Below are 72,089 nucleotides of genomic sequence, written 5' to 3'. Positions count from 1 at the left end.
GAAAAAACAGCAGTGCTACTTGTGTAACTATTATGAAATTAAATTACAGTTTGAATCCACATTAATAGATATTAAATATTAAATTAATAAGATGACACGTGTTGCAAATTAAATTTAAACAAAGTCTGAATCTTAATGAAGAGAGATCAAGAGAGAATAAAATGTATTCCAGACTTCTGCATCCATCCCCAAAAGTGTTGTTTTAGATTTAAAAAATCCTTTTCAGAAAATTAGACAATCAAAAACAAAAATCTCTTCTCTCTCTCAAAAGGGTTCAAGACTTTACGAGCATTCTTTAATGAGTCTATCTTCATGTATTCTTTTCTGAACCCTCAGCGAGATCTAATCCCATCCTTTTAAAGGTCCCCTCCCGCGCTTCCTTTTCTCGTTTCCCAGTTCCCTTCCTCTTCCTTGGTTTGTGGTCACACTGGGGCATCTCAGTTGTATTTCCTTGATCAGCATAAGTTTTAAAATAAATAGTTGAGCTTGGAAGAAAAATCTTACCTATGTAAAACTAGCAATTACTGTAACAGAGTATATAAACATGGCTTAACAAAGACATGAGTTTTGATCCCATACAGTTCTTTCCTGGGAGGTGCAAAACCACTGAAGAAGACCAGTATGCCCGCCTAAGCCCTCAACACTTAGCAATTTAAGCCTTGGAGTGCACTTGCTGTAAAAATCCCAGTGACCTAGCGAGAGTAGATGACCTCAGTAGAGCTGCTCATATTCAAATGGAAAATGAGAGCAGTGAATGTCTCCAAGTTGTCATGATGTACCAAGGCCAAAGCTCTTGGTTCAATTTTCCTGGATTCCATAATTTGGGGTAGTTATACATACTTCAAGTGGCAAGGGACACCTGAAGATGTGTCACTAACATTGGCCGGGTAGGTGAAGCCAGTGCCAAATTTAATTTGATTTACAAAAATCAAGATGGGTGAAATTTCTGCCTGTCGTGAAGCAGTTCATAAGGTCACATGAAGTATGGTGATCACCCTTTGTTATTGCCTCCCAGTGTCCCTTCTCCTGATACCCTCTTTCAATTTTCCCTTAAGAACTCTCTTTACTCCATTCTGAGTCCACTTGATTCTGACAGGGCTCTACTCCCAGTTCTCAGGATGGAATGTGGACCCAAATCTGACCAGCTGGCCCCTGGAATTCTACTTACCACAGTGTTGGTCCTGGGATGGATATGACCAATTCAAGACAGAAAGAGCGAATTTCAAGATTTGCTTGAAAATTTCTAGGAACTCCTCTAGTTTCTAAAATCTCACTGCCCAGTAAAATATTCTTCTGTACTGGCCAGCTGTCTGTTGGTGTCCACCAACCCCACGTAGCTGTTGAGCACTTTAACTATGGCTAGTGCAACTGAGGAAATGAACTTTAATTTCATTTAATTTTAATTAAATAGCCACATGTGGCTGGTGGCTACGATATACAGCAGCACAGTTGTAGAATATGGTGAGCTTTTCCCATCTTAAGGCCTTATGTTGTATGGGAAATTACCTGATGCCATGGTAGACGTCCATTATACCATCAGCCAGGCTATCCTAAACGTCACAGAACAGAAGGGCTCACAGATCAAATTAAACTGCTTGAATCACAGTTTGTTGAACCCTTTAAGCACACAGTGCAAAGCAACAGGAAATCGATGGGGTAGGTTCACACACTATTAGGAAAGTGTGCAAGAGAGGTAGAAAATCCTGGGTTATGCAGGTCCTGTGTTTGTATGGCCTGTATTTCTCTGCTGCATCAGCCTTCTCTGCCCACGGGCCAGAATTGAGGTTCAAGAAAGGGAGCCCACAGACAGAAGGAGCCCTGGGCCAAACACACATTTGCTCTACAAGAAAGATGCAGGGACAAGTACATCTGCCAACTAACCAGCTGAACAGCTAAGGGTTTTATTTGGGCTCCAGGTGGATGTGTTTGGGCAGAGGACACACGGACCAGAATAGTTATCACCCATGAGTGGCTGGATTAAGACCTCATAAATATTAAGTGCTCATTATATTTCTTATATGCTGCACATTAAATATCTCATATATATTTAATTTGTCATGAATATATTTGGTGCCTAGGTGCCTCAGATATATTCAGTGCCTCTCAAATATTACTCTTGGTCCTTTAATTACTCTTTATGTCTAGCACATACCTGCTCTCCCCACTACTTATCCATACTTAACACATTCTGAGTTTCATCTATTCCCTTTGTTTTTTCTGTCTTCTGCATTGTAACTCAATATCCTCAAATGGTGTAACGAATGCACATTATCCCTTGCATGTGCTGCTTCTTTGTATTGCAACCTTCCCAATTCATCCCATAACAAGCTCTTACAGCCTTTAGATCTCAGTGGAAATGTCACCTCCTCCGAAAAGGCCTTCTCTGATCATCCATTTGTGATGGATTGAACTGTGTCTCTCCCACTTCCCCCCTAATTCATACTTGAAGCCCTAACCCTAATGTGACTGTATCTGTAGATAGGGCCCTTAGAAAGGTAATTGAGGTTAAATGAGGTCATAACGGTGGGGCCCTAATCCAAGAGGAAGAGACACCAGAGATCTCTTTCTTTGCACAGACAGAGGAAAGGCTATGTGAGAACACAGCAAAAAGGCAGCTGTCTACAAGCCAGGATGAGAGGTCTCACCAGAAACTAACCCTGATGGCATCTCCATCTTGGACTTTCTGGCTTCCAGAACTGTGAGAAAATAAATTTCTGTTTTGAAATCACTCAGTCAGTAGTATTTTGTCATGGCAGCCTCTGAACTGTTTTTGCTCCACCATGCTTCTGACACTGAATGTGTGGGTTTCCTCATACCAACTCTCTGGACACCGATTGGGTGTTTAACAAATCAATTTGACAGCATCTTCCTGGAGTAGGCAGGCATCAGAGCCCTCAAGTTAGAGAGCTCGGTCCCATAAGACTTACCCACTTCAGATGTCATTTGCAAGTCCCAAGTTCTGACCAAGTGGCTATAAACCAGGAGCTCCCACAACTCCATCCTCTGGTTTGATAATCTGCTAGAACAACTCACAGAACTGAGGGAAACACTTTACTTACTATTACTAGTTTATTGTAAAGCACAACTCAGGTATAGTCCAATGGAAGAGACACACAGGGTAAGATATGGGAGAAGAGGTGTGGAGCTTCCAGACCCTCCCCAGACGTGCTGCCCTTCTAGCATCTCTGTGTGTTCACTAACCCAGAAGCTCTCCAAAGCCTGTTGTTTACAAGTTTTATGGAGGTTTCATTATGTTGCCCTACCTCAATTACACAGGCATGGTTGATTAAATCATCACAGGTTATCGATGACTGGTCTCAATCACCAGCCCCTCTTCTCTCAGGGAGGTCAGGGTATGTGGCTGAAAGTTCCGACCCTCTAACCACTTGGTCTTGCTGGCAACTAGCCCCCACTCCGAAGCTATCTAGGGGCCTTCAGCCACAGTCACCTTATTTGCATGCTAAAAAAAACCTCATCACTCCAGAGATTCCAAGGGTTTTCGGAGCTGTGTGCCAGGGAACTGGGACAAAGACCAAATCTTTATTTTTATTATGCCCTCCAGCCCCGGCCGACTAATAGACTGTCTATCAGATCCATCTAAAGCAGGTCCTCCCCACCCACATCAATCTGCATCTTAGCAGTGTTCACTCTTACACACTTCATAATTCACCATGATTTTGGTTATCTGCTTATTTACTTTCACTTTACCTGTTTCCCTCAATAAACTGTAAGCTCTGCTATGGTTGCAATTATGTCTATTTTGTTCATTTTTGTAACCTCAGCAAGTTGTCAATATTTATGAATGGAACTTGAAAGTAAATATTAATGAATATGTACATAAAGAATTCCTATAAATCCACAAGCCTGGCTCTTGGAAATTATTTCCAATGTACTCATGTGCCTAAAGCCCTCAGTTTTTTTTATAATGGTAAAATATGCATAATATTTACCATTTTAATCATTTTAAAGCATACAGTTCAGTGGCACTAAGTCCATTCACATTGTTGGGCAACCATCACTGCTATCTCTAGGATTTTTTGATCACCCTAAACCAAAACTCTGTACCCATTAAACAATGAGTCCCCATTCCCTCCGCCTTTCCAACCTCCACTTTTTATCTATGAGCCTGACTACTCTAAGTACCTCGTGTAAGTGGAATCTTATACAATATTTGCCTTTCTGTGTCTGTCTTATTTCATTTAGCATAATGTCTTCAAGGTTCACCCATATTGCAGCATGTGTCAGAACTTTATTCCTTTTTAAATCTGAATAATGTTTCATTGCATGTATATCCCACATTTTGTTTATCTATTCACCTGTAGATGGACATTTGGGTTGTCCCCACCTTTCGGCCATTGCGCATAATACTGCTATGAACACTGATGTACAAATATTTGTTTGAGTCCCTGCTTTCAATTATGCTGGGCATATACCCAAAAGTGGGATTGCTGGATTATGGCAATTCTATGTTTATTATTGTTTTAGGAACTTCTATACTGTTTTCCACAATAGCTGCATCATTTTACATTCCCACTAGTAATTCCAATTTCTCCACATCCTCACTAACACATGTTATTTTCTGGGTTTCCTTTGTCATTTATTTTGATAATAGCTATCCTAATGGGTGTGAAGTGGTTTTCACTGTGGTTTTTATTTGCATTTCCCTAATGATTAGTGATGGTGAGCCTCTTTTCGTGGGCTTATTGGCCATCTATATATCTTCTTTGGAGAAATATCTGTTCAAGTCCTGTCCCTATTTTTGAATTGGGTTGTTTTTGCTGTTTGAGTTGTAGTTCTTTATATATTCTGGATATTAATCCTTTATCAGATAAATGATATGCAAATATTTTCTCCCATTCTGTACATTGCCTTTTTTACTCTGTTGATGGTGCCCTTTGATACACAAAAGTTTTTAATTTTGATAAAGTCCAATTAGCGTATTTTTTCTTTTGTTGCCTGTATTTTTGATGTCATAGCCAATAAATCAGTGCAAAATCCAATGCTATGAGGCTTTTTTCCTATATTATCTTCTCAGTTCTTTATAGATTTAGCTCTTGTGTTTAGGTCTTTGATACATTTTGGGTTATTTTTGTACGTATGTAAGATAAGGGTCCAACTTATTCTTTTGCATATGGGTACCCAGTTTTTCTAGCACCATTTGTTGAAAAGACTATCCTTTCCCTATTGACTAATCTTGGTGCCCTTGTTGAAAACCATGCATTGGTTTATTTCTGGGCTCTCTATTCTGTTTCCTTGGTCTATGTCTCCAGTACCATACTGTTTTGGTAGTGGTAGCTTTGTAATAAGGTTTGTAATCAGGGAGAGTGCGTCCTCTGACTTTGTTTCTTCTTTGACACCAAATTGTAATCTACTTTCTCATATTATTCATAGGGGGTTGCCATCTCAGCAACACTGCAAAATAATGTCACAGCAAGTATTTTTAAAGAGAATTCTTCCTTTTTGTAAATTCTCAGCAGGCATGAAGAATGTGTCTCAGAGTAGCAGCTCTAGTTTGTAATCATTGTATTTCCTGTTTTTTTCTTCGACATAACTTTTACTCAGAATAGAATTAGAATTTTCAGGGTCTTAGTCTTCTGTGCAGGTTGGCACTGCCCTGCTGGAAAGTCAGCCAAGGAAGATTTCCTGGATTAAGTTCAATTTTGGTAACTCTTTTAGTTTGGGCTATCAGACTCCATTAATTTGTCCAGAATACCCAAGAGAACAAGCATGTTCAAAACAAGCTGTTTGGGATTTTTCTCAGGCAGGGGTGTTGCACATTTGAAGTTAGACTAATAAAAAATAAAATTCAATGGGAGAAAAACCACTGACAGGAAGTTGAAGGCACACTCTAATACTTGAGGCCAAGCCCTGCTGTTTTGTCTCTGTAAATGATAAAAAAAGAAACAAGCTTATTTTTTTTCTGGTCTTTGAGATTCTCTATTTTGGGTTGTGCAGAAGAAAAATTACAGTTTGAGAAACTTATTGGTATGTTGCTTTTCTCTTAACAGAGGTAGGGTGCGGTAGCAAGAAAGAATGTTGGACTGCGTCTAAGGAGGATTGGCTTCTCACAGTATTTTGTCACTGATTTGTGGTGCGAAAAAAATAGTCACTGGTTTTCTGAGCTACCATTTCATCGGCCATGTGCTGAAAAAGTTCTTGGGTCTCTAAGAACTCTAATGGCTCTAACAATACTAGAGAACTTCTTTTAACCTCCTCTGGATATTATTTATTATTCTCTAATACACAGAGAATGGTGTTTGACTGTTACTAGCATTCATGTTTGGTCTGCTCTGCTAAATTGTAAGGTCCTAGAAAACATATCATAATCAGATTGCTGTCCCTCACAGTTGAGCATTGTAACTTTCATAAATGAAATAAATATTTGATAGTTGAAGGAAGGAAGGTAGAATGAGTTGGGCTTTTTTGTTTTGAAGATTATTTTTCAATGATAATTGCTTCATTTTTGGTGAGATAAATATCAGTTACAAAGGTGATAATGATTATATTATAGTAATGATATTTCCCCCTATTTTTCCAATTCAAAATAATTTGTGGATTGGTTTATAATATGAAACTCAGAAGCAATGCACTATGTTAGTATTCTGTTGTTCCGCTTTTTTTGGTATATAAACTCTTAGGAAAGATTCAGATGAGCACTTGGTATGGTGAAAGGCTAAAGTAATGAATCAGGATTATTTAACATGTGTAACTATATTAGTCAGGACTCTTACAATTGCAGATGTCAGAAGATCTAGCTCAAACTGGTTCAGCCAAAAAAAGGAACATTTATTTGACTCATGTATCTGAAAAGTTCAGGCTTGGCCAAATTCTGGGTTGAGTGATACCCTTAAGACTTAGTCTTACTCTTTGCATTTCTTGTTTTTTTCTATTGGCTCTGTTCTGGGGCCAACTCTTTATTATGGGGATAAGGCGGCTAACAGCTCCAAGCTTATATTCTATTGTCTCAGCAATCCTGCTGTTAGGACAATGACTCTTTCAGAACTGTTCTAATGATTCTCAGAGTTGAGGTGCACTGTCTGGGTCATGCAGGGGGATGTGCCTGCACACGTTGTTTTCGGTGTATGTAACACACTGATTGGCTAGGATTGGCTTATGTACCCACTCTGGAGTCCAGGGGTAGTGTTTATGTCCTCCTGGATGTCATGGACTGAAAATGATGATGGCGCCCTGTTGGTAAACTGGGGACTTTTAAGCAGAAGAAGGTATAATGGATGATGGACAAGTAGGAGCAGTGGAGATCCCAAACAAATCCTACTTCTGCCAAACAAAACTATTTTTAAGTCTGATTTTTCTAATAAAAAAGTAATTAACTGAGTCATCAACTTGAAACACAAATCAGTTTCTAACTTCTACCTACCCTTTGAGCTTTCTGATCAGGAATAAATTATATTTTGCTGCAAATGACAGATCTCATTATAGTGGCTTAAACAGATAAGGGTTAATTTTTAAGAAGTCCAAAAGCAGGCTGGTGCTGGCATTGGTTCGGTGCCTTACGGATGTGAGTCTCTTAATAATTTTTTCTCCATGGTCGCAGAATGGCTGTTGGAATTTTGGTCTTCATCTCTAGGCTGGCAGGAGGAGGAACCACCGGAGCACTACAGGCAAGGATTGCTTCCTGTATTTGTTTTTTTCTTTGTGCTTTTTAAAGAGCGCAACAGGATGTTGCAATCAACACTTTGCATACATCTTATTCATCACATGTTTATGTGTTATCTACTATGGAGGCTGAGAAATACAGTTTTTCAGCTGGGATCAGTGCTACCCCCGTGTTAAACCAGGCTGCATTACCAAAGAAAAGAGGGATAATGGATATTGAGTGGCTGTTTCAGTTAGCTCAGGCTGCTATAGCAAAATCCGAAAGACTGGGTGTGTTAAATAATAGATATTTATTTCTCACAGTTTTGGTGGCTGGGAAGTCCAAGATCAAGGTGCTGGCTGGTTCAGGTTCCTGGTGAGGGCTCTCTCCCTGGCTTGCAGAGGGCCCCCTTTTTGCTTGGCAGAGAGAGTGAGCTCTGGTCTCTTCTATAAGGGCACTAATCACATCATGGGATCCTACACTCATGATCTTATCTAAACCTGATTATCTTCCAAATACTGTCACATTGAGGTTTAGAGATTCAGGATGTAAATTTGGGGGAGACACATTCAGTCCATAACATTTCACTCCTGGCCCCCCAAAAATTCATGTCCTTCCTGTGTATAAAATACATTCATTAAAAAAGTCTTAACTCATTCTAGTAACAACTCTAAAGTTCTAAGTCTCAGCTAAATATCATCAAATCAAATAAGGATGAGACACAAGGCTCATTTTGAGGCATAATTCCTCTCCATCTGTGAACCTATGAGAAACCAGATAAGTTACATGCTTCCAAAATACAATAGTGGGACAGGTATAGGAGAGACACTCCCATTCCAAAAGGGAGACATTGGAAGGAAGAAAAGGGTGTCAGATCCCAAGTAATTCCAAAACTTGGTAAGACAAATAACATGAGATCTTGAGGCTTGGCGCTAATTCTCTTTGGTACGATGCTCTGCTTTCTAGATTCACTGGGGTGGTGGTCCTGTCTCTGCAGTTTGGCCAGGTAGGGGTTGCATTCCCAAAGCTCTGGGGGTGGGGGAAACTCTCCCCCAAGGCTGCGGGTGGCTGCTTTCTGGCTTGTTGAATCTAAAGCAACTCTCCACACCCTCAGAAACTGAGGAGGGAGCCTGATGATCTCAGAATCACCTTTGTGGTCATTCTTCCTTTGTCTTGAAGAATAGCACATGCTTGCAGCTGCCTAACTCTATGGCCTGGTCCTGTGGGATATAAGAAGTCCTACAGCCGTCCTTCATTTGGTGCAGGGGTGGCTGACTGCGTCTGTGGTTCACACCCGTACTAATCTCCTTATCAAACTATTGTTTGACTACAATTTCAGTGTTCTGTTCAGAACAATGTTTCTCAATTTTTGCAGTATGAATAGGCTGAGAATTTTCCCAATCTTCCAAGTTGTAGTCTATCTTTGCTTAACAATTTCTTCTCTGATTCATTTCTCTTCTTGCACTTTACTATAAACAGGAGGAGCCAAACCACTCCTTCCACACTTTGTTTAGAAATCTCCTCAGCTGACTATCCAATTTCATGGCTTGCAAGTTTGACCTTCCAGAAAACGCTGGAATGTAGTTCAGCCAAGTTCTTTGTCACTTCTAATAAGAATCTCCTTTTCACCATTGTCCAGTGAAATGTTCCTCTCTTCTGCCTGAGATCTCACCAGAATGGCCTTTACTGTCTGTGTTTCTGCCAACTTTCTATTGATGATATTTATGTGTTCTCTATAAAGATGGAAGCCTTCTCTCCAGCTCTCCTTTCTTCTGAGTCCTCATGACAGGCACCACCTTTAATGGCCGGATTTCTAGTATGCACTTCAAAACTCATCCAGCCTCAACCCATTACCCAGTTCCAAAGCCACTTCCACATTTTTAGGTGTTTGATACAGCAGCACCCCACTCTCATACCAAAATCTGTGTTAGTTTCCAGATAAACAGAACCAGTAGTATGGAGAGATGTACGTACAGAGAGAGAGAGAGAGAGAGAGAGAGAGAGAGGAGAGTAAATAGGCCCGAGAACCAGGACTGCTGAAGATGTCAAGTTCTAGGTTAAATCTAAATCCAAAGGCAGAAGGCCAGTGTCTCAGCTCAAAAACAAGTCAGGCAGAAAGCAAATTCTCCCTTGGCCTTTTTTGTCCTACTAGGGCCTCCATAGATTGGATACCGTCTACCCACTTCCGGGAGGACAATCTGCATTACTCAAGTCTACCAATTCAAACGTTAATTTCATCTAGAAACATCCTTATAGACACATCCAGCACAACATTTCACCAAATATCTGGACACTTCATGGCCCAGTCAAGTTGTCAAAAAAATTAATCATCACAGGGCACAGCAGTTTCTGCCACAAACCTAGTAGTGAAAACATTATAATTTAATTTCTTTCCCTTCTGTTTCAGATGTTATCTCATTATGTATATTTTAGAGACCTTTCAGTTATGTAGATATCATCTAAGTGAAATAAATGTTTAATTTCAAACAAAAAATCTGTCCTAAATCAGAATATTTTTTATCAACTCCAGTGCCTTTTTTTGCATATAGCCCATAAAAACAGGATCATTCATTATATTTTGTTTTGTGACCTACCTTTTTCTATTTAAGATACACAATTTGAACTTTTTTCTGTTAAAAAAAATTCTTCTATGATATTTTTAATGACTGCAGAATAGTCTATTGAATGATAGATGGTATTTTCTCATTCAGTCCCCTCTTGTTGGACATTTAGGTGGTTTCCAATTTTTCCCTATTATAAGCAACTCTCTTACACTCTTGTTATCCCTTAACGTTTGGTTGCAAAAGCCATACATGCCTTCTAAATAACTAAAACAATACAGCATTGTGTAAAATAAAAAGCAAAGTTCCCTATTTCTATTCACCAATACTTTTATTTCCCAGCATTTCTGTTCCCCATGGGGCCACTGTTACTAGTTTACCACATATCCTTCTGTTTTGTTTTCTGATTCCTTCTTTTCCTTTCCTTCATCCTATTAACTTACAGCCTTTCGCTTCCCCCTCTTCTTCTGCTCAGTCTCAAGCAACCTCTTATTTGCTGCTTACTCTGGGAAGCCAGACAAGTGTATTTGTTGGATTCTGTATAAATCTAGACAAAATAACTTAGGCCTGAAGGCCTCACATCTTTCTGATTAAAGAACGTGGACTTCATGGTTACCTTTTGTGTTTGGCACTTTGACTGCTAGTAGGCCTTCTAAACCTATCTCCTGGTGCTAACTGAGTTCGACATTGGAAAAGGAAGCAAAGTCTTACTATCCTTACTTTTCATAGGCTAAGAGTGAACGACATTTAAGAAACCATTTTACATTAACTTTTCATGTGTTCATACAGACCATGAAACTGACCCTGTAAGGAAAATTCTGTAAAATAGAACAGCAATTTGAGATTTTTTGCTTTGTATATTTGTTCATTCAGTAAATATTGACTGAGTGCCTGCCATGTGCCAGGCACTGTGTAGATATTAGGAAATGTGAAAATGAAAAACCAAGGCTCTTCACCTTTTCTTTTAAGCTTTCACAAACACTATTCAGGAAGCACCTAACAGTGTCTTCTTTGCCTGGATCCTCCCTTCGAAATCTGCTCTTAAACATTGTGTTCCTCATAGATGTGTGGCAGTAAACTCAGTTCTCTATTGCTAACACATGGCACTTGAGCCTCTGTGTATTTTCTTGCCACCACGTGTGTAGGTTTGTCCTTGTGGCTGAGGCAGCAGTTCACTCAAGAGCAACAGGGAAGTCCTCTGGCTGCCCAAGTAGACGGTTAGCTAGGGCCTTTGGACTCGCTTCAGGTCGTTTGGTAAAACTAAGTCCTGATACCTGGCTTTGCAATTCACACCAGTAGCTCAAGCCACCCTTTCCTTCTTTCTTTCTACTTTTTTTTTTTACTATGAAAATTGCTGAAATGCCAGGAGTTTGGTTAGGGGTGAATAGGGAAGTCTGGAATGTTTTTAATTCTGTGCTCAGTGTTGTTGGTAATATTAGAAGAACAGCAGAGACATGAATGCAATCACACTCTTGGCTAAGGTAGCCTACCCGGAGTCAAGCACTCCTCCCATGAAGACCTAGGGCTTTAGTTGACAGTAAATGCAACCTGAGCCAGTGATGTGACCTGGCTGCCAAAACAAGCAAATGTGATCTGAAGCAGCATTAATAGAAGGCTGGTGGCTGGGACAAGTAAGGTAATAGTCCCAGAGTACACACTGTAGTGGTCAGATCACCCCTGGAGGATGGTGTTTCCTCCTGGGCACCTCATTTTTTTTTTTTTTAGATAATTATTTTTTATTGAAGGGTAGTTGACACACAGTATTACATTAGTTTCAGGTGTACAACACAGTGATTTAACATTTATATACATGATAATTCTAGCTACCAGCTATCACCATACAAAGTTGTTACAATATTTTGACTATATTCCTTATGCTATACATTACATCTCAGTTACTTATTTATTTTAAAATTGGAAGTCTGTACTTTTTTTTTTTTTGAGAGGGCCTCTCTCATATTTATTGATCAAATGGTTGTTAACAACAATAAAATTCTGTATAGGGGAGTCAATGCTCAATGCACATTCATTAATCCACCCCAAGCCTAATTTTCTTCAGTCTCCAATCTTCTGAAGCATAACGAACAAGTTCTTACATGGAGAACAGATTTCTTACATAGTGAATAAGTTACATGGTGAACAGTACAAGGGCAGTCATCACAGAAACTTTTGGTTTTGATCATGCATTATGAACTATAAACAATCAGTTCAAATATGAATATTCGTTTGATTTTTAGACTTGATTTATATGTGGATACCACATTTCTCTCTTTATTATTATTATTTTTAATAAAATGCTGAAGTGGTAGGTAGATGCAAGATAAAGGTAGAAAACATAGTTTAGTGTTGTAAGAGAGCAAATGTAGATGATCAGGTGTGTGCCTGTAGACTATGTGCTAATCCAAGCTAGACAAGGGCAATAAAACATCCATGGATGCAGAAGCTTTTTCTCAGAACAGGGGGGGTGAGGTTCTAAGCCTCACCTCTGTTGATCCCCAATTTCTCACCTGATCGCCCCCCTGCAACTGTGCCTGTCTTAGGTTGTTCCTCCCTTGAGGAATCTTACCCGTCTCTGGCTAACCAGTCATCTTCCGGGGCCATACAGGGAAATGTAAAGTTGGTAAGTGAGAGAGAAGCCTTATTGTTTGAAAAGGTTAGCTTTTTACTTCTTTGCATATTTATCTGGGCACCACATTTTAAGAGGGATGTCGACAAGCTGGAGTATGCCCAAATTGGGCAACAGGATGGTGACTGGCCTAGAAACTACATCCTTTCAGGAACACTTGGTGGACCTTGGATAGTGTACCCTGGAAAGCAGAAGGCATGAGGATATGCAATATCCATTTTTAAATATTTACAGGGCTATCACGTACAAGAGTTGGACTCACGTGTGTAATCTCAGCAAGCACAACTCAGACCAAAGGGTGTACATTACAAAGTGACTGATCTTGTCTCCATAAAAGGAAGACTCTTCTAGCCCTTATGAACATCCAGAAAATAGCAACTTTGCAAGGTAGTGACTTTACCTTATTAAGGGGTGTTCGAATAGCAGCTGGTTGACTGAACATCCAAAGATTCATCAGTAGGATGGAAGATCCAAAGACTTTTCCGATTCAAAGGTTCTAAGCATAGAATCTTAAGAAGTAAGGGAGGGTTAGTACTTTTCCTCTCAGATCCCAAACAAGTATTAGCCACAGAAATTATGTTAAACTTCTAACATAATTTAAACATAATTATGGCCAAATAACAAAATTAGAAGAGTGAAGGAAAAAAAAGCCATAGGAACTCTGTTTTCTCTATTGGTTATAGATCTGTGTATAAAAGTTTGAGTGGGAGTGTTTATTTTTTTTCCAAAGCAGACTGAATAATATTTTTTTCCCCTTTAAAATTTCTTTAGTGCCATGGTTTGCTTTCTTTCTCATCAAACTTACGTATGGTCCTCTTCATGTGCTGTTTTCAGGATACCACATTTTGACAAGATTACTCTTAATCCAAAATTATAAAGCAGCATTTCAGGGAGTGGACATCTGTTCACATGTCATCAAGAACCAGCCCATGGAACAACTGGGGTTTAAAGTTCATTAATCATTAATAATAAGGTAGCATCCAGTAAAATGCATGCATTGGGATAGCTTGGCTCTTCTGACAACTGGTGAGATAAATTGCTGGGAATGATCATTCCTATTTTACCAATGCACAAACTCAATCTTGGAGCAGCCTGTCTGCCATGATCCTGGTTGGAGCTGCCTCTAGAATCCAAAACTTCTGACCTATACTCTAGTGCTCTTTTGAATGCAGTCTGTAATACTAGAGGCTATTATTGGTCTTTCCTGATAGCGGGTTTAGAGACTGACAGGCATACTTCAGAGATTTTGCAGATTGGGTTCCAGATTGCTGCAATAAAGCTAGTATTTCATTAAAGCAGTCAAATGAATTGTTTTGTTTTCCCAGTGCATATGTTCAGACTAGATGGTAGTCTATTAAGTATGCAATAGCACTATGTCTAAAAAAACCAATGTACATATCTTAAATAAAAAATACTTCATGGCTAAAAATTGCTCACCATCATCTGAACTTTCAGTGCACTGTCATCTTTTTGGCTGGCAGCGGGTCTTGCCTCAATGTTGATGGCTGCCACTTGAACAGAGTGGTGGTTGCTGAAGATAGGTGTGGCCGTGGCAATTTCTTAAAATCAAACAACAATGAAGTTTGCTGCATCGATGGACTCTCCCTTTCACCAACAATTTCTCTATAGCATGTGAACCTGTTTGACAGCATTTTACCCACAGAGAACTTTTTTCAAAGTTGGAGTCAGTCCTCTGAGACCCTGCTGCTGCTTAATCATCTAAGTTTATGTATTCTAAATCCTTTGCTGTCATTTCAACGAGCTTCACAGCATCTTCACCAGGAGTAGGTTCCACCTCAAGAAACTGCTTTCTTTGCTCATCTGTTCTATCATGAGATTAGTGACATCTGAGGATACTTCATCCACTCTTTGAAAACAGGGTCGCTAACACTTACTCCAAATAAAAATCCTCAGGATGTGGACAGAACAATGTTTGTCAAATGAGGCCGACTGACTGACTGGGCAGTACAGCAAACTACAGGCTGAGTCGGACATCAGGATTTAAATCTTTGCTCTGCCACCTATTGGCTGTGACTATCATCATCCTATGGAGCCTGGGGGTCCTTATCTGTAAAATGAGAGTAATAACAGACCTGCCTGATGTGAGGGTTAGATAAGATAACGTGTGTAAATGCACAAACACTGTGCTGTTTTTAAAACATATGCTTATTGGGAGTTATATTATCCATTGACTTTCACCCATTTTTCTACTGGAGTATTGTGTTTCTTTTATACTTTCACTATGTGGTTTATACTCATCACAGTATGAATAAACAATCTAGTCAGTAGTATTGTGCTGGACCGAAGGTCAGAAACGGTTCAACAGGCCAAGCACCTGGCTGGCCTTTGAGTCTACAGTGCTGCCTGAGACCAGGCTCTTGCTAAGTGATCCACAGGTTGCCATGAGGGCAAACCTGGTGTTCCAGAAAGGTCTGGAGATGTGTGCGTGTCGAGTGAGTCACACGCAACTTGGCCAGGAAAGTGGGAGGGGCCTTGGTGGAGAGAGAACAGGTGAGGGAAGGCGCAGATCTCTGAATCAGACGCCTGAGCGAGTGACTTGTAAGCCGGCAGGCACGGGAGTTTAATACTTGTTGGGCGGTCTTGTAACCTCTCATAACCTCGGTTTCCTGATATGTAAAAAGAAATAATGATGCCTAGATACTAGCCATGATGTGAAGGTGCAATGAGATAGTATTTGTAAAGTACTTGCTTGTTACAGCAAGTGGCACAAGTGTTCAATGTATGTTACCACGGTTGCCATTAGGCTTTAATAATTTATTAAATTAAATAATCATTACTAGCCGCGTCATTCCAAGAATTATTCACTGCCGGGTCGTCAGACTGCGAAGAAAGGTGCCGGGACTCTTCAGCCCCCTTCGCACTTTTGAAGAGTTTACGGACGAGGCCAGAGCCGGCTTCTCAATCCCACCCGGCAGCCCCGGGACGCGCGCGCCCGCCGCGCGGCCCCTCGGGCCCCGCCGCAGCCGGCTCCCATGGTCACGTGGACCAGGCCCCGCCCCGGCCGAGCGGGCCCGGCGGCTGCCGCAGCGGCGGCTGCGCCTGCGTGCAGCGAGCGCGCTCTGCGGCGCGGTCCGCGGTGGAGGCGGCGCGAGCAGTGAGGGGGCGGCGGATGGCTCTGCGGGGCCTGGCGGGCTCGGGGACCAGCCCCCGCGGGCTGTTGGACGGAGCGGTGGCGGCGGCCGAGGAGCGCGAGGCACCCGCCTTGGTGGTGGCGGGAGCCGGGCCCGACGACGATGAGGACGAGGCCCGCGGCCGGGGCCTGCTGCGCTGGGACGGCTTCTCGGCCTGGCTGCACTGCGTGTGTGTGGTGGGCTTCGACCTGGAGCTGGGCCAGGCCGTGGAGGTGAGGCCCGGCCGCGGGCGGCCCGGCAGCGCCCGTGGCCCGCGGTCCGGCGGGCTGGACCCTGGCCCCGCGCATCCGGGCGTGGCCGCCTCTCCGCCCGTCGGCCGGGCTGCGGTCGGTCCATCGGCAGTTCCCGTGGGAGGAGAGTGGGCTGCGGCGAGGGGTGAAAAGTTCCCTCTAGGCCCCTCCTGAATAATACTTGTTGATTTAAGCCCGGTGTCACAGCAATGACGAAAATGGCTAGCGGTACGGGGAGAAGGCTGCAGGCGGGATGTCTGCGACTTTTGGGGACACAAGACAGTGCCCCTGACAGATGGTGAACTGTACCAGCTAAACCCCACACAGCCAACTTTTGAGGCCCCGCTAGACTGTTGTCATTTGCAGTAACTCAGATAATTCTTCTCTGCCTGAGCCGGAATGCTTAGCTCAGCATGCATTTTCTCTTTTTCTGCTTATTGTTCCTCGTTTCTATCATTTCTTGATGTTGCTCCTGAAACTTGATGTTGGCCTGAAAGTTAATGTCAAGATGAACGTAGGGAAAAATAATCGTTTGAGCATCTGTCAAGCTTTCCGTCTTTATGGCGTCTTGTTGAAAGACCTGCGAATCTTACCTGCTCTTGACATTGTGTAGGGCTCCTTTTAAAGAATATGAGATTGTTTATTTTTCTGTGTCCAGGAAAAACGTTATCAGAACGTGTTTGGACGATTTTTTGTTTGTTTTTGTAGCGATGACGGATTTGAATAAACTGCCTCATTCTGACGTTAGTGGCATAAGTTGGCTACAAAATTGGCCAGAGAGGCAAGACTTAATGCGAAGCCACTGCTTTTGTATTACCCAGTTCAGTACACACTCAGTTTCCACTAAGATCTAGGCATTATGCATACAGACATGAACGATATACCTAACCCGTATTTGTAGATTGAGGCTACAATTTAGAGGAGAACCAAGAATTAATTACAGTAGCAGGTGGGGCCCAGTGCAGTGCCTGACACATGGTGGTGTTCAATAAATACTTGTCAATAGAATGAGTGAACACATGAACATTATTTTATTGAGGTAGAAATAAATAACAGTTCCCGTAGACTTTGAAGAAGAGTTTTTATAAGCCTTATATCATTTACATTGACATGTTAACCTGAAGTTGTATGTATAACAAAATACAGTGTAGCCAGAATGCATAGGATTGGGCTGTAGTTGTTTACATTTTTAAAAAGCTGCAGGAGACCCTTTTGGACTCTCACCGTTTAGGACATTCTTTATAACATTATAACATGAATGTGTTTTTCTGGCCAAATAAACATACCTAGTATAACTGAGGTGCTATAAAAATGTGAATGATTAAAGGACTTACTTTGAATTTCATTTCCCAAAGTATGTGGAACTTTTCTTTAGGTCAGTAGTTCTTTTTCTGCATTCTGGATCTTTTTAAAAATAATGATGAACCCATGAACTCTCTCCATTGGAAAATGCTTCCTGATATGGAACTATATATATGCTTCTGTGGACATCTCGGGGGTCATCTGTGGGCCTTGTGTTCCTTTGTTCCCAGATTGAGAATCACTGATTTTGATTTTAGAAGGCATAGGATGAGGTTGGTGAAGATTCCCTAATAAAGGAGCCAAGGAAAGATAAACACATTATGTTAGATGCAACACAATTCTGTTTTATTTTCCTGAGAAATGTAGGATATTGCCCCTTGCCACTTTTAAAATGGAAAAAAAACCATAAAAACTTGTTAATATAACAAAATATTTGAAAAATGTAGTTCACTTTTGTATTATGGCCATATCCAGGCCAAAAATAGGAGGGGTAGCTGTAATTGGACAAGAAAGTAAGTATAGAATTGTGTTGGAGAAGTGACATATAGCAGCCTCACCATGCTTCCTCTGCACAACCATGGGCATTCAAAAGGGAAATTAATAAAGAGTAGGTTAAAACTAAATCTGGACAATAATATCCTGGAACCCCCATTGTTATCAAGAAGGCAGTTGTTGACTCTTAGGCTGGAGACAGACTTTGAGTCTCTTCCACCATGACTTAAAGTGCCATTCTCAGAGTTTAAACAAATGCATAAACAGTGGCACTTTAATCTTAAATTCCTACCAAAGAATCAGTATAGAATATTGGATCAAAAACTCAGACTCTAGAGCTAGACTGCCTAGGTTTGAATGTATTTGACTTTGAGCATGTTACTCAGCAGGTCTCCCACTCCTCCTCTGTAACAGTACCTATATCATGGGATTGTTCTGAGAATTAGATTAATAACAAAGATTAGTAACCTTTAATGTTGATGAAGCATCTGGAACAACACGTGGGACCCAGGAAGACCTGTGTAAGTCCTCATTTAGAAAGCATTGAAATTCCCTTTTCCCTTCCAATGATGAGAACCCCTAACTTGCTTTGTGAAGATGAGGCCTTTGGACCTTAGTTTTCTCACTAGTGAAATGAAGTTGAAGTCCTAGAATGAGAGTACTTTTTAAGTCATTTTAAGTACTTTTCCCCCCCTGGGGAAATAAAAATCTAATGTGGTAGCTCAATGGCCAACCTGGTTGAAATGGGGCTTGTGTGTGTATAGGTGGTTGCAGACAGCAGAAGCAAGCTAGAGCTCAAGCAGAAAGGGGAACTTGTTGTAAGGCCGTGGAAGTGTTTCAAGATATCTGAGGTATAAACCTAGTGGGAATTCAGAAAATGGCTAGAACCCAGGGCCAGAGAAGACTCTTTTTTTTACAGATTTGGTCATGCGTCATGCTCCCTGCATACTAACTTCCTCTGCTGCTGTGATCTTTCTGATGGAGAAGTTGCCCTTTCTGGCCACTTCAATAGAGAGTGAATGTCATTCTCCTTCTACACACTAGAGGAAGGTACTTAGGCCTGTTTTGGGGCAGATTCTCACATTGATAGAATCAAGCTGAGGACCCAGGTGGTTGGGGAGTGGATCACAGTCTGTAATGCCTCCCTTGTCCTTGGTGAAGGGACAGTTAGGGGATCTTGTGAGCTGCGAAGAGACTGAAAGGTGTTGACTACAGGAGGTGTGCTCAGCTTCTTTTCCTCTGAGGTGGCCCTGACGCATCACCACAAAATCTAAGTGTCCTCTGGAACAAGGTTTGAAATCCCTTGGGTTTTATATACTCCATGTCACTTCTAGCTCTGAAATTACCTGATTATACAGTAAAGCCTTAATTACCTGAACCCAGAATTACCTCATTTATTCCTGATTGAGTAATAATATACTCATTGTTGAAACTTGCCAAGAAAAAGTTATAAACACTGGAAAACATCACTCATACTAAAAAGATTGCGATTGATTAACATTTGACGTTTTTGTTAGTGCTTCTCTTTATATCATTTTGTTTCTGTCAAGGATTAATTTGATTTCTGGGAACAGAAACCCTCTCAAATAAATTTCTGTAAAGAGAGGTTGATTGTAGGGATCTCTTGGAACCCAGTTGTAGGAAGCGGGGATGAACCCCATGGGACTGGGAAAGCCCCAGGCTTTTGCCTCATCGGTCTGGAACTGTGTGTTCTTCTGTTTCTGCTTCTCTTCACGTGTCTGTTCCATTCTCCATGCTGAGGCTGGTTTCCTCTGCAAGTGTCTCACTTTCTGCTTGCCCATTTCACCTGACTTTGGGTAACCATGCTACTGATTTTAGCCAAACTCCACTTCTGTATTGTATGGTACCAGGCTGAAGGTTAACTCAAATACTGGATTATTCGATTGGCTCAGCATGGGTCAGGTGCTCCCTCTTGTTCAGTCAGCTACGGTCAGGAGACAGGGTTTTGGAAACAGTATGGCCACTTAGGCTCATTCCTGCAAAAGAAAGAGGGGACACTTACAAAACAGTTTGGGAACAGTTTGGGGGGCTGGGCAGCAGTCCCCCAAACAGGTCCACCATAAGAGTTCACTTTTATTGATAAACATTCTCAAAAACAATGTACCATATCATTAAAGACTTCATAAATATAATTTTGTGGGCCATAATTTATTTAACCATTTTCCTTAATTTAAATACTTAGTAGTTTCCTTTTTTTAGTTCTTCATGGTTTGGAAGGTCATTTGCTGCCTGGGCACACTTCTTAGAGATGCTCTGCATTTTTGAGGACCTCTAAATTTTGAGGTGAACTGGTGACCTCATAGTAGGCTGACATTTCTGTCATTTGAGGTTGCCCCCTGATCCTCTCTGGCCTCTGATTTTATAAGAATTGAGGCATTGTTGGTGGCTTTCACCCTCTTGAAGGCCATGACCTATCAGCTTTTTGGACAGAATTTCAATCAACTGAAAAGAGCACAAGATTGGGGGTTTTGAACATCTGCTAGTTGTCTGATTTTCTGGCCAGTGTCTTCAAGTCTCAGAGTTTTATTTTCCTCAACTCAGGAAAATAACATCCTGAGAGTGTTGTTGGAGGTACTGAGATATGCATGTAAGAATTAATGCCTGTCATTTAGCGCATCCCAGTGTTAGTCCTTTTTTATAGGTAGTGTCCTTGCACATCCAATAATCAGTGTAGGACTATTCTTGACTATTCCTTCACTCCTATTATTTTGCCTTAAATTGATTGAAAAAATTACATAGCTTTGTATATGAATCAGAAGTATTTAAAGCACTTCCTGAGAATCAAGTTTATTAGATTACATTTTGCTGGTAATCTATGACATAGCCTATTTGTGTGTACATATAGTTTGTATTCTACCTCTTGCTGAAAAGATTTTCAGGCCAGTTAAATTACGTATAAAAAGCTGGACAATTTAGCATTAATATTATTATGTGTCATAGATTTCATTCTGATTACTGATTCTGTGGCCTCCTTCCCCATCCTTTTTAAACAAATTGGAGATAAAGTTCTGCTCTGGGATGAAGGCAAACTTTTATGCCATTTTTTAAAGAGCAGTTAGCAGACTTGACTCTCCTTTCTTTCCCACTTCTGCTTTTTTTTGAGTCATTGCCTGTTCCCCCTTGTCCCCTAGCAGGTTGGAGCCTGGCGTAGTAGCAAGTTTTCTGTCTATTTGTCTGAGAAGGATAAAGGCAGTTGTGTGAAGGCTTGTTTCCTTGGTTTCTTTCCTTCTTAAATGGGGTGATCCATTGTCTCTGTTTGATCCTTAGCAAGTTCACTGTTTTAATCTAATGGGTGTTGTGTGTACTAATACTGGCCTTCAAATTTCCTGTGAACAGTAAGTAGTATTTCTCAGTAGTTTGATGAAGTTCTGTGATTGAGAGTTAAAGCCTTAGTTGCCTCCTGAGTTTCTCAGGCTCCCAGATTTTACAGAGGCTTCTTTGGTGTTACTAATCTCTGATTCCGTTCCAAAGTTATAGAGTCCCACTCTGGAGATAATCTGGGACGTTCTCCTGTCCAGTTAGTCCTTTCACAAGTACTTTATGGTTTGGATTTACTATGATAAATGATGTGAAATATGGACAGTTGTATCTAAACTTTACTCTTATTTGAGAGAAATGCTTCACTGTTCACTCCATGTTCAAAGTGGTAAGTTTTCTAGGAGCATAATTTAGTTTAGATCTTGAGTGAGCTGGAGTTAGACTCAAGCCCAGCCTGCCCGAAAATGTAATGTCAAGCCATTTTTTTCCATTTCTTAAAATAAGTAAACATTTTGATTATATTATAACATAATACAGATAAGTACACAAACCTTAAGTCTATAGTTTGGTGAGTTTTCATCAAGTGAACATACCACATGTCACTACCATAAAGATCAAGAAACAGAATGTTATCACTGACCTAGAAATTCCCATTATGCCTTCTTTGAGTCATGACCCTTTCCCCTTTCCCGCAGCCCCTGGCTACCACTAAACTATTTCTGTTTGGAAGGCACATTAGTATCTCGTCATTGAAGACATAATTCTTGTTGTATTTAAAATCCATCCTCTCTTCAACATTATGACAGTGTTTGTATGTGAGTTAATGTCTGTGTAGGGGATAAAGGCAGGTGGTTCTGGGGAAATGTAGGTTCTGCCAGGCTTTGGATGCTAGGTGGGATCATGCAGTGGAGACAGACAGTCACATGGCAGTAGGCAAGCACCCATTCACACAGCTGAGATGCACGGCCTGTATGAATTTTTCCCATGTCCAAGTGGTACTAACAGTAAATTAACTTATTTCTGATTTTCTGCCTCCTGGGACCATAATTATTCCCACACTGAGGTAGGAATGTTAAATATGCAGGGGTGAGTAGTAGATAGACATACCTTTGAAGAGAATAGCCCCATTTAAAACATTTTGTGATAGTATTTTCCAGTATATATATATTAATATTTTTCGGAGGCACATGTTTTTCTATTATATTATGCGAAATATTTATGCCATGTCATCATTTTTAGATCTTAATTATTATATCAAACAAAACTTACTTTTTTCTTGGCTGATTATCTGGCTGCCTCTCCCTTATTTGTTATTACATGGGAGACCTTAACATAGGACACAGAACCAGGGTGACATTAGCTGATGCTCTCTGTCCCCTTTTGATGCCTCCCAGGAATGCCAGTGGCCTGGGGGACAGAGATGCCTGGACTTGAGCTGTGGAGAGAGAAAACTTCAAGCGAGAGGCGTCTCCAGGTACCGGGGCCAATCCACAGTTGATTAATTCCCATAGAGGTTTCAGGAGCTAACTGACTAAGCTAACAGCAATTGCCTAAATTTATATTTAAGCTTTTTAAAAAAATGAGATAATGTACACAGATAATAGTTCTAGTGATTGTGGCAATTTGTGTAGCTCAAGATACCTGGCAATGGTTACTTTTGTTTTTTACAAGGGGAGTTAGTTTAATTGAGGTTTTAAAATTAAGTATGAATTTTTCCTATTTTTCTGAGCTTATTATGTACAGTATGGACATTTGGATAGCTGTAGCATATAAATATACATTGTTTCTTTTTGAATATCATATCCTAAAATAAAGTACTGGGTAGTTCTGACAGTACATTAAAATGAAATTATAGAACATTATTTGATAATCTAGTACAGTTTCTAAAAGGCAGAGTTGATGGTTATGTAATTATATCTTTTTCACTTACTTAAATATATAGAGCATATATAAACCCCTTAAATACATACATACACATATGTATATAACACACACATTTTACGTATGTTTAAGGTACTCATATGTATGAGTAAAACATAACATTTTTTTCTACATTGCCATGCTGATATTTTAAACCATAGGAAACCAAGTACAAAAGAACCAATGTAATGTCTTTACGTAACAAAAAATGAAACTTCGTGTGTTTGCTTTTGAGTTGATATAACCACAGGAATAAAAATCTGAAGGGCACTCCCATAAAACTGACTTTAGAGTCTAAGATTAGGCTATTATGGAACACTAAACTTACCAATATGTTTTAGACTAGTAAAATTTAGGATAATTTAGATATAATGAGATTTTTATGAAATATAGCTAATTAAGTTATAAGATTGGCATGTCTGCTTTGAAGGTAAAAAGGTAAAATGGAAAGGTGAAGCAAGGGAGATCTATGTACACATAAGAAGAATTGCATATTATTAAAGTGAGTCGTTGAATGGAACTAATTTGAGGGTACATCCACTGATTGAAGAAATATCTTTTTAGTGTCTGCTATGCACCAGAGACTCTTCTAGGTATAAAGATAGAGTGGTGAACAGGACAGACCAGATTCTTGCCTTCATGTTTTGTGGAGGCAGAGATAAAGTCAAGTTGTTTAGAGCATGGGATACAAAGCAGAGTAAATAGAATATTGCCTTTGGTGTCATTCCCTATTCCAGGAATGGTGAGGTGGTTTACAGTAACATACCAGTTCTATAGACCCTCCTCGTATCCCTGGATTGAGAAGGATTGTATGCCACATCCTGGCTAGAGGGCAAAGAGGCTAGGGGGCTGCTGCTAGTGATTGCTGCTGTGCGTGGAGTGAGGAATGGTGGCTTATATACTTGTTCAGGTCTGAGCTCTGGCACTTAACTAAATGAATACATTTGTGGAGAGTTATTTAACTACTGTGTAGTTGTCTCCTCTTCTGTAAAAGTGGGGAGAATTGACAGAGTTGTGAAAATTAAAAACTCTGGAACATGCACATTAAGTGTTAATTCTCTTCCATCTTTTTTCTTACCTTAGTGTTCTTACATATAAAATGGGGATATCACTACTAGCCCTTTCTGTTGTGAGAACTAAGTAAAGGAAATAAATATGTGAAACCACTTTAATACAGTTTATAACATGGTATTTCTATATGCTGTTTCTGGAAATGGAAGATTTTCAGGCACTCTCACAGCTCTGGGGAACGAAAGAACTCATGGAGTCTTCCAGAAGTGGGAAGTTATGGGTCCCCACAGTAGCAACTGAACATTTACATAATTTAGCTACTCTTTGTGCTGTTTCTCCTCCCTTTTGTTGTCAACCTCTAGCTAACCTGCTGTTCATAATCCCATCTCTTCCTCACATTGCCGGGACAATCTGGATTGGCCCACCTGAGCACTGGTATTGGGGCAGAATTTTCACACCGACCCACATCTAGACAGTTGGTTAACTGGCCCGTGGAGTGGATATCCTTGGGTCCAGTGTTTACTAGTGCTTGTTTTGACACTATTCTTGCTTCCTTTGCAGGGGTTGTGGGGCAGGGGTTTCCCTCAGAAGGTGGCTGTGAACATTGTGGGCAGCAAACCAACCTGTCTAGGAAAATGCAAAGATTATTTAAAGGGATTGAGGGAATTAGGACAAACTTATGGTGGGAAATGTCCTTTGAGGTTTCTTAAACTGGAGATTGTTACTTTTTCCTTTAACTTTTTCTTTTAATTATTTTCTTTCAGTAGTTAGTGATTTGTATTACTTCTTGGGATCAGTTGAAAAATTATTCTTTCTTGAAGTAGCTACCAGCTCAGCTACCAGATCAAGTTCTCTTTTCAGATTTCAGGCTTCCAAAAAAACGCCTTGCTAAGTTTTGAGTTGTTTGTAATTCAGTTGGTAAATTATTTTTGATAACTTAAGATTGCACGAATCTTTTAGAGATAACTTTGACCCAAAACATTTCTGTGCGTGTAAAGTAAATCCTACTCAGTTCTCCTAGCTTCTCCCAGGTTTCATTGTTTAAGTTTGTGAAATATTTCTTAAAACTCTTCAACTATAGCCAACTAGTATTTTAGAAGTACCTACAAATGTTTATAATATGCCTCAATGTATTTGTCTAACAAAATTTAACTCTTTTTCTTCCAGGTAATTTATCCTCAACATTCCAAACTTACTGATAAAGAGGTAAGTAAAAACATTGCTCTGTATAGTTTACTGCTGTATTTCTGTTTGTTTTTAATTGGTGTGTGTGTGTCAGCATATATAGCTTTTGTTTTCTTTTTCAGAAAACCAATATTTGCTATTTGTCTTTTCCAGATTCAAATTCAGGTAACTATTTTTCATGTGGTGTTTCTGTTGAATTTTATACTAAGAATGCTGATTATACTCTTGCTATGTGAACATTCGTTGAAATAGTATACTAGAATGCAAACTCAGTTTCAGCCTAACAGGTCAGTGACTTTGATTCCTAGTTTTATGATACCTAGTCATGTCTTGTGGATTTTAGTTAGTTTAAAATAACTGATGTGGTAATGAGGTAAAATATCAAGGAGTAGTAAACTGTTGAAATACAGAAGAGATTGAAAATCAACACATTGGTATGTTTGGGAATTTATAGTAAGTAGTTTACTTTCAGTTCAGGATTTGGGAACTTGCCAAGAACTCTCTAAAAGCAGTGAGTTTTCAAGAAAATGACAGGGTAAATCTGGTTATGAAGCATGGCCATTAATTATTTGCAATAGTTTGTATAAGTTAATATATGTAAAGTGCTTGGAATGGTGCTTGGCATCTAGAAAACACCGTGTAAGCGTTTGCTGTTATTGTTAAGCTTGGTTTTCCTCCTCTCTTTCAGACTCTCCCTTTGTGTGGTCCTAATTGTTGAAATCTTTCAGGATACCTCTTGTGCTCGTGTGTTTCACTTTCAAAACAGCTTTTCAGGCTTAGAGTGACCAGAACATTCAATGTCTTAGACCACACACAGAACCCCGTGAAGCAAAGCCACTCTGGTTCCCTTTCCTTTTGTGGTTACTTGTAATAATATCTTGTTAATTTTGTTCATCTGATTTGGGAGATGTGACATTTTAATTTTTTAAAGCATTTTCTCCTTTCCTTATAAATGCTTCCACAGTGTGTTCCTATATATTTGGGACTCAGCTTTCACGAAGTATGTAAAAAAGAAGTGATAGCCTGGTAGAGATCCTACTAGGGCAAAATGTTGTTCTGACCTGGAATTATTGGAATCTTTTAATATGTTTTGCCTATTAATGAAATAAAGCTGAAGAGGTCTTACAGGATCTCCTCATTTCAGTTAGCGTTTTTTCTGACAAAGTCCACACATGCAGTTTTGAAAGTAGTGAGTGTTGGATTTTGACTTCAGGACTCAGGGTAAGCCGAGCTGTGTGGATTGCAGGATGAACTGACTATGTGATTGAAGTCCCCATATTATACTGCAGACTTTTCTCTTTCCCATCACTGCCAGTTTTTATGGCTCTCTTTCACCCCTCTACATAAGCATCAAGGCTAGGAGGCTAAATGTATGGTGTTTGGATGAACTTTGTTATTTCTAATTTTGTAGTTAGTCTCTCCATATGTCATTTCTTGTTAGAAGTTAAATGTAAATCTGCATATTTCAGAATTTGTTTAGTGTTTTAAGCACTTGAGTGACCTACAGATGTTTTAAAATGCCTTTTTTTTTTTTAGCTGCACATTAAATGAAATGTGGCTCATTGTGTTCAAAGTACGGTTGGTACTTAGAAGTACAGTTGACAAAAGATCTTAAAAACTGATACCTTGCCATTTTAACAGATGAGTATTAATCTAGATAGCAAGAGACTATGAGTTTTGTGTGTATTTGAAAGGACTGTTCTCAGTTGTGGTTGCCCAAACAGTTTGTTTCACTTGTGTTTATTAGGTAGGAGTTGAGATTACCATGCCAGTTTTGAAATGGATTTAATTTTTCCCAAACTAGCTTTTACTGTTATGGAAGGAAATCCAGGCAGAATGGAGCAGTCTTTAGGGAAGAGTCATCATCTAGGTTTCATTTCCATGGTGCATACTCAAAGTAAAATAGCATTTAGACTCTATGGTAAGATACACAGATAAAGAAGAATGATTTGGGGATTCCCAGTGGAATGATTTGCCAGTCCTCCCACCTCTCCACCCCTAACCCACACATACCTTACATCCTGTGACTTTAGAAAAATTCTGTTTGGTTTGTTTTAGGTTTCAATTTTGTGTTTGTTGAATGGCTTTTATCTTTAGGTGCCTAAGTTTAAATATGTCTTCTCTCTGATAAATATTTGTCAGATTTTTTTCTCATTATTGTTTACCATTAACATCATCTGGATGTGGGTGTTCCCGAGGCTTACTCTGTGATGGATACCCAGAGACTGCAGTCATTGTACTTCAAATGTGTCCTGAGAGCAAACTCAGCATTAGCAGAGTTGCAAGTAATGCTGTGTCCAAGGAAAGATTAATCCTTGCTCTGGATGGATTAGACGTGCAGACAATATTTATCTCAACATATTTCTTCTTTATAAACATCAGTGACATCATCATGCCATGCTTCTACACTGTTTGTGTTGAAGGGCCAGTTGGTTTTTTAAGAAACTTCCAGTCTGTTGTGGACCAATATTTTTATAAGATGCAGTTTAAATGAATTATTAGAAACATGAAAGGGAGAAAAACTAAAGAAGTGCAAAATAAAAGTCCAAGTTTGTCAGAGCAATATTGAATTCTTATAAGGGTTTCTGAATGTGTATTCTGAATTTAGATATTTATTTTGTTAGGGTTTAGTAAGATGAGTTTGTGGACTGGCATCAGTCCAAGGACTCCACTTTGAGAAACTGTGGTCTAAGGTCCTGCTTCTCAACAATTTGAACTTAAATATCTAATCATAGGAAGAGTGACTGCACAAAGCTGAAGGTCAAGGGATGGGGCTAGCCTTTGAAGTCTAATGTTTTTTCTTAGTTTTAGGCATTCTGATCTGCTCTATAGCTGTGTTTGTCTTAATACAGAAATAATCTTTAAAGCTGTCTGTTTCTTTTAGGAAAAGTAATTAAGCTTTTTTCTTCAAATCTCTGTGTTGTTTTTGGCACAGGAAGGTGTCTTCTGTTTATCTGTAGCTTTGCAGTCTCAGTTTGATTGGCAGATATAAAAGAAACTTGCAAAATATTCTGTGCCTTTGATAAGTTTTAAATGGAAGAAGAGCTCTTCATGACATGCCACATGATGTTCATACAGAAGGAGCCAGGATGGAAAGGACTCACAGAGACTGTGAGTTCAAAAACTCTGCCATCTGAGGGCCACTTTTCAGGACTTTTTTTTGAGTGAAGATAAGAAGCTTTCAATCTCTGCTCCAACTGGCAGAGGAATAGCATTTTCAAAAAGTTTTATTGAAAATAATTCATCTATGTAAAGTGTAGAATTCAGTGGCTAGCAGTATATTCCCACAGTTGTGCAGCTGTTACCACAATCAATTTTATAATATTTTCATCACCCAAGAAGAAACTCTCTATGCCGTTTTCCTCCCACCCATCTCCACCCCCCAGCACTAGGCAACCAAATAACTTTCTGTCTCTATGGATTTTCCTATTCTGGATATTCTATATAATAGAAGTGGTGTTTTTGAAGTCATTTTGTTGATCAAGAGCACCAGCTCCAAAGTCAGAATTCTTGGGTTTTCTTGGCCTGCCATTTAGCAATTTTGTCTCTTTGGGTGATTCTGTGCCTTGGTTTCCTCCTCATAAACATGAGTAGTAGTGGGACCTACCTGAGAAGCATGAAGACGTGTTAGTTAATGCATCTAAAGCATTTAGGATAGTGCCTGGCACAGAGTGTGCACTCAATAAATATTAGTGCTCAACTCATGTATTGGAAGAGAAAAAAAATTGCTTCTGAAATAGTGACAAAGTAATGAAATGTGACTTTGACATGGGATTCTACTTGATTTCTGTTGTAAGGACTTAGTTATTTGGACAAGGATGGTGGGGGAAAGTTGCAGGAATTTTCTTGGTTTAAAGAGTGTCAGATTACAGTTCTGTTTTCTAGACTAGTAATGATTATGTTAGATTAATTAAAACAGAACTTTTCCTAAAGCTGTGGGGTCTTGATGAGCAGATTTGCTTATAATTGTTTCCTTAATATCCACTACTTTATGAAGGGAAAAGGTTTATGTTGCTTTTGAACAAGAACCCTTGTTAAGATATATTTTCCTTAGGGAGCTGTCATTTAATCTCAAAATTTATATGAATTAATCCTTATCCATTGGTTTATATAAAGTAAAAATCATTTCCATTAAAATGATTTCCCATTTTTATGTTAATAATCAGAAAGCCATCACACAAATAGCATAGCTTTTAGGTCTTTTTGGAGATTTGTAGATCTTAGTAAATACACTGGGCAAGAGACTTGGAATTCAGTACAATCTTAGGCCAGTTGTGGAATTTTATTTTAAAATCATTGAATATAACCATTGGAAGTGACTTTAGAGATTATTTTAAGATACCCCTTATTTTTGTTGACAAGGAAATTGATACTCTTAGGTTAAAGGATTTCAGAAGGCTAATTACTGACAGCCCTGAGGCTCAATCCCATTGACTGGGGCTCTTTTTTGCCCAGATCATACCTTTTTTTTCATGACCACACTCATTGAACCATCTTTCACATTGAATCAGTATGTTGCTTTTGTGGAGCTACAGATTCTTGTATAGACAAGCAGAATGGGTCATACTAACAATATCGATTATTTCTGATGCGGTTGTAAGGCATCAGGATTGCCCTGCTCTTCCTAGGTATCATTTCTGCAAGGCAAATGTAAAAAATCTGGTAGTGCCTCCTTTGCCATCACAATAGGGAGGTCTGTCTGGATAACAAAGGTCTGCTCAAATAAGGAGATGATTTTTCTTTAGTTAACCTTTAGTGTGTGAAGGGACAGAACTCTGAAACATAAAATGGGAACCATTTACCTCAATTCACAAGGACACTATGGCTAAAGCCTTTTTGACTTGGTGAACTAGCTTGCTGACCAATTCTGTACAGCTTGTGGGTCCGGCTGGTCATTGGAAAGTTCTCACAGCATGTCCATGATCTGGAAGAGGGCCCGGTGGGTAGGGATTTAAGCCTGTGGGAGCTTCATTACTTCCCTTTCACAAAGCCCAGCATTCCTTACGTTTCTGGATGCCATCCATGTATCTTTCTTAAAATCCATTGCTTTTTCCTGCCCTATCTTACTAAGTGTCTCAGAGAAATTAATGAGTTTTTCTCAGTGGGCCTTTCTTTCTCCCCTTCCTTTCCCTTCCCTCCCCTCCTCTTCTCTCCTCTCCTTTTCCTTCCTTCCTTTTCTCTTCCTTTCTCATCCTTTCTAGATATAAATGTCTTCTAAAGAGAAACATTGAACCATCAGTATATAAATCTATTGAAGTAAAACAATGCTCGGAGTATTTTCTTTTAACTCAGATTCCATGTGTTTTCCTTATTTTAAACTATTTGTTAACAGATAAAAAAACTGAATTGACCCACCCTCCAGTCCCCTTTGTTTCTTTCTTCCACCACCAAAGAAGTATTTGTTTCTATAATTGCCTTTAGGAGTACATACTGAGTTGCTTTTTAAAAAGTTAAGCATATTGTCAAGTTTCTACTTCTTTTGTTGAGAATCTCATGTGCTAAAGAAATATAAGTACTTCTGTATGTAATAATAAAATATTGAGCACATTTCATATTTAATATAATCCTCTAAATATATTAACTGGGAAGACTTTGAGTGACATGCTAACTCGTGTGTCTTCTACTTTTAAGAGTACTTATGTGTTTTGTAATTATTGCTTGACAGTTTAGGTGAAATTTGCATGTTTTAAGAGGTTTTCTAAAATGATTAAAGTTTAAAGACTTTGTTTTTAATTAAAATGATTAAGTCTTACTTGGGCTCTTCCTGAGCCTGCTGTATCATGTTTTTAAAAAAACTTCTCATTGTGAAATATAAAACACATACAAGTCAATAAACAGAAATTTGCCAGCACCTCCAAAGTCCCACTGTGTCTCCTCCCAAACAGTATTTCACTCCCCCATCCAAATATAACCACTATTCTGATTCTTATATCAAGTCTTGCTTTTCTTTAGTCTTATAACCCAAGCATGCATCATAAACACTGTAATTTAGTTTTGCCTGCTTTAAAAAAAAACAAACCTCATATAAGTGGATTCAAACAATGTATTCATTTGTATTTGACTTAATTTTGCTCATTATTATGTTTGAGTCAACATTATATGCAAACAGTTTTCAAAAAATTTAATTACATGGGAATAATTTAATAGGAAAAATAGTAAAAGGATTTAGTACTTAAGATGCCTGTTTTATTACTGCCTCTAATGTTTGTCTCTAAGCAGCAAAGACAGCTTTGACAAGCTTCTTGAACTCTCAGTATCTCCTTTTTCTTCTCTAAAGCATGATAAAATGGGTTTAAATGATTGATGGGACCCCTTTAGCTCTAACATTTGATGAAACTGGATAAATAAATGTTACTCTATCTTTAATTTCTTTCATTTTTGTTTTCATTAGGTTGTCTTGGAGATACGCAGTTTTGTTTTAGATTTCGACAGTCTTCTAGGAGGAGGGTGTCACTTCACTGTCTCCTGGATCAGTTTGACAAAGATTTACCAGTTTACTTAAAGGTTGGAAAAGTAGTAGTAGAAGAATATCTATGTGAGAGGAAACAGTTACTGTTAACACTTAGAGCTTTCTGAACTATTTCGCTTTTGTTTTCTTATGATGTCATACTGCTGAGTTTCCTAAGTGAGTCTAATTCATAAGGACTCAGCATGTGAATGAAAGAGACTTTGTAAAGTTACTGTTCTTGAAATATTATAATACCATTGTGAACTGTAGTAATTGATTAGAATGTTGAGGCAGTTTTTTCTGGTATGGACGTGGGGTGGTACTATACCAGTAAATATTATCCAGAATTGAAGATTCCATGTGTAATCCCTACCTGCTTTATGATAGAATTATGGTTGTCTCTGTGATTTTTTAATGAGGTTCATTTTATAGTTATTGCTTATTAAAAACAATTTTAATAATTCATGATTCCAGACTATAGCTTTCTGTTTGGTATTCCACACTTAAATCTCTAACTGCTAGAGGAATGTTTCTATGTGGATGTCACATCAGAACACCCAGTATGAACTTGACATCATTTGCCTAAAATCAGCATTTACAGTTTACCTGCCTGGCTCCACTCATGACTCCCAGTTAACAAAGATACTACCTTTGAAGTGTCTCTTATAGCCATCTACTCCTTTCCATGACCTCTGCTAATATTATTAACATATTCTTTCAATTGATGATAATAATAGCTACTGTTTATTAAGAGCTTTTTAAGTTCTAGGCACTGTATTAATAAGCAGATGTTATCTCATTAATCCTCTTTACAGTGTTCTGAGAGAGTTCCTTTTGCAGATGAGGGATATTGAGGATAAGAAATTTGCCCAAAGGCATCCCACCTCTTGTTTTTACCAATGCAGTATATTATACACAGTGTTGCCAGTTCAAGTGTGTATATGTATTATATAAAGATAAATTGAATCTGAAATGACTACCTATTGCTTAATGAATGAAGAGTTAAGGATAGTACTGTTTCCTTGTACTCACTTTTTGGGCCTTCCAAAATAAGACCATTACTTTTCCAATTACCAATTTCATCTTTTTCTATACATGTGCCATATTTCAGTCAAACTGAACTATGTGCTTTTCCCTGACTTAGCTTGTATGTTCTTGTCTCTGCATGTTTTTGTTCAGACTCCTGGCCCTCTAAACCTGTAATGTCTTTGTCTTTGTTTAAATCATATCCATCCTTCAATGTTCAATTCCAGAACACCTGCCTCCCTGAAACCTTTACTGAATCCCCACAGACAGAGGTAATCTCTTCCCCTTGGCCTCCTTGGAACACTCTGCTGTTTATGGCACTCGCCCTCCTAGTACATAAGTCATTTCTGTGCTTTTCTCACTCATCTTAGATTGTGAACTCCTTAGGGAGCTTTGTCTTAACACATCTTTTTATCGTCTTTAACACAATGTCTTATTCAAAGTAGGTGGTCCATAAATATTTTGTTTAAAGAATAATAATCAAATAAGGACCTGGCCAACATTTATTCCATTAGCATGTAAACTCTTCTTAAGTGTTTTGGAATGTAATTACCTTTCAAATTTCCAATGTCTTATTATTATTTGGTAAAATTATAACTAGCTATGTAAGATTCAAAGAGGCATTGAACTCCTTTTATTTTCTCTCTTGAAATTTTACATCAGGATACTTCATTTCATTAAGACTGTCCCTAAGTCAAATATTAGGCAGAAGTATAAAAAAGACCCCATTAAATAGAGTTCTGGGGAAGCAGAATTTGATTGTTTCCTAACATTCATTAGCTAGTAAAGATATGAATAAAAATATAAGCTGAGTAGGATATAGGGGGGGAAATCTGACTTTAGTACTTCAGTTATAATTATTTCATCTTTGGGCAAGTTAGCTGGTTTTTATCTGGAATTACTGTTATGATTCTTGTTTGTTTTGGTGGAAAGAAGCGTAGCTAGCTCTTTGTGTATACCTTGTATCACAGTTTGGGTTTATAAAGAACCTCATGTTAATATTAAAGGATGGAAATACATATATGTTTTATTTGTTGCTTCTTTCATAGAAGGATCCTGCTTATTTTTATGGATATGTGTATTTCCGGCAAGTTCGAGATAAAACTCTAAAAAGAGGCTACTTTCAGAAGGTAATTTTCATATGCACTAGTAGAATATTTTTATACTGTGGTTAGAAAAATACAAACTGTTAGGATGAACAGTCTTTAAAGTTTTTGATATTTTTATCTTAAAACATACTGGAGTTTATATTTATCTTTTTTTTTTTTTTAGATCATAGACACTTGTCCCTAGATTTTTAACTGCTATTGAATTTTGCCTTCCTGCCATCTCTGTGCTAGATTCCTGACAATAAGCTACAGTTATTGTGTGAAACTATCAAAATCTGGAAAAATCTGCTTAATATTCACATTTTATAATAAGGGAAAGAGTAAACATATTGTAAAATTGTTACAACTAATAGAAGCCTGCTCCATCTTTTTGAAGAGCCATTAAATATATTTCAGCAACATCTTAGACATTACTGTTTCCACTTAAATATACAATCATTTTCTTTCTTAACAAAAAAAAATCATTTGGTTCTGATTTAGACCCAGGTAACAGGGACATAACTTCTTTTGCAACTAAATTGGCACCTTGACCACTAATTGATACTGGATGGAAAGGTAAAAAGTAGTTTTCAAGAAAAGTAGATTGTTCTTAAAAAGATGAGTATAATCTATATCTGAAGTGATCAAAGTATAAAGTCAGAATTTCTAAGTATGTGTCTAGTACCATTAAACTCTAAAATAAAATAGTCATAGGCCTTAATTTGAAAAAACATCACAATCTGCTTTTTTCTTATTAGGAAGAATTCATCTGGCTAATTCCTGATACTGCCTGGCTAATGACAACAATAGCTAGGCTTTGGATATTACCCCTGACATTAGTCTGTTTATAGGAAATTCTTTTTCCTGGAAAGTATGAGAATCTGTGAATATGCCTTTATGCTCTTAAAGTATAGTAATAAGGTTATACCTTTTACATTCTGCAATTGTAGTTTTATGTTCTAACCATCTTATTGTAAAAGGCTGTACTTAAAAATCTACTTTTTGCTGAATTTAGTTTGCTGATAATTGATTCTGTAAAAGATGACAAACTTAAATGATAATCATTAGTAAATTTTAAAACACATTGTTTCTTTTTTCTCTCCAGTCCTTGGTTTTGATCAGCAAACTACCTTATATTCATTTTTTTCACACTGTGCTCAAACAGATAGCACCAGAGTATTTTGAAAAGAGTGAACCTTATTTGGAAGCAGGTAAGTTAAATACTGTGTGAATTAGGTACCTTTATGAAGGAGTTTTAAAAATTTTATGGGAAATGGGTGATAAAAATGAAGTTGACTTCCTAAAAAAAATTAGTTAAGAATTTTAAGAGCTATATAGTGGGAGAGAGATGTAAAATTATTCTTCTGGTATCTTGACCTATAAACGCCAAAGACCATATCTTTTATTATCTACTTTACAACATATATGATGCCTATTTACTAGGATAAAAATAAACAAATATTGAGCTGCCAGTTCTAATACTCAGAGTACTGTTGAACAGAAATCCTTATGTCACTTGTTGCAGAGAGAAGGCCTCTGCCAGGTGGTATGCTTTTTGTAGCTAATTTTAGTAGTAATAAATGAACAGGAAAACTCCTTTTAAACTTACATTGTTTAAAAAAAAGTTAGTAGGCAGTTTACTTCCTAGAACAAACATGTATTTCTGTTGAAATGTATTTTCACTTGTTTTGCTCTTTTACTTTTTATCCTCCATCCTTCCCAGTATATTTTTCCTGTTCTAAAAAAAGCAGAAAGGAGTTCTAATTTCTAATGTCCCATTTTCCCTATCTTAATATTTCCACTTATACTAAGGAAACATTTTATTATATTTTCCAGCTTGTAATGATGTTGATCGATGGCCTGCCCCAGTGCCAGGGAAAACATTACAACTGCCTATCATGGGGGTGCTGATGAAGGTAATAGCTTGTATGTCACTTGTCGCCTTTTAAAAGAATTCTAGGAAGTTTACTTTACACGTGCAATGCACTTTTTAACTCCCTAATGACATTCAGTCCTATTATTGCTTTCACTTTGTCACTGATGTGGGGAGTTGCAGAGATACCGCAGTTCGTCCTACTGCACAGCGCCATTAGTCACACAACTCCAGGGACCCGCCAGTCTCGTTTCATCCCGTGGAGTTTGCGTGAGAGTGTCATTCTTATACAATACATGTGAATGTAAATGCCACCCCCCAGCATTCTGCAATTCCATGGCCCTCCAGAGACTGCAGAACACTTGGCAGAATCAAGTATGAATTAGTAAAACTTAAAAGAAATTAGGAAATACATTGGTTCTTAGTCTTAAATGATCTTCTGATGTAGTGTCAGATCAAGCATGTCTATCCCAGGGTATTAAGGTATTATTATTCCTCATTAAGTTTTCTTCCTTTTTTTAAGTAAATTAGCATTTTGCTTTTTAGGCTTTGTATGAATGTGTTCTAAGTGCTTTTGCAATTCATTTTCAAATTAGGCTTATTTTTGGCAACACTCTCTTTAGATGTGCTCATTTCGGTAGGATCTGTATTCTGTTCTTTCCCTGGGAAATCATCAGAAGCAGCACTCATAGCTCTGGGGTGAGCATTCCCAGGGTTTCCTGTGAGACTCATCCCAGCGTTTGGCAAGCTGGAGAGGGTGTGTTTGGGTGTGTGTACGTAAATGAGGCAAAGATTGGAACAGTAAACAGGAAGCAGTATGAAGCTGATGTCCCTTTTTTGTTTTTCAGCACATTTGCTTTTCAGTGGGTTAGTGTTAGTGGAAACCTTGGTTCATTTACCTTCTGCTGTGACCAAAAATAAATATAACTTCAGTTTTTTAATCTGACATATATATTTTGTTTTTATGGCATTTTATGGCTTTTTAGCATCAGCATAGACCACTTCTGGTCCCTCATGGTAGTGGGACCCACGAATTGTAGAAAGGTTATTCTTTGGCAGCCAAGTTACTTTCTTCTGTTTCTCCTTAAGGTACGGATCCCCACATGTCATGACAAACCTGGAACAACTCAAATAGTGCAGTCAACTCAGCAGGTAGTGTGGTACTGCAGTAGAATAATCCAGCACATGTAGTCTCTTAACATTGTTTTTAAGATAGCAAATGCCAAGTTTCTTGGGCTAATGATGTATTTCTGAGTATTAATGAAATATCTCATTAAGTGATTTTTTAATGCATTGATAATAAGCTTCCTAATGTTTCTCAGATGTTTTTTCTTTTTCTTTCTATGGTAGACACTGGGGAACTCAGAATCTATACTGTAATTATGATAACAAGGAGACTTTTTTCAACTAAGTTTAGTTCCAGCAGAACTTATCTTAGAAGAGTGGTCAGCAGACTTCTGTTTTTAGGAAACTCAGTCAAAAGGATTCTGTGGTCATGATTGCCTTTCATCTTCCCCAAAGCTACATCTGTTTTCATGGGTGGGGTTGAATTTTTCATTTGGAATATTTCAGCTGTTGTATTAACACTCCCGTTGTTCCTTTGATGGAATAAAAATGAGGAGCAGTAGGAAAACTGATTTTGCCAGTGTTGTGTATCAGCTTGGATGATGGTATATTTCATACAGCGTGACTTGACCTAATATCTGACTGTTGGATTAATGCTTTATCCGTGGAATCTCAGTTATCTTTGACCTTGTGCTTGTGTGAGAGGAAGTTTTAAGACCTTTTCTCATCATGGCTGCTCCTGGAGGAAAATAATATAAAAGAAGGGGCAGCATGGCTTATTGATCATGAGATAGCTAAGCATATTTTAAAAGTCAATTTCTGTACATTCTAGTGACATCTCTCTTTTTTATTTTCTGTCTCTTAGGCAGACACACATATATCTGTTATTTTACCTACTGTTCATGAAGTGGATCTTTTCAGGTAAAGAATACAAAATTTTGTTACCTGCCTCTTTTGCTGTGTGATATTGTTGATTTCTTCAGAAAATGAATATTCTTAGCATGAAATGTGGAAAAAACTGGAAGAAAATAGTCATGTTTCACATGTTAAAAATCAGTTGTTCAACCCTGACTAAAAGCCCTGATGAGCTCTGACCATCAGGGAGGTTAGGCTGTGGATCGAGTTCTGTGTGGTAGAAACAAATTATTTTTTGTTGGGTTTGGCGTGAGGATGGCATTGTAATGATGTAAGAAAGTGCGCTCACTTTTAGAGATGTATTTTCAAGTATTTTGAGGTGAAATGTCAAGGCTTGTGTTTTATTTTAAAATACTTCGGCAAGAAAAATAAGTGAGGTAAAAATGGCAAAATATTGTTAGCTCCAGATGATAAGAATATGGGGGTTCTTATACTATTGTCTTTATTTTTCTGAATGTTTGTTAGTAAACTGGGGACTTGATGTCCCATCATTCCTAAATCCCTTAGTGTCTAATTTCTTACAAATTAGGACACAATGCAACCATCAAAATTGGGACATTAGCACTGATAAATTAACACCATGTAATAGTAGTAAGGCCACATTCAGATATCATGAGTTGTCGCAATAATTCCTGGTTCAGAATCATCCATTGCATTTAGTTGTCATTTCGCTCCAGTCGCTCTCCTTCAGTCTGGAATGACTCCTCAATCTTCCTCTTAATGCCCCTGACAATTCTTGTGGATTCCAGGACAGTTATTTTTCAGGAAATCCCTCCGTTTGGGTTTGTTTGTCTGGGAGTTATTCACGATTAGATTCAGGTTCTGCCTGGTTTCTGATGTTGTTCACTTTGATCACTTGATCGTGTTCTCCAGTCTTCATTGTTATTTTTCCTTTTGTGATTAAGTATTTTGGGGAGATGCTTTGAAATTATGTATATTAGTTATTTATTGCTGTGTAATAAATTACCCTGATGATTAAGAGGTTTGAAAGAACAAACATTATTTCACGCAGTGTCTAAGGGTTAGGAATCTAGGAACCGTTTAGTTGGATGGTTCTAGCTCTGGAATCTCTACTGAGGTTGTAGTAACAATGTCAGCTGAGGTTTTAGCCAGTTGAACAAGTGGAACTGGAAGACCCGCTTCCTTGAAAGGCTACTTATTTGGCTGTTGGCTAGAAAAATCATAGTTTTTGTGATTATTGACAGTAGACTTCATTCCTAGCCATGTGGACTTCCCCATAGAGCTGACTGAATATTCTTACAATATTCAGCGGGTGATCTTGAGACAAGGTTGAAGCCACAGTGTTTTTTATGACCCAACCTTCAAAGCTGTACCTTGTTACTTTATACTGTTCACTACGTGTGAACCACTAATCCAGCCCACATCTAAGAAGAGAATCAGGCTCCATTTTTAAAAAAGTGTCAAAGAATTTGTAGAAACATTTGAAAACATCACACTATTTATGGGTATCAGTATGGACAGTTTTCTTGTTTTATTCAACAGGTTATTAAGATCCATTATTCTCATCTGTTTTGATATTCAGATTGTCCCCAATTCGGCCAGTGAGAATCTGCTTCAAGCTGGCCTCTGTTTTTTGACATTTCCTCGTCATTCTTTAAACACTTCCTTGCTTTCTGGTGTTAGATGTTCCAGGCTTATCTTTTCTTTCTAAATTACAAAAATTGATTTTTAATTCCCATACCATAACATTCATTATTTTAAAGTATATAACTCAGTGGTTTTAAAATATATTCACGAAGTTTGCAACCATCACTACTGTCTAGTTCCAGAACATTTCATCATTTCAAAGAGTAACTCTGTACCTTTAGCAGTTACTCCCCCTTTCCCCTCCCTCCCAGCCCACTAATCTACTTTCTGTCTATGGATTTGCCTATTCTGGAGTATCATATAAATAGAACCATAAACTATGTAGCCTTTTGTATCTACCTCCTTTCACTTAGCATATTGTTTTCATGGTTTATCCATGCAGTGGCATGAGTCAGTACATCATTCTTTTCAAGGCTGAATAATGTTCCCATTGTATGGATTTACCACATTTTGTTTGTCTGTTAATCCATTGAAGGACATTTGGATGGTTTCCACTTTCTGGCTATTTTGTATAATGCTGCTGTGAATTTGTGCCTAAGTCTTTGTGTGGACATACATTTTTAATATTCTTGGGTTCCAAGATTCATCTTCTGTTTTCTCTTTCCCAGCCTTGGAATCAGCCGTTTCTCCAAAAATCCTTGGCTTTTTGAAGTGGAGAATCAGCTTTGAAAACCAGGGTCTGGGCACTAGTCATGCTCATTGCTACTGGGAAATCATTGATTTTAGGCTTGCTCAGTGGACAGAGCCAGGGAATGAATATCTATCTACTATGTATCTATCTGTAAATGCATGCATAGATACCTACTTATATATAAGTACATATTCACATCTGTATTTATTTCTATATCCTTATATATTGAAAACTGTATAGTCACACCAATTCCAGTCCAACATGACAGGGTTCATTGTAGTTTTCTTCCTTTCCATATTTGTATTTAGTTTCTTTAGGTTCTTTGAGGAACTACCTCCCATTGTCCTTGATTTATTTGCTTTTCTTGATTAGTCCCTTGTTAATAATTAATCCCCCATCTCTGCTGAAACCTTCTCCTCCTCTGCATATACTTTTCTTACCCTTCTCTGGCTTTGACATTGCACCTGGCTGCCCTTCATGGACACCTTCCTTCCCCTGCAGGCTCTGCTCCATACCAGATTGACTCTCCTACCTCTTTCTTTCTTTCTTTTGTTTGTCATTGACTTTTTTGTTTTTTTTTTCTTTCTTGTATGTGGTTGTGTTTTCAACCAGGTAGACTCATTAAGATTTTTATAAATAGTTAAGTATTTTTTCTCTAATCTAGGAAAAATTGTTAACCATCCCAGGAAGAAATTACAAAATAAATAAAGTTACCAAATGTCTAAGTAAAGAACTAGAGCTGTGTCCTGAAAGGTTTTCACCTAGTTTAGGGATACTGTAAAAATAATACACAGCATTTCTGTAGGGGGATGACCTACCCAGGAAATCATTCTGCTCTTTGGCATTAGAACTCCACCTTGTGATTTGTTTTCATCATTTTTCCATTTTGAAAGCATTGGCTTTTAAGTACATCCAGTAAACATCCTTTGGAAAATTAACTTTTCTTGTTTCTTTAAAAAAGATTTAGAATAGAAATTTAAATGTAAGAAAGCAATATTGATAAAGTAGATCTGCCTGTGGTACAACAGTTGAATACTTATTTTATATGCTTTTATTGTTGTCAGTCATTCTGTCAGTATACATTTAATTTTGTAAAACTTGGAACAGTTCAAATTGATATATATTTTTATATATATCATATTATATGGGACATATTATATGCATTACCATATTCTAAATGAATTTATGCGTAAGATCAGGGTAGAAATACCTGGAAGAATTTATATAAGTATGAAGTTTTTAGAATGATTTTATAGGAACTTATAAACAGGGTTGGATAAGTAATAATGTTTGTGCTGTGTAACCACGTTTCAGATGTTTCTGTCCAGTTTTCCTTCATAGTCAGATGCTTTGGGAGCTGGTGCTGCTGGGGGAGCCTCTGGTGGTCATGGCACCATCACCTTCGGAGTCATCAGAGACAGTATTGGCCCTGGTTAAGTGAGTGTTGTCACGTGAGTTTTGGTCTTTGTTGGTGATAGTTGCAGCACCTTCCCATCTGTGATGTTTGCACACTCACTGCGCTGAGCCACACAACCTGGAAGAAGGCAGTGCTCAGCAGCACCATTTACTGATGGGAAAATTAATTCAGGCTCTGTGAGGGCTGGAATCGTGATTTTGTTTTTCCTAGTAACAAGCACATTCATTCACTTACATGAAGTAAACAACTGATACGTATTAGGCACGTCAATGGTCAGTGTCTAGTAAGCCTGAATGTCACCCTATCTCCTGCTTCAAGTCCAGTGTTCTTTCCAGATGCCCATTATTTAGTTCCGTTTGTTTACCAATGACTTCACCGTCTATTGAAATAGGTTATCCCTCTGGGAGTATGCCACATGTAGAGATGTTTTATGGTTATCGAGTTGGCCTTTGATTTCTGTCTTCTTTGCTTCACACATTCTTCTTGTTTCACAGCTGTATTTCTCCATTGAAGTACGTCAGTGATTTCCGACCTTATTTCACGATTCATGACAGTGAATTCAAGGAATATACTACCCGTACTCAAGCCCCGTGAGTAAATGAAATAGCTTACTGAGTATTACCTTTATAACCAAATTATGTAGAATTATTTTTGGTAATAATCTAAAAGTTTAAATTTTGAACTTACTGTGAAGGAAGGTTTGAGTCATTGCTGGTAATAATTTCACATTTCAAGAGTTAGTATTTTATTTTTTTTGAATGGTTTTATTTATTAGTGGGACAGTCATCTGACTGTAGGACTCTTACACTGTCAGTATGTCTTCTTGTCTGTAACTGCCCTTTTCATTGAGTTAGCATGTAAACATGAAAAGTCTCCCCAGTTTGTGAAAGGGGAAAGGATTGTCTCACCATTTCCCTTTTAGCTCCTGCTCTAGTTATTGCTCACCTTCTTATAGCTACATTTCTAGAATGACAGCAGAAATCTCCAAATCTCCATTTATTCCATCCACTTCTTGGTCGTCTGGCTGCTTCTCAGTCTGTTGCAGGTTGATTTCTCCATCTCCATGGCAGTTGTTCTTGACCAAGTCATCAAGACCCTCCTGACTGTCTGGCCCAGTGGGCACATATTGCCCTGTTTTTCCTGCCTTTCCTTTCTTGTAACATTTAAGCTGTTACTTTGAAAATACTTTAATCCTTGGTACCACTCTGACGTGGTTGTGAGGTGGTGCATCTCAGTCTCGCTTCACTTTCTCTGCCAGCCCCATAAATGTTGGCATTCTGTAGTATTGTGTTCTAGGTTCTGATTTCAGACTGATAATCTTTTCTGTACCATCTTATCTGTACTCACAGCCTCTGTCAACATTTATATACTGATGGCAGAAGTTTATCTGCCTAACACATGTCTTTGCAAGGTGTAGACCTATATATCCAGGTTTTTGTTGTTTTTACCACATTGCCACCTGGATATCTTAATGGCACCTGGAGTGAAACATGTTCAAACTGAATTCTCTTTTTGTCTCCTTTTCCTCCCTAATCCCATGCTTCTTCCTATTTTCATGGATGGACTACTTCTCACGTGGTATCAAAAACCTGAATTGTCATAAATTTCCACTTCGTATTGTGCCCCACATCGTTGTATCAAATTCTGTCAATTCAGCACCCTAATGTATCTCTATAACATTTGTTATCTTCGTTCCAAAGCTCTCTTCCCTGTATTAGTGTTTCTAGTCTTTCTCATAAACGCTGTTGTTTTTTTCCCAAACTTCTTCCCCTCTTGTAGGACATCTTCCAGATTTTCCCTTGAGTGATCTTTCTAGTAAGTACATTTCATTTACGTGACTCCTCCACTCGGTTCTCTGGTAACCTCCATTTGCCTACAAGGTAACATCTAACCTTGTTAGCATAGTAACTTGGTACTTAGTGACCTGGCCAGCACCTCCCCGTCTGCTTTCATTTCTGACTATTCGTCTTTCCCTCTGCGCTCTGAGAATGCTGAACGATTGGTCATTCTACAAACAGCCATGATCTCACTTCGTCGCTTTGTGCGTACTCTTCATTCTCCTGTGTCGCCTTTACCTCCCTTATCCACTTGGCATAGAATTCCTTCTCATCTTTCATATCTTTGTGCAGTTGTCATCTGTTTGGTGAAGCTGCCCTTTAATCCCCTGGTGGACATAGTTTCTCCTCTGTAATTATTGTACAGTTTAGACCGCCATCACTGTCTTCTAATACCTGGTGCATAACTCTTCTTCCTTTGTTCTTTTAGAAAGACTATGTCCTTTTATTTTTAAATGCCTGGTGCTAAACATGGTACCTGTCATGCAGTTCATATCTAATACATTGAATGAAGGAAAAGGTAGCCTATTTATTGTTCAGTCTAAAGTCATTGTAAACTATTCTTCACTGATGGAATATTCATCTTTTTCTCACTTTTTTTCTTTTGTTTTGTTTGTATATAGGCCCTCTGTCATATTAGGAGTAACCAACCCTTTTTTTGCAAAAACACTTCAGCACTGGCCACACATTATTCGAATAGGAGACCTTAAACCTGCAGGTAAAGTATAAACTTGGTGTTCTGTTTTCAGTGTGTAATGTGGCTGAGCAGGTTTATTTCTTCCCCTTTGTTTTCATGTCTTGGTCACTTTTTAATTATGTTGATAGAAACCTTCTTTGAGGCAGTCTAAATAAGGCCTTTGGAGAAGAGTGCAACTTCCCACTAAAATATATAGGTCCTTATATTTGTGCACATGATGACCTCCTACCAGAAAATGCACTTACAGTGTTATAAACATGGTATGAATTATAACAAAGTGAAAACTCAAAAATTGGAGCTACCTTTTTTTATATGCAAGCCCAGTTAAACAGGGATTTCTAACACTGCTTGAATGAAACCTTATAGAAGCCTGAATTAGTCATCTTAACACACAATTCTTAGTTAAGTCTCAAAGTAAGTATTACATGTTTCTCTGGCACTCGTATTGATTAAGGAAGTAGTCAAAGGTTGTGCTTACCTTGCTCATCGTAGCTGTTTTAATAAATGCTTTTTTTAAAGAGTAAATTAATTCTGAGGTTGGAAGCCTTATATTAACTTAAATGGCAATTTAAAGGTACCTCTGACATTCCTTACTGGCCATTCCTGAACTTTCCATTGGAATAGTTGAGACGTGAGATATTGAAAATATTTCTTAATAACTTTGTCATGTGTTACAGACTTTTCTTGTGATATTCACAGGTATTGAAACATTTAATAATATTATTTTATAAAGTATCTCTTCTGGTGTATACACAAATCTAGATAGATAGATAGAGTCAGGGAACAACACTTTACATCAATTACAAATATTAGACAAATATTAGACTCAATCTTAAACTGAAATCCTTAGAAGCCTTATGTATTAGAGGAAGGAGCAAAGGGCTTCACTGTGGCAGTCAAATCTGTGTGATTTTAGGCAGAACAGCCTCTTTAAGCCTCAAATTCTTTGTCTGCTAGGAGCTTTAAATGCAGGGTCTGCCTCATGGCACTCTGTAGGTGTCATGATCCCCTGCCATTTCATTAGGGAACTGTCTGATTATTAATGGTATTGTAGAGCACAGCAGTCACCTGAGTCTTAGGTAAGAAAAGGTATGACGTTTTTTTTTCAAATCTTAATTTAATCTTGACACTTTCATTGTTTCGTTCTATTAATCTAGACTGTTTGATTAGTTGTAATATAATAGACTACTGTCTTTTGAAAAAAGGCTCTTTGTTGGGATGTAAGTAGAGGAACTTTTGCATAAAATCATTGGTAAAGTAGCATGAATTGAGAAGTTTAACTTTTTAAGAAACTGCCAGATTGTTTTCCAAAGTGCCCCACCAGTTTACATTCTCAACAGTGATCCTTTCCAACATTTGGTATTGTCTGTCTTTTTCCTTAGAGCCACTTAGTGGGTTTGAAATGGTGGTTTTAATGTGCTCTTCCCTAGTGCCTGATGATGTTGAGCATCTTTTCATCTACTTACTAGTTGTTTGTTTATCTTTGATGAAATGTTGATTTAAATCTTTTGCCCATTTTTAAACTTAGGCTATTTGTTCTATTTAGTTGTAAAAGCTCTTGACATAAGCCTGCTTTCAGATATATGACTTGAAAATATTTTCTTACAGTATGTGGCCTTTCTTTTTGGTTTCTTTTGAAGCGCACATGTGTTTAACTTTTTCTCCAGTTTTATTGAGATATAATTGACAAACAGCACTGTGTAAGTTTATAGTGTATAGCCTAATGGCTCTAGCTTGTCAAGAGGCCCAGTACCACAGGGGCTTGCCTGATAACAGGGCACGCGCAAGGTCTGAAGACCTTGTCTGAAAGTAACCAACTTCTAAATCTAATTAACATTGTAGTTTTATCCTCTCTGTGTGCTTTGCTTAGTTCCTTATGGGTAAGATGCCTGTGCACTGAGAAAAGGTTATATAGCCTAGCGCTGTCAATCATCCTGTCGATCAAAGGACAGAAGACACATGGCAGGACTTCTGCCATCTTAAGAAATAAAAGCCAAGCAAACACTAACAGTGGAGCTGCTTCTGTTTCTGCTCAGGAGAAGTACCCTACAGTGCATGTACTTTGTCCTCCAGGCTTTTTTCTCTTCAGACTCCTTTGAGTAACACAGCAGCCCAGCTCGGGAGTCCTCAGGAGTCTGAACTGCAGTTCAGACCTGTTGTGGCTTACACTATTCCCCTCCGGTGGCTGTGAGAGTGTTAAATGCAGATTCAACCCTGTCATCTTACTCCTCTCATCCACGACCCTCCGTGCCCACACTTTCAGTCTCTCAGTTTTTGTATATGTCAGACATCTTTATAGTTCTTCCTGATCTGACCTGTGAATACTTCTCTGGCTTTGTCTCCTGCCCCTCTTTGCATCTTCTCCATTCCTGCCTGTATAGGGTGGTAGATAAGAGCTTCACTCTGCAATTGGACTGCCTTATTTCATATCCCGATTCAAGCATATTATCTGCATGTTCTTGCACAAGTTGTCTGTTTATGACAAGAGGTAACACCTCATCTGAAGGGGCATTGGCCAATCAGAGTAGATGATGGCAGTAGACAGCCGGAACTGGTGTGGACCAGATGAACATCAGTTTTGGCCATGCTTTAATGTCTGCATCTGTGAGATGGGTATGACAAACATGCTTATATTGTGAAGATTAAATGAGATCATTCATGCAGGGCTCTTAGACCAGAGACTGGCGGAGATAAATACTGAGTAAATGGTGGCTGTTAATATTCTAACCATTACTTCAACTCTTCAGGCAACATGTTCTTCATGCTTCTGGAATGACCTCTTTACCAAAAATTTCTTTTTCCTTTGGATAACTTTTTATTTTTCTTATAAGACTGTTTTTAAATATTGCCTTTTTTAGGAATCCTCAATAATTTTTTCTCTCCTCTGGCCAGGATACTTTTCTCTATTTCCATAGTATCTTGTTCATAATTTTACCTTAGCATTTTCCCTTTGGTATTGTCATTTGTCTTAATGTGCCAGTAGATTATGAGCTTCTTGATACCAGGAATCAGTTGTTTTGTTCTTTTATTACCAGTTTCTTGTATTTACTAACTGCCGAATCAGTGAAAAAATAAGTCTGGGTATCTATGCTGTTGACTTCTTTAACAAGTATCTGTTTAATGTTATTACTGGAGCAGTTGATAAAATTGGACTATGTAGACTATACTATTCTGCAGCTTTTCTGTAAGACTGAAGTTATTTGAAAGTAGGAGTTTATAAAAATATCTTTTACCATAGTTCATGCTCTTAAAAATTTTTAACTATAGACAATTACAAGTAAAAATGCTCTATGTTGCAAAATTCCACTGCTGTAGATAAGTCTAGTTAGCAGTTTGATCTATGTTAACAATTTAAACAAAAATATTTTGTAAATTTACACTTCAGTTAGGTAATCTCTAGATTGTCTTTCAGTTCTTAGGTTTGCTTATGCAGAGAGGGAGGATGGAGAAAAGAAAGAAAGAACGTCTGTACACTTGTGTTTGTCTTGAGGCATTTTTCTGTCTGTTAGAAGGGTTGTTTATATTGTAGCTTCTCTTGACCTGAAGACCAGAACCACTGCATCTGCTGCACAACTCATTCCGATAACCAAGTCTTGTCCATCTGTGCGCTGGCCTGGGGTTGTGACATATGCTGTCACCACCTGGTGGCAGTGTTCCTTTCTCCAACGCAAAAGCAGAAAAGAATGAATAACTACATCTCTGTACCAACTTAGGAGTTGCTTTCAATTCAAAAGACATTTTTATCTCTGGCACATCAATTTTCAGTTTCATGTATTTGGCACAAAGATTTAAATTACAAGTTGAGTGACAAAAGGGAAAATTTTTAGTAATAGATATTAATGAAAAATCAAATGCCCATTTTATATAATTTGTACAAATTGTTGCTATAATACTGTAATAACCCAGTGTTCCCTTTATCCGGTTTTAAAATACCCGGAATAAACTCTTGAATATTGATGCTGAGAAGAGTACTTTAACTACCACATCTCTAAGTAATAAGCAGTAGATTATTAATCTTAAAAAATTTCAGTTTTGTGATATGTGAGATTTGAATAATTATGAGCATCTTTATGATTTTTCCTTCAGGTGAAATTCCTAAGCAGGTTAAAGTGAAAAAATTGAAGAACCTAAAGACTCTGGATTCTAAACCTGGTATTGACTTATATTAATTTTTAAATATATACTTATATGGGTACTTGGGTCTTAGTTTCTTATTTTTTTATTTAGTTCCTTATTTTCTTTTCTTCTAGGAGTTTATACTTCCTATAAGCCATATCTAAATAGAGATGAAGAAATCATAAAACAATTACAGAAGGTAATTACTTGCTCATTTTATAAATTTCCTTGTTCAGGTATGTATGCAATACCCAATTAGGCAATATGTGCTTTATGTATAATAACGTGAAATGAGGTCTGTGTTTTGAACCAAAGCTTCATAAAAATCAGGAGACCAAAGTAGCAGCAATAAAGGACCTGGCTGCAGCTACAAATCTTTCTAGAAGCTTGGGAGTTACAGTGAAAAAGTCAGAGTCTGCCATTAGGTAGACTAGCATTTAACAGTAGGGGACAGTTAGCATTCTTTTTTGGAAAATGTAATAGTTAATACAACAAGTATGAAATAAAGATAGTCTTTGTTGTGAACTGATAACTTTGCGTATGGGTTGAGTGTCTTATGTTTTGTTGGGTTTCTAAGGATTCTTTTCACAGGATATTGCACAGTGAACTTCAGATTAAATTACTCCAAGATGAAGGTCTACGTTTTTTTTAATGTCAACTAAAAATATATATTTATTTATCCGTCGAACCTCTATAATTATCTATTCTTTTCTATTCCCTGACACAAGAATATAGGTTCTCACTATTTCTCTTTTAAGGGTGTACAACAGAAACGTCCCTCTGAGGCTCAGAGTGTTATTCTCCGACGCTATTTTTTGGAACTGACACAAAGCTTCATCATTCCGTTAGTAAGTTAACATCTATATTTGCTCAATTTAATGATTTGCTGAAGGATATATGAATGTTATTTCCATTACGTTAACATCTATATTTGCTCAGTTTAATGACTTGCTGAAGGGTATGTGAATGTTATTTCCATCCACCAAAACCTTATCTTAAGTTGTGTGTTTTGCCTGTTCTTGTGTTTAGTGATTAAAAATAGAGCCCTTTTCAGGGATCCGGACGATGCTGCGGTTGTGGCTGCATCCAGCCCACCGTCTCCTGGACTTGCCATAAGAAGGAGGAGGGAGATGTCTAGGCTGGCATGTGCATACAGTGAGACAACGAATTTGACTGGATCTGTACTGTTGGAACTCAACCAGGAGTTGGGAGGGGTGCAAGTTGTAGCACCCCAAAATCTCATGACTATAGACTATCTATGGTTAAAAGAACATATGGGATGTGAACAGATCCCAGAAATGGGCTGCTTTAATTTGTCTGATGGTTCAAGTACAGTTGGAAAATATCCATCATATTATAGATAAATTTTCACAAATGCCTAGGGTGCCTAAATGGTTTTCTTGGCTTCACTGGAGATGGCTGGTAATTATAGATTTGCTTTGTTTATGTCACCGTATTCCTATTATGTTAATATGTGTGTGCAAATTAGTTAGTAGTTTAAAACCTATACATATTTAAGGTACTATACAAGAAGATATGTCAAAGAAATAATCAATCCTCCCAAGTTTCCTTCATATGCTACATCTATAGCTTTTCTTCTTCCTTCCTAATTACAAACCTTAAATAGAATTCGTGCCTCATATCGAATTTACCGAGTATCATAATTCCTCCAGGTGGTAAAGATACCTCGAGACAAGTGCTGGGCATAGAAGCCACAGGGCATAAATCTGCAAAGAAGTAAAAAGCTAACCTTTGCAAACAATATGGCTTCTCTCTCACTTACCAACTTTACATTTCCCTGTATGGCCCCGGAAGATGACTGGTTAGCCAGAGACGGGTAAGATTCCTCAAGGGAGGAACAACCTAAGACAGGCACAGTCGCAGGGGGGCCATCAGGTGAGAATTTGGGGATCAACAGAGGTGAGGCTCAGAACCTCACGCCCCCTGCTTTGAGAGAAATCTTCTGCATCCGTGGATGTCTTGCTGCCCTTGTCTAGCCTGGATTAATACTTAGTCCATAGGCATACACCTGATCATCTGATCATCTACATTTGCCTTCTTACAGCACTAAACTATGTTTTCTACCTTTATCTTGCATCTACCTACCACTTCAGCATTTTATTAAAAATAAAAATAATAATAATAATAGGAGAAATGTGGGATCAACATATAAATCAAGTACAAAAATCAAATGAATATTCATATTTGACCTGATGGTTTATAGGTCATATTGCATGATCAAAACCGAAAGTTTCTGTGATGACTGCCCTTGTACTGTTCACCATGTAAGAATTTATTCACTCTGTAAGAATTCGTTCACCATGTAAGAACTTGTTCGTTATGCTTCAGAAGATTGGAGACTGACGAGAATTAGGCTTGAGATGGATTAATGATTGTACATTGAGCATTGACCCCCCTATACTGAATTTTATTGTTGTTAACAACCATTTGATCAATAAATATGAGAGATGCCCTCTCAAAAAAAAAAAAAAAAAAAATAGAGCCCTTTGCAAGAGACCTGGACTCTTTGTCCTTAGCTTTGCTAAGTCACTTCTTCCCTCTGACCCTCAATTTCTTTATCTGTAAAATGTGGCTTATTCTGCTTATCCTACATGTCTTTCAGGGTTGTTGTGAATCTTAAATGAAATAATCCTTGTGAAGTATTATGTAATTATTACATTTTGCACCTCAAGAGGAGGTTTTCCTAGAGCTTCTTTCTCTGATATTATTTTCTTGAGCACAATTTGATAAGATACCCATGTGACTATTTCCGTGATAACAGAGGCCTTATCTGTCTTATTCATTAGCTTTTCCTCAGTCTGGCATATGGTAGCACTCAATAAATATTTATGGAGTAAATAGCTGTGTGATATGATCATTCTGTGAAATTCAATGGAATATTGTATTAAAATATTGAAAGATGCCTCTCAGTATCAGACAGTAACATGATATTCTAGTGGGGAGGCTGCATCAGAAACAGATTCCATGCAGTTATTAATGTACAGTAATCTGTCTGTGAATATTATATGGGGGCAATCTGGAGATCTTTGTTACTATATTTTGGGAAGAAATTTCTTGGTCTGTAGATGTCAGTTTGTTTTGTTCCACCTAAATCTGCTTAAGTAGCTGAACTTCACTGTAGTGCTTAAGAGCATGGGCTGAAGTCACGTAGGCCTGAATTCAAGTTCAAGCTGTGTGATCTTGGGCAGGTCACTTAATCTTTCTAAGCCTCAATTTCCCAATAATACCTGCCTGCCTCACAGTATGGATTAAAAGGGGCCATGTACATAAAATGTTGAGCACCTTTTCTGGCACATATTATTAAAAATATGTGGTTCCTTGGATTAGGTAAGATTTAAATTTTTATGGAAAGTCTGACTTCTCAGTTAAATCTAAATTTAATTTTATCTGTTGTGGGGAGTGATGGTATTGTTGATGCTCGTTGAAAGAGCGTATGATGGAAACCCATTTCTTTTAAGTTAAGTCTGTTGAAACATTTTTGAAGGCTGTCTAGGTAAAAATGCTTAGCTTTGATTAACTTTTTCTCTTGGTTTTAGGAAAGATATGTGGCAAGCTTAATGCCTTTGCAGAAAAGTATTTCTCCGTGGAAGGTATAAATATATTCACTTAAATTCCTACTTGAGTTGTCTAACTGTAATTAACTTCTATGAATACATCCACTTATAATTTTTAATACAGTATATACTGTCTCCTAGAGTCCACCCCAGTTAAGACAATTCCTTCCAGAAGAATTTATGAAAACACTTGAGAAAACAGGACCTCAGCTGACTTCTAGAATAAAAGGCGATTGGATTGGACTTTACCGGTTAGTCTTTTTTTTCTTGTTTACCCATCTGTTTTGCTTTATTTAACAAAACAAAACAAAACAAAAGCTGGACTTAAACTTACATTCTTTTTAAAAAATTCCATTGCTTCACGTGGTTGTCCAAGCTGTAGAGAGGAAAGGTATGGAGGAGAGGAGGCAAGTCATAATGAAACTTTGCTTTTTAAAATTTATTATTATAGGCATTTCCTAAAATCTCCAAATTTTGATGGTTGGTTCAAGACCCGGCGGAAGGAAATGACCCAGAAATTGGAGGCACTCCATCTAGAAGCTCTTTGTGAAGAGGTTAGAGAACAGCATATTTTTGTGATGATTAACAACTATTCAAATTAAGATAAGTTATCCTTCGAGGCTGGAAGATTATAGCCATATCCACTACTTAGTAAATTAAAATAGCTAACCTTTCTAGTTCATGCACTGTGTGCTAAGGACTATAGGTGCTGTATATGAATAATGTCTTTTCATTTTCACCACAATTCACTGAAGTGGGCATGTTACGATCTGCATTATGGGACACCTGAGGAGTGTAATTTAAATGATTTGCTCCAGCTCACATCACTGCCAACCAGTTGAGCTGGCCGTGAGCTGGAGCCCACTTGAATTGGCTGGCAGAGCTGACTGTGTACATCACCCTCCCAGCTCTGCATTCAGGTATCTCAGGTTGGAAGCTTGAATCAGCTACAGTGGGAGTATTACACCATAGAGATTGGCAAATGCTACAAACCGGAGACTTTTCTGGAGAACCCATTGTTAAGTAATTTACTAGTGTTCCTCTGGATGGAATCAGGCTTCTATTCCAAGCATACTAAACCCAAGTCTTTCTCAGTTACTGTTAACAACTTTTTCCTGTATTTGGACTGGCTTTTTATATTCTATAATTTTGGAGCCTATTTTAAATTAAGCTACATATGAAAACATAAAGGACAGCCTCATTTCCTTTGTGTTTCGCTTGAGGTGGGATGGCTTTAGTGTTAACTTTCTAATCATCATCTCCCAGCAAATCGTTTTGAGAGAAGGAACATGATGAAGGCAACCACGGATGAGTCCAAGATGAGCTTATTTGCAGTTCAAAAAGTATTTTGAGTATTTACTAATTTAGGATCTGTTTATTCTTCTAGGACTTACTTCTCTGGACCCAGAAACACACGGAAGTAGAAACAGTAGACCTTGTACTGAAGCTAAAAAATAAGCTGGTATGTAGCCCAAACAGCCAAAGATCTGTGAAGACATTTTCCTCATATTTCGGGTGACAGCCCATGATAGAGCAGAAGTAACTTTTAAATGAGAGGACTTGAGTAGTCAATTGATGGTAGGTCTGACTGAAAATATTTGGTCACTCAAGCAGATCATAATGATGACATACTATCTTTAAAGGGATTTACATGGAGTCTAATGAGCTCCACAAAAAGCCATTGTCACTTACATTTGATACCACATGGTATGTGTAGGTATTATTAATTTACATAGGAGTCTTTTATGGAGCTCAGCAATGCATTGTTTAAATGGCATGTTGTTTGCTTTTTTACAGTTTCTGTAAATTCTGGTCTAAGCCTAAAGTTTCCAAATTATTAAACCTTAAAAGTGTTTATTTAAAGAATATAATGTATCAATAACGACTCAGAGGATATTTTAAATGTTCTTTCCAAATGTTCCCTCTGTAGTTGCAGGCTGATCGAGAGCATTTACCTGTGAAACCTGACACTATGGAAAAGTTACGGACACACATAGATGAAATTATCTTAGCATTGCCAGAGGACCTACAAGGCATACTGCTCAAAACGGGCATGACATGATATTTGCCAGGACTGTCCAGCCAAAACAGACTGTGCACCATGAAGCATACTGACATTTCAACCGGACGCACAAAGGAGATCATCTCTCGGAGTGGAAAATAGCTGTGAATGCTAGTGACAGGGTGGAAAGATGATACTGTATAAACAGACTTTTTAGTGCATTATTTTTAAGAATGAATATCCGTGGTGGTTCCACTTTAATACTGAAACACCGAAAGGCATTTCTGTATTTTTAATCATGTTCTAAAGTGCTCTTATGAGAGACCTGTGGGGCCATCGTTATAAGTGATTCCAAACTGCAGTGCTGGCATTGCAGATATTTTTTTAAATTGGTGCTGCTTTGCCCAATCATGTTAAAACTCAGGGGGATATAAAAATAACATTCACACTGGCTGTCTTCTTAAGAAGAAGGAAGACTCAACTTTAAACTGTAGTTAGAAGGGATGAATGCTTTTGTAGTGCCTTCTGTTGTCCTACATGTTTCATACAGCCCAGCTGCTGATCTTGAAGCTTTTTCTTAACTTGATTATAATCTGTAATTTTGTAAGGCATTCTTCTGAGCAATCATTGCTTAAAAATACATTTATTGCCCCCCATCATGCTTCTTGAGTAGGGGCTTTTTTTTTTTAATTATCAAGGTTTCATTTTATTATTTTTTATACCATTTTCAAATTTAATCCTATCAGTTTCTTCAAAGGCAAAGAGGCATCTAATATTAATTATGGAAGAGTTTTTATTTCCTCTTACTCTTTACTAATTGGGCCTGGTTAACTTAATTAGCTTGGATATTTTTCAAAGACATTCTAATTATAAATCTCAATCAGCTATTTTTAAAACTGAGCTATTCTTATTTCAGAGGCATTCATAAACCTTTTATGTGACAGTCATTTGAGTGATCATAAGATTGATTTCCAGTGTTACTTGTTTGGTAGGGTTTTCTCCCCCAAATTAACTTTTCTCAGAACACTTTCCCTCTTATTGTACATGCAAACTTTTGCTTGAATCACTGTTCTAGCTAGCTTTGTCATTGCTGTTTGTCTTTGTTTCTCTTTTGTTTTGTTTTAACTATACTGCCTTGCCAAAAATAGAAGATTGTGGTTTGGTAGAGTAAGGTTTCTTGGTTTGTGTTTGGAGTGTCCTGCAGAAGCCACTATTTAAAATAGGCACACCTGACATAGCCCATATGTAAATAGCTGTGTCTTGAATTATCCTCTAAGTAACCAAATTTAGTTGTATGTGTTTGTAAAAGAAATGGCTTCAGAAACTATGACCTTGTTTGCTGTTGATATAACTCTTAAGGGCACTCCTGACCCAAGAAAGGCTCCTTATGTTTGTAACTGTGGTCTTATACTCAATGTGCCCTTTTGTCCTGGATACAGTCTCTTGAAGCATACCTCAAAGTCATAGAGAGAATATGGCATTTGAAAGAAATCGTTTGCCTTGGATCATAGGAGTTATTTTATTAAACAACAGTTGTCCTTATGGAAAAGGAACAACTACTTTTATATGATAAAGTATTTCATATCTTTCTGGGAAACCTTATTTAGGTATAAATGGCCATCTTATTATTTTTCAAAAAGGTGTATTTTAATAATCTTACTATTTATAGGCAGTTTGTGACCAGAGTTTAAAAGTTGTTAATGTCATATCAAGATCTTTTAAATTATACCACTCCAGGATGTATCATTTCAAGTTTATTTTGCACAGCTGAAGAGTAGCAAAGGATGCCAATTAGCATAATAATGGTATCTTCATATTACTGTATTTAACTAAAATCTAACACATGTTAAAAACCATATCATACTTAACTGGTTTACCTATTAACGTCACATTATGGACTTGTAAAAAAAACAGCTTAAAATTGCGTTGGGAACCTGAGAAAGACTGACTGGTAACTGAATTTTTTGAGTGATTTTCAGAGTTGTCCTTTTCTCTTTTTGTTTTTTGAGGACACATTGTTAAGATCTAAAACCTGCCATTTAATGTTTATTCTCCACCAGCATCAGAAGGAATCACTGCTTTCAGTGTGTTATGTGATGCCTAGTGCCTTCCGTTTTCAGTGAGAAAGAGGTTTTGTGAAGGCATCTATGGTCATTACCAAAAACTGAATTAAAGGCCTTGGATTTTAAAGCACTTGGGTATCTTGCATTATTTCTGAGTTAAGGATGGAATGCTTGGAAAAAATGCATATAATCAATGAAACCTGTGCATTATGGGGTTCCTTTTATTTCCTAACTTAGTTTTTCAATTTGAATGTAAATTCTTCTGTTTTATTTCATTATGAACAATTGAACAGTTCAGCTTACTAACAGGCAGATCAAGTAAGTGACTTTTAGCAGTGTATCGATTTTATGAAATGTACTGATGAAAATTTTTTAGCTTAATAATCTAGGGATTGTTAGATTCTCCTCATTTTCTACCTTTTCTTTTTATAACCTTAAATGTCAAATTACTTTTATTTCTGCCTCTTCCTTTTTAGGTAACAAGCATATGCTACTGATTTGTTACTAATAAAACATAGTGGATGTTATTTCTTTTTGAAGTTACTGGGTAATAGCCTTCAAAGTATATTATGAAATATTTCAGTACATTTAAAAGAGATGCCATTAAAATTTGTCCTTTTGTTACCACTTGCTCATACTTAATCCGTTTGTTTTTATACACCTGAATTTTACTTTCTCCTTCTAGCCCAACGTGGGAGAAAAATTAATTACTAACTTGCTAATATTAGTTCTCTAAAAACAGATAATTAAAGAAGACAGTAAATTTCTCTAACTATGGATAAATATTTAAATAACTATATATATATAATATATATTTTTGCCACTGGCTAACATTTATTTATTTATTTATTATTGTGGTTTCATTAATTACAGTCACATGAGCAACATTGTGGTTACTAGATTCCTCCCATTATCAAGTCCCCCCCCGACATACCCCGTTACAGTCACTGTCCATCAGTGTAGTAAGATGCTATAGAGTCACTACTTGTCTTCTCTGTGCTATACTGCCTTCCCTGCGCCCCCTGTACATTATGTCTGCTAATCATAATGCCCCTTAATCTCCTTATCTCTCCCTTCCCCCTGCACCCTCCCCAGTCCCTTTCTCTTTGGTAACTGTAAGTCCATTCTTGGGTTCCATGAGTCTGCTGCTGTTTTGTTCCTTCAGTTTTTTCTTTATTCTTAAACTCCACAGATGAGTGAAATCATTTGGTACTTGTCTTTCTCCATCTGGCTTATTTCACTGAGCATAATACCCTCTAGCTCCGTCCATGTTGTTGCAAATGGTAGGATTTGTTTTCTTCTTATGGCTAAAGAATATTCCATTGTGTATATGTACCACATCTTCTTTATCCATCTACTGATGGACACTTAGGTTGCTTCCATTTCTTGGCTATTACAAATAGTGCTGCAATAAACATAGGGGTGTATATGTCTTTTTGAATCTGGGATCCTGCATTTTTAGGGTAAATTCCTAGGAGTGGAATTCCTGGGTCAAATGGTATTTCTATTTTTAGTTTTTTGAGGAACCTCCATACTGCTTTCCACAATGGTTGAACTAATTTACATACCCACCAGCAGTGTAGGAGGGTTCCCCTTTCTCCACATCCTTACCAGCATTTGTTGTTTGTCTTTTGAATGTTGGCCAAAAGAACAAAATATATTAATTCATAATAATGACTAAATTATCATTAGCAATTTGATATCCTTTCATATATCCAAGATATAATACAAATGTGCCATCTACACCTTGGTTGAATTATGGTATTTATTATTATATAAAAAATTAGCATTTGTTAATAAAATTAACTTGTATAATTTTTTTCCAATTATCCTTCCTTGTTTGTTTGAAATAGATAAAGCAGTTTGATATAGCAAACTGAATCATGACTCCTACTAAAATATCCCACATCTAACCAATTTTTAGAAAACCAAGTTTTAAGTTGATGGTTGGTTAATGAAATAAGTTCATGACGTTTATTTTACAATTATAGGGTTGCCTATTTCAACACACAGATGTTAAGGGAAAGAAAAGTTGGCAGTCGAATTCTGCTATATCCTATTTTCTAAGTGTTAACTTCTGTACTTTTAACACCAACCTTTCTGTGCTACCCATTACTTGAATGCCACACTATGACTTTCTCCAAATTAAGATTACTGGTAAGTAATAATCATAGGTTTCATTCATTTTAGTATCATCACTACTGGGCATGGCTTCTATTTATTTTTGCCTCCCCTTTGTCTTTATTGGAATAACACCATTTCTGCTTAGCCATTAGATGACAAAACTTCAGGAATCCTTCATCTTTTTCCTTGTCCCTTATGTTTTTCCATTTCAACCAATATGAACACATGTAGTATAAACTGCTAGTAGATTGATTGAGATACTTTCAGAGAAAAGTAACTTTATATTCCAGAATTGTCATATTTGCTATTTAGTAAATGGATTTTTAAACTTCAGTAGAAAACTATTGAAATGATTGATTTTGATCTAATGAAATGGGAAAATATTTTTATAGCCAGGGGCTCTGGTGGTAGAACCCAGCAATTTGTGTTTTTAAGAAACAGCTTTATTAAAATATAATGGACATACAATAAACAACACATTTTAAGTACAGTTTAATAAGTTTTGTTATTTCAGTACACCCATAAAACCATCATGCATCAAGATAGAAACATGTCTGTCACCCCCCCAACATCCTTCACACTCCTTTGTGCTTTTTCCTGCCCCCTCCCCCTCCCAAAACAGCTGCTGACCTGTGGTCTGTCACTATAACCTAGTTTGTGTATTCTAGAGTAGTATATAAGTGGAATGACATAGTATCTACTTTGCTTTTGATTGAAGTATAGTTGATATACAGTATTATTATTTTCATGTATACTATTTTTTCTTATTTTTGTTTTCTTTCTTAACATTATATTAATACAGAATTTATTTGTCTTCCCTTTGTCAAACCCTGAACCAACCACTTTCCCTAGGCTGCCTTGGGACTTACAGGAAAAGGAAGATACAGGGTATATGAAACACGGAAGAAAGAACAATGAGAAGTGGAAAGGGCTCCTTAACATGGCAAAGAGAATGGAAAGGGCTGCCTGCCATCAGGCAAAAGAGCCTCTGGGCCTCAGAGGGCAAAACCCACAATGGCATAGAAGAGCTGTTGCTTCGGAGAAAAGTTGCTGGCACAGTAATGATGAAGCTATTAAACACAGTCCCAGCCCCAGCCCCAGTGAACTGGGCTGCTGTGTCAATGTCCCTTGAAATGGCAGTGTTTTGGAAGTTATGGCTAGGGATAAGTGAGGTCAGGGGACATGAAGCTGCAAAGCTCTTGAGACTCTCATTTGCCAGTAACTCTGGTCATTTCAGCACTACTCCAGATGGTGGTCAGCTCTGCAGCTGAGAGGTACCTCCTGACCAGGAAGTGGGTGGAGACAAATTTGGGATAGGTGTGCATTTTCAGCAAATGAGGCTGTGGCAGGACAGTGCTCCCAGTGCAGAGAGAGGTCTAACTTTCATGCAGCATAATGATTCTGACATTCATTAATGATGCACGTATCAATAGTTATTATTGCTGAATAGTATTCCATCATATGGCTATAACCCAAATTCCTTATCCACTCACCCGTTGGTGGACATTTGGGTCATTTCTAGTTTTTGACTGTTAGAAATAAAGGTGCTGTGAACACTCATGGGCAAGTCTTTGGACATATATATATCCTTTTCTCTTGGGTAAATTCCTATAAGTGATATGAGTGGGATAATTAAATCATATGAGAGGTGAGTGTTAACTTGATAAGAAACTGCCAAGCTGTCTTCCAAAATGTTTATACTAACTTGTTTCCACCAATTGTGTTTGAGAATTGCAGTTTCTGCACATACTAGCCAACACTTTGGTATGGTCAACCCTTTAATTTTAGCCATTCTAGTAGGCTTATATTTCTAGCTTATTGGAATTTTAATTTGTAGTTTTCTAATGACCTGTGATGTTGAACATCTTTTCTTGTGCTTATTAGTCATCTGTATCTGTTTTTTGGTGAAGTGTCTGTAAAATCTTTTGCTGATTTTTAAAATTGCATTGTTTAACTTCTATATGGTTGAGTTTTCAGAGTTCTCTGTATATTCTTGATACAGGTTCTTTTTCATATATATGGTTCACAGCGATTTCCCCTCTACCAGCTTGTGAATTATATTTTTCATTTTCATAACAGTATCTTTTGAAGAAGTAGAAGTTTATGACTTTCTACACAAATTTCTCCTAGTGTTTTAATTCTGATTTATCAAATCTATAAATTGGGGAGAGAAGTGACATTTTAATAATATTGTCTGATCCATGAACAAAGTATTATCTCTCCATTTATTTATATCTTAGTTCTTCTCAAGCAATACTTTGTAGTTTCCAGGGTACAAATATTTCACATGTCTTGTCAGCATATTTATCCCTAATTGTAGTTTCCAGGGTACAAATATTTCACATGTCTTGTCAGCATATTTATCCCTAATATTATCCCTAATACATTGCCTGTCATGTTTTTGGTGGTGGTGTCATGACAGTTTTAAAAATTTGAGGTTTCGATTTTTCATTCAAAAGTTCAGTTCAAAATACTAGTATATAGTTGATCTTTATATACTGATAATGTATTCTGCAACCTTACTAAACTTATTTATTCTAGTAGCTTTTTTGGGTATATTGCGTCATATTTTTTACAGAGAATGTCATTCCGTCTATGAATAAAGACTTTCTCTCCTTTTTAGTCTAGATGACTTTTTATTTTTCTTGTCCGATTGCCCTGGCTAGAACCTGTAATACAATGTTGAATAGCATTGGTGAGAGTGGACATCTCTGTCTTGTTTCTGATCTTAAAGAGAAGCATTCAGCCTTTTAATATTAACTATGTTGGCTGTAGGGTTTTTGTGTCCTCTATCAGGTTAGTGATGTTCTATTTCTAGTTTGCTGAGAGTTTCTGTTAGGAATGGGCTTTGGATTTTGTTAAATGCTTTTTCTGAATCTTTTGAGATGATCATATATATGACTCTTCTCTTTCAGTTTGTGAATAGATTGGTTTGTTAACATTAATTAACTTTTGAATGTTAAACCAACTGTATTCCTGGGATTAACCCCACTTGGTTTTGATCTGTTATAATAGTTTTGGATTTGATTTGCTAAAATTTTGCTTATAATGTTTACATCTGTTTGCGAGGGGTACTGATTTGTTTTTTTGTAAAGTCTTTGGTTTTTGTATCAGACTCCACAGAGTGAGTTGGAAGAGTTTGTGTCAAAATGTATTATTTCTTCCTTAAATATTTGGTAGAATTCACCAGTGAAGCCATTAGGGTGTGGAATTTTCTTCGTGGGAAGGTATTTACACTTTCAGTTTTTAAAAAGAGATAGAAGGCTAGTATTATCTATTTCTTCTTGAGTGAGCTTTGGTAGTTCGTATCTTTCAATGAATTTGTCTGTTTCATCTAAGCTGTCATAATTATGGGCATAAAGCTGTTCATAATGTCCCCTTACTATTATTTTAATATCTGTAGAGTAGTAGGGCTATGACCTTTCTCATTCCTGATACTGAAGGCTTATGAATTTTATTGATCTTCTCAAAGAACCAGATTTTGGTTAAATTGATTTTCTCTATTTTTGTTTTCCATTTTACCAAGTTCTACTTTTTGTCTTCTGCTTACTTTGATTTTAATTTGATCTTTTTTTTTTAAGTTTCTCAAGGTAGAAGCTAAAGTCACTGATATGAGACCTTTGTTCTCTAATACAGGTTTTTAGCGCTGTACATTTCCCCCTATGTACCGCGCTAGTGGCATACCATATATTCTGATATCTGTATTTTTTTCATTCAGCTCCAAAAACCTTACAATTTCCTTCTGGACTTCTTTGATCCATGGGTTATTTAGAACTGTTATTTACTTTACAAATATCTGTAGATACTCCAAAAATCTTTTTGTCGCTAATTTCTAATTTCATTTCAGTGTGGTCTGAGAACATACTTGTTATGATTTGAATCCTTTTAAATGTATTAAGATATGACTCAGAATATGATTTATTTTAGTAAATGTTCTGGGTACACTTAAGAACAATGTTTATTTGCTGTTGTTGGGTGGAGTGTTTTATAAATGTCAGTTAGGTCAGGTTTGTTGACACTACTGCTCGTGTGCTTGCTGATTTTCTGCCTGCTTGTTATATATTCATAAGAGAGGTCTATTGAAATCTCTTGACTATAATTGTAGATTTGTGCATACTTTGCTCCAAAATCTCTTGATAGTAATAGAACCCCAGCTTTCTTTTGAGTAGTGTTTGTATGGCATATATTTTCCATACTTTCACTTTTAACCTATTAATGTCTTTATATTTAAAATTTTTCTTGTAGATAGCATATAGTCGTTCTTGCTTTTTTTCATCCAGTCTGACAAATTTTGCCTTTTAACTGGTGAGTTTATACCATTTACAATTATTGTGATTATTAATATGGTTAGATTTGAATCTATTATCTTGCTATTTTTTCCCTATTTGTCATATCTGCTCTTTGTTCCTGTTTTCATTTTTACCTGACTTCTTTTGAATTAACAGTATTTTTTATGATCTCACTTTATATCTTTTGTGGGATATTATGTATAATTCTTTATTATTTTAGTGTTGTTACTTTAAGCTGTATAGTATACATTTTTAACTTACCAGTGTACCATCAAGTGATATTATGCCACTTCATGTATAGAGTAAGAATTAGTTCATGTGTAGAATAAGAATGTTAGAATAGTTTCTCTCCTTCCAGCTTTTATATTACCTATCATTCATGAATCTTACATTTACACATTATAAATCCCAATGTTATTTAAGTATATTTTCATTTAAATAGTCAATTATCTTATTAAAAGTTGTAAATAGAAAAATTTTATATGTATACTCAAACTTTTTCACTGCTCTTTGTTCCTTTGCATAGATATATATCATTTTCTTTAAAAAAATTTTTTTATTAAGGTATTATTGATATACACTTTTATGAAGGTTTCACATGAAAAAATAAATGTGGTTACTACATTTACCCATATTATCAAGTCCCCACCCACACCCCAATGCAGTCACCATCCATCAGTGTGGTAAGATGCCACAGAGTCACTTTTTGCCTTCTCTGTGCTACAGTTTTCTCTGTGACCCCCCTCCCGCACCATGTGTACGAAACATAATACCCCTCAATCCCCATCTCCCTCTCTCCCTCCCTCCCTGCCTTCCCATACCCCTCCCCTTTGGTAACCGCTAGGCCCTTCTTGGAGTCTGTGAGTCTGCTGCTGTTTTGTTCCTTCAGTTTTGCTTTGTTGTTCTACTCCACACATGAGGGAAATCATTTGGCCCTTGTCTTTCTCCTCCTGGCTTATTTCACTGAGCATAATATCCTCCAGCTCCATCCATGTTGTTGCAAATGGTAGGATTTGTTTTCTTCTTATGGCTGAATAATATTCCATTGTGTATATGTACCACCTCTTTTTTATCCACTCATCTACCGATGGACACTTAGGTTGCTCCGTATCTTGGCTATTGTAAATAGTGCTGCGATAAACATAGGGGTGCATATGTCTTTTTGAGTCTGAGAAGTTGTATTCTTTGGGTAAATCCCAAGGAGTGGGATTCCCAGGTCAAATGGTATTTCTATTTTTAGTTTTTTGAGCAACCTCCATATTGCTTTCCACAATGGTTGAACTAGCTTTACGTATCATTTTCTTTTTGCCTGAAGAACTTTAACATTTCTTGTAGCTGTTTTGCTGTTGATGAATTCCTTAGACTTTTGTATGTCTGAAAAATCTGTTTTACCTTCTTTTTAAAAGATGTTTTTTTCTGTATGTAGATTTCTGAGTTGTCCTTTTTTTTTTATTGAAGTGTCATTGGCATAAAATCTTACATTGGTTTCGTTGTATACAACACAATGGTTCAACAGTTACACAGGGGCTGCCCTTTTTTTCTTTCAGTATTTTAACATGTTGCTCCACTGTCTTTTTACTTGCTTTATTTCCAGTGAGAAATATAATGTCGTCTTTGTCTTTGTTCCTATGTAGTTAATAAGTCTCTTTTTCTCTGTTTTTAAAATTTTCTCTGTTTCTGATTTTGAGTAATTTGATTATATGCTTTGATGTAGTTTTATTCATGTTTCTTCTGTTTGGGGTTAATTGAACCCCTTGGATGTGTGGTTTTATAGTTGTCATCAAATTTGGAAAACTTGCACTATTATTTCTTCAAGTATTTTTTTTGTCCCCCTTCCCTTCTTTCAGGAGCTTAACTCCTGTATCAGGCTGCTTGAGGATGTCCTACAGCTCACTGATGCTCTTCATGGTTTTCTTTTGTTCAGTTTGGAAGTTTCTATTGCTATGCCTTTAAGTTCATTAGTCTTCTCTCCTGTGTTGTCTAATCTGTTAATTACTTCTAGTTTATTCTTCATTTCATACATTGTACTTTTCATTGCTAGGAGCTTGATTTATGTCTTACATCTTTCCATGTTTCCACTTATTTAAGGTAACATCTGGTAACATCTGTGTCATTTCTGAGTTGTTTTCAGTTATCTCATTATTATAGGGCATGTGTTCCTGTGCCTTTGCATGCCTGATAATCTCAGGTTAAATGCCAGAATTTTACTTTGCCGGGTGTTGGATATTTTTGTATTCTTACAGATCTTCTTGAGCTTTGTTCTAGAATGTAGTGAAGTTACTTGGAAACAGTTTGGTCCTTACAGGTGTTTTATGATTTGTTAGGTCTGAAGCAGTGCTTAATCTAGAACTAATTATTCTTCACTGTTAAGGCAAGACCTTGAATACCCTTTCCGCTATCCCATGAATTAAGTTTTTCAGTCTGTCTGATGGGAACAGGCATTGTTTCCGACCATCCCTGGGCACTCTTCCCTTTATTCACTTTAATCCTTTCTGATGGTTCTTTCCTTTGCTTTGGGTAGTTGTCTTACCTGTATTCACCCCTAATTATTCTATCCACAGTAATATTACCACTAACCCCTATTATGTCAATTCTAAACTAGGGACTTAGGTTACACAGACCAAGAGCCTTCAAAGGCTCTTGGACGGCTTTTTAAAATTTCTTTAACTGTGGAACTTCTAAATGTTAGATGGTAAATACAAATCTTAGAATTAATGGTCTCAAGTTATGTACCCACCATTAAATTACTCTGTTTAAAATCATCCAGAAAACCACAGTACCAGTTCTTCTGGGTGTTAGGAATGTGACTGCTACAAACACTTTGAAGGAAACTAGTCAAGTAATTGCATTCCTTATCTTTAAAAAGTTTCTTGCTTTAAGAAACTTTAAAATAGTTTAAAGCAATTATGAAATAGTTTGACTTATGTAAGACCTCTTTCTGCACAAGGTTTTTTTCTTTCTTGTGCTGCTCTCTCCTGTCTGAATTCTGTCCTAAAGTTTGGTTTCCTCAGACTTTCAATTCAAAGAGTTCACCAGGCTGTCCCTCTGTTCCCACTTCTGTGCTGTGGCCTCAGAACAATCTCAAGGCCATAAACGAGGCAGTCTGTCTCAGGTCTGTGTTTGTTTTCTGCCTTTCCAGAATCATCATCTTTCATTACCTGGTGTCTAGTATCTTGAAAACAATCATTTTGTATGTCTTGCCTATTTTGGTTTTGTTTTTGATTATTTGAGGTGAGAGGATAAATCTTGGTCCTTGTTACTTGTTCTTGACTAGAAGCCAGAGTCCCAGTACTCTAGTTTTAAAAAGCCCTCCAAGGAATTCTGATGCATGTTAAAGTTTGAGAACCATAGGTATATATGAATTTGAAATTTAGTGATGATTTCACTAACACTGTCAATCATCCTTTACCAGGAAAACAGCATTGAATGAGTTGGCAGATCTAATTTTTTGGAGGAAAGAGAATTTTGTAAATATCATACTTCTATGTGTTGTGGCATGGAAGATGTGTCAGTAATTGTGAGAAATTTGAAATATTTAAACAGGATAGATGAAGATTTAAGAACGGAAGGTTTTGTGAAATAACCTTCTTTCATTAAGGTTGCTATGATACATTTAGCTGTAAACTACCTAATAATTTCTTTAACTGTGGAACTTCTAAATGTTAGATGATAAATACAAATCTTACAATTAATGGTCTCAAGTTATGTACCCACCATTAAATTACTCTGTTTAAAATAATCCAGAAAACCACAATACCAGTTCTTCTGGGTGTTAGGAATGTGACTGCTATAAACACTTTGAAGGAAACTAGTCAAGTAATTTGCATTCCTTATCTTTTTTTTTTTTTTGAGGATTTTTTTTTTTTTGAGAGGGCATCTCTCATATTTATTGATCAAATGGTTGTTAACAACAATAAAATTCAGTATAAGGAGGTCAACGCTCAATGTACAATCATTAATCCATCTCAAGCCTAATTCTCGTCAGTCTCCAATCTTCTGAAGCATAACAAACAAGTTCTTACATGGTGAACGAATTCTTACATAGTGAATAAGTTCTTACATGGTGAACAGTACAAAGGCATTCATCACAGAAACTTTCGGTTTTGATCATGCATTATGACCTATAAACAATCAGGTCAAATATGAATATTCGTTTGATTTTTGTGCTTGATTTATATGTTGATCCCACATTTCTCCTATTATTATTATTATTTTTATTTTTAATAAAATGCTGAAGTGGTAGGTAGATGCAAGATAAAGGTAGAAAACATAGTTTAGTGCTGTAAGAAGGCAAATGTAGATGATCAGATGATCAGGTGTGTGCCTATGGACTAAGTATTAATCCAGGCTAGACAAGGGCAGCAAGACATCCACGGATGCAGAAGATTTCTCTCAAAGCAGGGGGGGTGAGGTTCTGAGCCTCACCTCTGTTGATCCCCAAATTCTCACCTGATGGCCCCCCTGCGACTGTGCCTGTCTTAGGTTGTTCCTCCCTTGAGGAATCTTACCCGTCTCTGGCTAACCAGTCATCTTCCGGGGCCATACAGGGAAATGTAAAGTTGGTAAGTGAGAGAGAAGCCATATTGTTTGCAAAGGTTAGCTTTTTACTTCTTTGCAGATTTATGCCCTGTGGCTTCTATGCCCAGCACTTGTCTCAGGTATCTTTACCACCTGGAGGAATTATGATACTCGGTAAATTCGATATGAGGCACGAATTCTATTTAAGGGTTGTAATTAGGAAGGAAGAAGAAAAGCTATAGATGTAGCATATGAAGGAAACATGGGAGGATTGATTATTTCTTTGACATATCTTCTTGTATAGTACCTTAAGTATGTATAGGTTTTAAACTACTAATTTGCACACACATATTAACATAATAGGAATACGGTGACATAAACAAAGCAAATCTATAATTACCATCCATCTCCAGTGAAGCCAAGAAAACCATTTAGGCACCCTAGGCATTTGTGAAAATTTATCTATGATATGATGGATATTGTCCAACTGTACTTGAACCATCAGACAAATTAAAGCAGCCCATTTCTGGGATCTGTTCACATCCCATATGTTCTTTTAACCATAGATAGTCTATAGTCATGAGATTTTGGAGCGCTACAACTTGCACCCCTCCCAACTCCTGGTTGAGTTCCAACAGTACAGATCCGGTCAAATTCGTTGTCTCACTGTATGCACATGCCAGCCTAGACATCTCCCTCCTCATTCCTATGGCAAGTCCAGGAGACGGTGGGCTGGATGCAGCCACAACCGCAGCATCGTCCGGATCCCTGTGGAGGCTTTTTGATGATCATCCCCCTGCACAAGTCCTCCAGAGAGTGCTGATGCCGGAAGCTCCTCCTCATATCGTATCTTAGTTCATTTTCTGGGTATCCAAGCTAGGCCTTGATCTTCTGCCTAGAAACAAACAGACCCTTTGCCCACACTTTGACATGCCCTCTATACCACTGTGCAGAACTCATTGGAGGTCAGCACACAGTAACTGCTTTTTTTTTTTTTTTTTTTTAATTAAGAGAAAGGAATATTATCAGAAAAGAGTACCTCCATAGCTGATCATCTGACACCCTTTAAGTGATCAACATTAAGGATATTTAAAGCATGCGTTGATCTTTGACTTACCGATAGTTTTATCCTGTTAAGGAGTAATCCCCCTTTTCTTTCTTTCTTTCTTTTTTTTTTTAAAATTTTTAATCTACACTTACCTGAAGAATACTATGTTTACTATGCTCTCCCCTATATCAGGTCCCCCCTAACAACCACATTACGGTTACTGTCCATCAGCTTAGCAAAATGTGGTAGAGTCACTACTTGTCCTCTCTGTGTTGTGCAGCCCACCCTCCCCTTTCTCCCTCCCCCCCATGCATGCTAATCTTAATACCCCCCTTCTTCTTCCCCCCCCTTATCCCTCCCTGCCCACCCATCCTCCCCAGTTCCTTTCCCTTTGGTACCTGTTAGTCCATTTTTGGGTTCTGTAATTCTGCTGCTGTTTTGTTCCTTCAGTTTTTCCTTTGTTCCTATACTCCTCAGATGAGTGAAATCATTTGGTATTTCTCTTTCTCCGCTTGGCTTATTTCACTGAGCATAATACTCTCCAGCTCCATCCATGTTGCTGCAAATGGTTGGATTTTTCCACTTCTTATGGCTGAGTAGTATTCCATTGTGTATATGTACCACATCTTCTTTATCCATTCATCTACAGATGGACATTTAGGTTGCTTCCAATTCTTGGCTATTGTAAATAGTGCTGCGATAAACATAGGAGTGCATCTGTCTTTCTCAAACTTGATTGCTGCGTTCTTAGGGTAAATTCCTAGGAGTGGAATTCCTGGGTCAAATGGTAGGTCTGTTTTGAGCATTTTGATGCACCTCCATACTGCTTTCCACTATGGTTGAACTAATTTACATTCCCACCAGCAGTGTAGGAGGGTTCCCCTTTCTCCACAGCCTCGCCAACATTTGTTGTTGTTTGTCTTTTGGATGGCAGCTATCCTTACTGGTGTGAGGTGATACCTCATTGTAGTTTTAATTTGCATTTCTCTGATAATTAGCGATGTGGAGCATCTTTTCATGTGTCTCTTGGCCATCTGTATTTCTTTTTTGGAGAACTGTCTGTTCAGTTCCTCTGCCCATTTTTTAATTGGGTTATTTGTTTTTTGTTTGTTGAGGCGTGTGAGCTCTTTATATATTCTGGACGTCAAGCCTTTATCAGATCTGTCATTTTCAAATATATTCTCCCATACTGTAGGGTTCCTTTTTGTTCTATTGATGGTGTCTTTCGCTGTACAGAAGCTTTTCAGCTTAATGTAGTCCCACTTGCTCATTTTTGCTGTTGTTTTCCTTGCCCGGGGAGATATGTTCAAGAAGAGATCACTCATGTTTATATCTAAGAGGTTTTTGCCTATGTTTTTTTCCAAGAGTTTAATGGTTTCGTGACTTACATTCAGGTCTTTGATCCATTTTGAGTTTACCTTTGTATATGGGGTTAGACAATGGTCCAGTTTCATTCTCCTACATGTAGCTGTCCAGTTTTGCCAGCACCATCTGTTGAAGAGACTGTCATTTTGCCATTGTATGTCCATGGCTCCTTTATCAAATATTAATTGACCATATATGTTTGGGTTAATATCTGGGGTCTCTAATCTGTTCCACTGGTCTGTGGCTCTGTTCTTGTGCCAGTACCAAATTGTCTTGATTACTATGGCTTTGTAGTAGAGCTTGAAGTTGGGGAGTGAGATCCCCCCTACTTTATTCTTCTTTTTCAGGATTGCTTTGGCTATTCGGGGTCTTTGGTGTTTCCATATGAATTTTTGAATTATTTGTTCCAATTCATTGAAGAATGTTGCTGGTAATTTGAGAGGGATTGCATCAAATCTGTATATTGCTTTGGGCAGGATGGCCATTTTGACGATATTAATTCTTCCTAGCCATGAGCATGGGATGAGTTTCCATTTATTAGTGTCCCCTTTAATTTCTCTTAAGAGTGACTTGTAGTTTTCAGAGTATAAGTCTTTCACTTCTTTGGTCAGGTTTATTCCTAGGTATTTTATTCTTTTTAATGCAATGGTGAATGGAATTGTTTTCCTGATTTCTCTTTCTATTGATTCGTTGTTAGTGTATAGGAAAGCTACAGATTTCTGTGTGTTAATTTTGTATCCTGCAACTTTGCTGTATTCTGATATCAGTTCTAGTAGTTTTGGAGTGGAGTCTTTAGGGTTTTTTATGTACAGTATCATATCATCTGCAAATAGTGACAGTTTAACTTCTTCTTTACCAATCTGGATTCCTTATATTTCTTTGTTTTGTCTGATTGCCGTGGCTAGGACCTCCAGTACTATGTTAAATAACAGTGGGGAGAGTGGGCATCCCTGTCTGGTTCCCGATCTCAGAGGAAATGCTTTCAGCTTCTCGCTGTTCAGTATAATGCTGGCTGTGGGTTTATCATATATGGCCTTTATTATGTTGAGGTACTTGCCCTCTATTCCCATTTTGCTGAGAGTTTTTATCATGAATGAATGTTGAATTTTGTCAAATGCTTTTTCAGCATCTATGGAGATGATCATGTGGTTTTTGTCTTTTTGTTGATGTGGTGTATGATGTTGATGGATTTTCGAATGTTGTACCATCCTTGCATTCCTGGGATGAACCCCACTTGGTCATGGTGTATGATCCTTTTGATATACTGTTGAATTCTGTTTGCTAATATTTTATTGAGTATTTTTGCATCTACATTCATCAGGGATATTGGTCTGTAATTTTCTTTTTTGGTGGGGTCTTTGCCTGGTTTTGGTATTAGGGTGATGTTGGCCTCATAGAATGAGTTTGGGAGTATTCCCTCTTCTTCTATTTTGTGGAACACTTTAAGGAGAATGGGTATTATGTCTTCTCTGTGTGTCTGATAAAATTCCGAGGTAAATCCGTCCGGCCCCGGGGTTTTGTTCTTGGGTAGTTTTTTGATTACTGTTTCAATTTCTTTGCTTGTAATTGGTTTGTTTAACTTTTGTGTTTCTTCCTTGGTCAGTCTTGGGAGGTTGTATTTTTCTAGGAAGTTGTCCATTTCTTCTAGATTTTCCAGCTTGTTGGCATATAGGTTTTCATAGTAGTCTTTAATAATTCTTTGTATTTCTGTGGAGTCTGTCGTGATTTTTCCATTCTCATTTCTGATTATGTTGATTTGTGTTGACTCTCTTTTTCTCTTAATAAGTTGGGCTAGAGGCTTATCTATTTTGTTTATTTTCTCAAAGAACCAGCTCTTGGTTTCGTTGATTTTTGCTATTGTTTTATTCTTCTCAATTTTGTTTATTTCTTCTCTGATCTTTATTATGTCCCTCCTTCTGCTGACTTTAGGCCTCATTTGTTCTTCTTTTTCCAGTTTTAATAATTGTGATGTTAGACTATTCATTTGGGATTGTTCTTCCTTCTTCAAGTGTGCCTGGATTGCTATATACTTTCCTCTTAAGACTGCTTTCGCTGCATCCCACAGAAGTTGGGGCTTAGTGTTGTTGTTGTCATTTGTTTCTATATATTCCTTGATCTCTATTTTGATTTGTTCATTGATCCATTGATTATTTAGTAGCATGTTGTTAAGCCTCCATGTGTTTGTGAGCCTTTTTGTTTTCTTTGTAGAATTTATTTCTACTTTCATACCTTTGTGGTCTGAAAAATTGGTTGGTAGAATTTCAATATTTTGGAATTTACTGAGGCTCTTTTTGTGAGCTAGTATGTGGTCTATTCTGGAGAATGTTCCATGTGCACTTGAGAAGAATGTATATCCTGTTGCTTTTGGATGTAGAGTTCTACAGATGTCTATTAGGTCCATCTGTTCTAGTGTGTTGTTCAGTGCCTGTGTGTCCTTACTTATTTTCTGCCCGGTGGATCTATCCTTTGGGGTGAGTGGTGTGTTGAAGTCTCCTACAATGAATGCATTGCAGTCTATTTCCCTCTTTAGTTCTGTTAGTATTTGCTTCACATATGCTGGTGCTCCTGTATTGGGTGCATATATATTTAGAGTGGTTATATCCTCTTGTTGGACTGAGCCCTTTATCATTATGTAGTATCCTTCTTTATCTCTTGTTACTTTCCTTGTTTTGAAGTCTATTTTGTCTGATATTAGTACTGCAACCCCTGCTTTCTTCTCACTGTTGTTTGCCTGAAATACGTTTTTCCATCCCTTGACTTTTAGTCTATGCTTATCTTTGGGTTTAAGGTGAGTTTCTTGTAAGCAGCATATAGATGGGTCTTGCTTTTTTATCCATTCTATTACTCTATGTCTTTTGATTGGTGCATTAAGTCCATTTACATTTAGGGTGACTATTGAGAGATATGTACTTATTGCCATTGCAGGCTTTAGATTCGTGGTTACCAAAGGTTCAAGGTTAGCTTCTTTAGTATCTTACTGCCTAACTTAGCTCGCTTATTGAGCTGTTATATACACTGTCTGGAGATTCTT

At 37.5% G+C, this 72,089-nt stretch overlaps 1 protein-coding gene across 3 annotated transcripts; it reads left to right on the top strand.

Annotated features, from left to right (window-relative positions):
* Positions 1 to 15,607: 15,607 nt before the first annotated feature.
* DENND6A (DENN domain containing 6A) lies at positions 15,608 to 55,841 on the top strand. 3 transcript variants are annotated; one of them, XM_073230748.1, is made up of 21 exons: positions 16,010 to 16,148; positions 22,634 to 22,713; positions 25,338 to 25,376; positions 25,478 to 25,520; positions 31,747 to 31,859; positions 33,879 to 33,959; positions 35,023 to 35,128; positions 35,754 to 35,833; positions 36,880 to 36,942; positions 37,721 to 37,776; positions 41,324 to 41,446; positions 41,921 to 42,016; positions 43,885 to 43,979; positions 48,045 to 48,110; positions 48,209 to 48,273; positions 48,833 to 48,922; positions 51,632 to 51,685; positions 51,791 to 51,900; positions 52,101 to 52,203; positions 53,037 to 53,111; positions 53,580 to 55,841. In XM_073230748.1, exons 2-21 carry the CDS (start codon positions 22,636 to 22,638, stop codon positions 53,709 to 53,711), a joined length of 1,668 nt encoding a protein of 555 aa, XP_073086849.1. In that variant the 5' UTR covers positions 16,010 to 16,148; positions 22,634 to 22,635; the 3' UTR covers positions 53,712 to 55,841. The 3 variants fall into 3 exon arrangements, with proteins under 3 accessions (XP_073086848.1, XP_073086847.1, XP_073086849.1); XM_073230747.1 differs by lacking the exon at positions 22,634 to 22,713 and having other exon boundaries at positions 15,608 to 16,148; positions 33,882 to 33,959; XM_073230746.1 differs by lacking the exon at positions 22,634 to 22,713 and having other exon boundaries at positions 15,610 to 16,148.
* The last annotated feature ends 16,248 nt before the right edge of the window (positions 55,842 to 72,089 follow it).

Source organism: Manis javanica, chromosome 3 (genome assembly GCF_040802235.1).
Source record: "Manis javanica isolate MJ-LG chromosome 3, MJ_LKY, whole genome shotgun sequence".
NCBI classification, from domain to species: Eukaryota; Metazoa; Chordata; class Mammalia; order Pholidota; family Manidae; genus Manis; species Manis javanica.
The sequence above is the reverse complement of the archived record's forward strand: the minus strand, read 5'-3'. Positions and strand labels throughout refer to the sequence as shown.

Coding starts and splice junctions, on each gene's coding strand:
- DENND6A (XM_073230746.1), top strand. CDS start 15,915: ATGGCTCTGCGGGGCCTGGCGGGCTCGGGGACCAGCCCCCGCGGGCTG. Junction 25,377..25,477: donor CCAAACTTACTGATAAAGAG/GTAAGTAAAAAC, acceptor TTTCTTTTTCAG/AAAACCAATATTTGCTATTT. Junction 41,447..41,920: donor ACAGTATTGGCCCTGGTTAA/GTGAGTGTTGTC, acceptor CTTGTTTCACAG/CTGTATTTCTCCATTGAAGT.